Source organism: Oncorhynchus nerka, linkage group LG11 (genome assembly GCF_034236695.1).
Source record: "Oncorhynchus nerka isolate Pitt River linkage group LG11, Oner_Uvic_2.0, whole genome shotgun sequence".
NCBI lineage: Eukaryota > Metazoa > Chordata > Actinopteri > Salmoniformes > Salmonidae > Oncorhynchus > Oncorhynchus nerka.
In genome coordinates this window covers 49,872,449-49,944,537 of record NC_088406.1, presented here as the reverse complement: position 1 = coordinate 49,944,537, position 72,089 = coordinate 49,872,449, and the positions used below count along the sequence as shown (strand labels likewise).

Sequence of the window (72,089 nt, the reverse complement as noted above, 5' to 3'; positions counted from 1 at the left end):
TTATGTCCTTTCAGATCTTTCAGATCTGTTCATATCAGGACAGAATGAGGGAGGGAAAATGGTTTGGCCTTAAAGGCCCTGAATGGAACCCATGTGGTTAACTTTTTGGGCTACTGTGTCAGTTTTCCTACCCCTCTCTTTATCCGTGTGTGTGTGTGTGTGGGTGTGTGTGTGTGTGTGTCTGTGTCTGTGTCTGTGTCTGTGTCTGTGTGTGTGTGTGTGTGTGTGTGTGTGTGTGTGTGTGTGTGTGTGTGTGTGTGTGTGTGTGTGTGTGTGTGAGAGAGAGAGAGAGAGAGAGAGCGTGAGAGGGCACGCAGAGCATTGCTGAGCGAAGACTTTCCATCTTGACCCCCATGCTCAGATCTTATCACTTTCCCACGCTTCACACTCCCCCCGCCACAACGACACTCACACACGGTAAATAAGGAGCTTCATCACCTTGACAGGTTAAACAAGCATTGCCCTGAGCGTTTAACTGGCATTGAATAGTGGAAACAACACACTCCTTATCTCCGCATGTTTCCGATTCCAACAAGCTCTCACAAGCCTCCCTGCAAATTTGCTCCCTGCAAGTTGCTCCAAAAGTCACATTTCAAAGTGTTTTTATTGCTATTATTATTTTATTATTATTATTATTATTATTATTATTATTATTATTATTATTATTCCTCGTGCAGCTCTGTATTGTTCAATTTCTCCAAGTGTCTAATTTTGAAGTTAAGGGTTAGGTTAAGGCACTCATTCAAAATGGTAAAGGAAATGGTTAAGGTTTGGGATAGGGTTACAACATTAAGTGTAGGCACTCATTCCGCATGGTTAAGTTAAGAGTTAAGGTTTGGGATGAGTTAAAAAATATATATATATATATTTAAAAAATGGGTCCCACGACTAGGGGTGAAACATGAAATGTTCTAATCCAGAGTCATGGGATTAACAGTGTCATGAGAACACGCCCATTCACCACCCCCATCCACAACGACCTAGCAGAACCCAAGCCTATAAACTCAGCGAAAAAAGAAACGTCCCTTTTTCAGGACCATGTCTTTCAAAGTTATTTCAGAAAAATCCAAATGTCTTCACAGATCTTCATTGTTAAGGATTTAAACTATGTTTCCCATGCTTGTTCAATGAACCATAAACAATTGATGAACATGCACCTGGGGAACAGTCATTAAGTCACTAACAGTTTACAGATTACAGACGGAAGGCAATTAAGGTCACAGTTATGAAAACTTAGGACACTAAAGAGGCCTTTCTACTGACTCTGAAAAACACCAAAAGAAACATGCCCAGGGTCCCTGCTCATCTGCGTGAACGTGCATTAGGCATGCTGCAAGGAGGCATGAGGACTGCAAATGTGGCCAGGGCAATAAATTGCAATGTCCGTACTGTGAGACGCCTAAGACACCGCTACATGGAGACAGGACGGACATTTTATCGTCCTCGCAGTGTTAGGCCACGTGTAACAACACCTGCACAGGATCGGTACATCCAAAAATCACACCTACGGGACAGGTACAGGATGGCAACAACAACTTCCCAAGTTACACCAGGAATGCACAATCCCTCCATCAGTGCTCAGATTGTCCACAATAGGCTGAGAGAGGCTGGACTGAGGGCTTGTAGACCTGTTGTAAGGCATGGTCCTCACCAGACATCACCGGCAACAACATCGCCTATGGGCACAAACCCATCGTCGCTGGACCAAACAGGTTTTGTCTCACCAGGGGTGATGGTCGGATTGGCGTTTATTGTCAAAGGAATGAGCGTTACACCGAGACCTGTACTCTGGAGCGGGATCGATTTGGAGGTGGAGGATCCGTCATGGTCTTGGGCGGTGTGTCACAGCACCATCGAACTGAGCTTGTTGTCATTGCAGGCAATCTCAACGCTGTGCGTTACATCCTCCTACCTCTTTTGGTACCCTTCCTGCAGGCTCATCCTGACATGACCCTCCAGCATGACAATGCCACCAGCCATACTGCTCGTTCTGTGCGTGATTTCCTGCATGACAGGAATGTCAGTGTTCTCCCATGGCCAGTGTAGAGCCCGGATCTCAATTCCATTGAGCACGTCTGGGACCTGTTGGATGGGAGGGTGAGGGCTAGGGCCATTCCCCCCCAGAAATGTCCGGGAACTTGCAGGTGCCTTGGTGGAATGGTGGGGTAACATCTCACAGCAAGAAATGACAAGTCTGGAGCAGTCCATGAGGAGACGCACTGCAGTACTTAATGCAGCTGGTGGCCACACCAGACACTGACTGTTACCTTTGATTTTGACCCCTTTGTTCAGGGACAAATTATTCAATTTCTGTCTGTGGAACTTGTTCAGTTTATATCTCGGTTGTTGAATCTTGTTATGTTCATGCAAATATTTACACATGTTAAGTTTGCTGAAAATAAATGCAGTTGACAGTGAGAAGACGTTTCTTTTTTTGCTGAGTATATGACGGTAACAGAGCTCACTATTGCCCCTAGTGGCCGGTATTGAAGGCATTTCCCGGCACCCTCAGGTAATGGACAGATGTCAAATTTTTGAAAGACCTTTCTACTGATTCTTCAGACCTGTAAATTAGATTAGAGCCTTTTGACAGTTCAACGTTTGACATTTGATTTAGCTGTTCTGATTTTGTTGTTCTACCTCAGTTTCACCCCAATGCTTTGCACTATAACCAATTCAACTGCAAACTTGCTGACATTGTCATAACCTGACATATGCAGTACACACAGAGGCTGGCAATTAGGCTACCTACCTTACCTGTGGACACAATAACTGCCCTGCCCTCTCACATACCCCAGCACCTGTCCATTGTGTTTTCAGGTCCGTGAGCAAAGTACTAAAGATATTATCAGGACAGGGAACAGTCTGATAAATGGCCTCTCATTCTTAACTTAAGTGAAGTCTTCGTGCAAAGCAAGGCAGGTGTGGGAGGGAGAGCCCACCTGTCAAAGCAGCCCATGTACAGTATTCACCATGCTGATCCAGCAAGTTGCCTTGGTGGGAGATTGATGCTGTTTCCACACGCTGAAACTTTTTTGGGTGTTTGTGGTTCTATAATAGCCCAGTTAACAGGAAATTCAGCAACTCTTAGAGGAAAGTGAAAATTGATAAAGGTGCTTCAGTAAAACAAACGCGTTTCGGCCTTGTCGGAGTTATAGGTGGAAAACACAGGAGGCTGCTTATGGGAAAACGGCTCATAATAACTTCTGTAATGGAGCACATGGAAACCATGTGTTTGATGTATTGGATACCATTCCACTAATTCCGCTCCAGTCATTACCACACGCCCGTTCTCCCCAATAAAGGTGTCATCAACCTCCTGTGGTGGAATAATTAAGGACACTTTTATATATTTCGAAAGGCCTACGACAGGTTCAGAGACCAATCAGGTGCCAATCACAATGGAAATTCAACGAAAAAATGTGATTGGATTGGTTATTGAGAAGAGAAAATTGCTCTTAATTTAACAATCACAATGTTTGAATTCCTTTCTGCACCTGTAACTGCGACAAGGCGGAAACGCATTTGTTTTTACCGAAGCTCTTATCAGCTTTCACTGTCCTCCGAGAGCTGATGAATTCCCTCTTCACATCACCGTTTACTCCTCAATTCATGCACCTTATTGAGCAAGTTATATAGGCCTAATATTCCCATCTAGGTGGTGGGCCGACGCAGAAAAATTTGATCTATCCCTGTCGAGGGAGGAGCTGATTATTTTGTATATGACAGTAAAACATTCTTATGATGACCATGAAATTTGTTGGCACCTTCAATTCTTGCAATAAATTTTAAAAAAATGTAAAAGTATATTTCAACACTGTCTGCTCAGGCAAATTTGCTGAACTGCTTAACATGGAACCAATCAGAACTCCCGTGCATATCCCTTGTCATGAAGGCAGCCAATGGCATGCTTCTATCTCATATGTAAACAGCCTCATGTGAAATCGCAAGCCGCTGTCTGTCTGTGTGTGATGAAGAGGATCATATACAGATGTCGGGTCTTTATTTGATCACTCTTTTGTGGCGAAGAATTTTCCTGATGCATCAGGAAATTCAAAAGAGCCTTGTGAGTGGCTGAAATTGAACGGTTCTCTTTCTCTCCATGCGGGGGCAGTCGAGTCAATGGGATCAGGGCTTGCAATCAAAATGATGTTCTCTCTCACTCGCTCAAACCCTAGGCCTAAGTCCTATTACTGCATAATTCAAATGCACAAAAATGTATCTGAAATGCAGCCATACACATCATCAACCGTCATTTTATATACAGTACCAGTCAAAAGTTTGGACACAACTACTCATTCAAGATTTCTTCAAAGTAGCCACCCTTTGCCTTGATGACAGCTTTGCACACACTTGGCATTCTCTCAACGAGGTAGTCTTCATGAGGTAGTCACCTGTAATGCATTTCAATTAACAGGTGTGCCTTGTTAAATGTTAATTTGTGGAATTTCTTTCCTTCTCAATGCGTCTAACACATGAAGGTCAGTCAATCCGGAAAAGTGGCTTTCAGATAGCACTGTAATAATGCAATATCTTAGTAATTTGAAGAAGTAAACGGTGGAATTGAGCCCTGGGACTGATATGAAATTAGAGGCTGCCATCTGGTGTTTGGGTTAAAGATAAGCTTCCGGTTGACCAACAGATTGGCTGCCGGTGAAAGTGAGTGATACTCGTTGAACTCAGGCTGTAAGGGACACAGGTATGAATCATTGAATAAGATACATTTTTGACGTTTGTAATACGTTTATTATTTCTTAATTCGATAGTTTCAATAACACCAGTGAATTAAATGGCAAGGTAATGTCATCTAAAAAAACAATCTCTTTCCATTGTGTGAAACACTGTCCAGAATTGGAGTAGATCCAATTAAATGTTTTAGGACTGAATATTGAGCTGATAAGTCAACACCAACTTTTTGAAGGCACTAGCAGATGTGTTAAACAACAGGTTTGTGTGTTGTGATGTGTTAAACAACATGTCCCAGGAACAGTTAGTACGGAACAGGTCAATGCAACCCGATTGTGGTAAGAGCTATGGAAACAATGGTTAAACCTTGAGAGATTTATTTACCTCTGGGTCTACAGATCCCTTGTGTATCTGTGTGTATTTTAGATTGTACAACCCAGATTGAAGGGTTTGACAGGATAACGGGTCTGGTTTTGTGTTGATTTTGCTTACTTTGATAGAAGTATAGGACATCCTTTGATAGTTTAAGCCATAATATAATGCTTACATTAAAATGAAACAATAATTATCACAGAGTGATAAAAGGAGGGAATGTGAGGGAAAATGTTGTCTGAAGAGATGTGAACTCGTGAACCAATTGGAACATCTCAGTTTAGTATTTGAGTAGAAGCCAATTTTTTTTTAAACAATTTACTTAACTAGGGAAGTCAGTTAAGAACAAATTCTTATTTTCAATGACGGCCTAGGAACAGTGGGTAAACTGCCTTGTTCGGGGGCAGAATGACAGATTTTTTATCTTGTCAGCTCTGGGATTTGATCTAGCAACCTTTTGGTTACTAGTCCAATGCTTTAACCACCTGCCGCCCCACATGCAGGAGCAAAGTTAATATTTAATCATGTAAATCATGCTGACATGCCTTGTTTGTGTAACAGTATATAAGAACTGAAAGGGAATGCCCTTTTCAGAGTTTACATCATATTTGGATTGAGTTTGTGAACCTCTCCGGCTGTGATAATAAAGATTGATTCATGCACATTGAGTTTGAGTCCATAGTGGTGAATTTCCACGACAGTCATACCAAGGATAATTTAGCTATTTGATTTAGAATTTTAAGCCTCCTTAATTTAAAGTATCCAAAAATTATATCAACATATTTTTTGCTCTGTTTTTTGGGGGGGACTTACTAGCCCATACAAATGCCTTGAATTACAGATTCACCACATGGAACAACAGATAATCCCAAAAAATAAGTTAGTTCTGAAGTGTTTCTCCTATGTCTGAGATAAATATATATATATTTGTTTTTTACATGTATTTAACCCTATATTTTTGTCATTAAACATGCACTGTCAACTGTGAGACCTAATATAGACAGTTGTGTGCCTTTCAAAATCATGTCCAGTCAATTAAATTTACCACAGATGGACTCCAATCAAGTTGTCGACACATCTCAAGGATGACTGGGTATTGTGTGTAGATTTATGAGGGGAAGAAATAATTAAATACATTTTAGAATAAGGCTGTAACGTATCAAAATGTGGAAAACAAAAAAAAGGGATCTGAATACTTTCCAAATGCACTGTATACAGTACCACCATTCATTTTTCTCAACTGGTACCGGGGGTACTTGAGACGAGTCTTGTGAGGCCTGTGGGCGTTCTAGAGCAAAACCACTGACATTTACATGTTTGTGAGAGTCTCACGTTTGTACAGAGGGATTATATTAGTGTGTAGCCCAAAAGGTTTGGATGCTACAGACAGAAGTTGCCAGATCAGGGAGCAAAAAATACACCTTTGTGTTTGTGAGAGTCTCGTCTTTCCATAGAGGGCCTATCCTTATCGTGTAATTTACTAGCGAAGAGGAGGCGAGGTGTGTTACTGCCCAGATAATCAGTTTGTCTGCCTCTACGAATGAGATGTTTTGCTCTTAATCTGAGCGAGGAATTTAACTCGGATATTATGATGAATAATTCTATCTCTGCGGAGAAACTGTTCTGCCGTTGACGAGTTAGTAAGGATAGAGTGGACTCCAGTTTTCTTTTAGTTGAGACCAGAAGCAAACGTCATTGCATTGTTCATAATGAACCCTTGAATGGCATCCCACAGGAATATCTTGTCATTCACAGACTCTTTGTTGCGGAGGATAAATTCATGTAAATCAGTGTGTGTGATTAAATCTCCACCTTGTGGCACGATTTGGCGCATTGGTTGTAGGCAATTTGCATACATTTGCATTATGATCAGGCATAGACACATGTACAATTTTCACCTTCTGAACTAGATGCACTAACTGTGATGAAAGTGATGTGTAATCTATCCTTGAAAATGATCAGTCTAGCGAGGTAAAAAGTATATTCTTCAGCTGTGGGTTATGTACGCCCCCATATATCTGCTAGTGTAAAATCAGAGACCATATTTCACAATGCTATGGTGGGAGGAGGTGCAGTACCCAATTTTTGTCAGGATGAGTGTTCTGTTCATGTCATCACCCAGGACCACATGGAAATCAGATAATCCAGCAAGTATTTTGAAAAAAGAATCATAAACCATATGCAAAAAGATATGGGGGCATATGCAAAAATATATATTTTTAAGCAAATTTAAGTCATGACTGAGACTGGACCAAAAGACTGCGGTGGGACTTCCTCTAACTAGGCCCTGCTCCTTTCATATTTATTTTTGATCCAGCGAAACTCCCTAGTCCCTGTCAGTGACAAGCATACCAATAACATGATTCTGCTACCACAACACTTGAAAATACAGAGGATTTTACTCTGTGTTGTATTGTATTTGACCCAAGCCTGTAGTTTTTTAATTTAGGCCAAAAAGTTCATTTATTTGCCGTGCCGTCTTGCAGTATTACTTACTGGCCTTGTTGAAAACAGAATGGATGATTTGTTAAACACAAGCTTACTTCTTTGCTCTTTGTCATACAGAACAGTAATTTGGAGGGAAAGCAATGCTGTTGATCCTCTGTATTTTCAAGTATTGTGGTGGCAGCATCATGTTATGGGTATGATTGTCACCGACAGAACCAATGAACCAGGCTGCAAGGAAAAGGATACAGGCAGGGTGCTCCGCATCCTACTCCGACTAGGCCTATTGACAGGGATAATGTTGCATATCCTATTTGTCAGTATGAATGAAATGAGTGAGTCCTGCCCTGATGACTGTATTAGGTTTACAGTACTTGTCCTATACATTTTTGTAGTCTTACATTTTTACTTGGAATAGTGACAGCTTAAGCTCTCTGTCCCGGAATGGAATGCTCGTTATAAAGCCATCTGCTCCTGCTAGTTAGTAACAGGTCTAATTCTTGTAGCTAGCTATCTATGTTGCTAAGGTTGTGCGTTTTACGTAAAGTTGGGAGTTAATTTACAGCTTTCATTGATGGTAGTATGTTTCTATTACTAAATAGATTACAAATATTTTTTTAAAGACTTTACCCATAGCAGTTTGCCAGACTGAGATCTCTCTCAAGTTGTCACCAGCAGTGTTTAAGTGCCTTAGGTAAGGAGAATGTGATTGGCCGACGTGATCAGCGTAGTTTTGATTTGTTTTCTCTTTTAGTACTTGGCAGTGTTTGCCTGTAGAGCTAGTGAACATAACAGTCAGTACACGACACGACCAGAAGTATGTGGACACCTGCTCGTCAAACATCTCATTCCAAAATCATGGGCATTAATATGGAATTGGTCCCCCCTTTGCTGCTATAACAGCCTCCTCTCTTCTGGGAAGGCATTCCACTAGATGTTGGACATTGCTGCGGGAACTTGCTTCCATTCAGCCACAAGAGCATTAGTGAGGTTGCTCACTGATGTTGGAAGATTAGGCCTGGCTCACAGTCAGAGTTCCAATTCATCCCAAAGGTGTTCGATGGGGTTGTGGTCAGGGCTCTGTGCAGGAAAGGGCCTTCCCCAAACTGTTTCCTCAAAGTTGGAAGCGCAGAATCATTTAGAATGTCGTTGTATTCTGTAGCATTAAGATTTTCCTTCACTGGAACTAAGGGGCCTACCCCGAACCATGAAAAACAGCCCCACACCATTATTCCTCCTACACCAAACTTTACATTTGGCACAATGCATTCAGGCAGGTAGCATTTTCCTGGCATCCACCAAACCCAACTTTGTCCTTTGAACTGCCAGATGTTGAAGCGTGATTCATCACTCCAGAGAACACATTTCTACTGGTCCGGAATCCAATGGCGGCAAACGTTACACCCCTCCAGCTGGCGCATGGTGATCTTAGGCTTGTGTGCGGCTGCTCGGACATGGAAACCCATTTCATGAAGCTCCCTACAAATAGTTATTGTGCTGACGTTGCTTCCAGGGGCAGTTTGGAACTCGGTAGTGAGTGTTGCAACCGAGGACAGACGGTCCCGTTCTGTGAGCTTGTGTTAACTAACATTTCACGGCTGAGCCATTGTTGCTCCTAGATTTTTCCACTTCAGAATAATAGTACTTACAGATGACCGGGCAGCTCTAGCAGCGCATAAATTTGATGACCTGACTTGTTGGAAAGGTGCCATCCTATGATGCGGCCACGTTGAAAGTCACGGAACTCTTAAGGAAGGCCATTCTACTGCCAATGTTTATGGAGATTGCATGGCGGTGTGCTCGATTTTTATACACCTGTCAGCAACGGGTGTGGGTGAATTTGCCAAATCCACTATTTTGAAGAGGTTTCCACATACCTTTGTGTATATATAGTGTATTTTGAAAAGAGTTAGCAAGAATTGACATCGTCAACGAATGGAAACGTGCTCAGGATAAATGAATATGTCAAAAGCAGCTCCTCCCAATCATTTCGAAAAACTAAAGCCGAGACGATGCTTCGACTCACTGCCTTTTCCTCTTTGTTGTTCTAGAAGTCTGAAACAAAGATTGAGATGGAGGAATATATTATGCAGTTGCCTAAGCTAAATAACCTTGTTTCAGGGAGGAAGGTGTTTGCCGTCGTGGTGTTGTGGACTTTCCACTGACAGCTACTGTCCCTGGCTGTAACAATTTATTTATTCGGGGATAATTAGCGCGGCCCCGGCGCCATGATTAATGCACTTTGTCATCGTCAGCACGATATAATCATCCAACGCTGCCTGTAGCCTATAGCAAGATGATGCACTTCAAAACGAGTTCAATATCTCAGCAAAAACAACAGCATGTGGCGTGTACAGTCACATACTGTATACAGTCATGGGGTGCGACCCATTTCACGTAGCTTAGGCCTCGTCTGTAGCCTAGGCATGGCCTACGGTCAGTTACATTGAAAACTGTACGATAACAATCATTCTCTTAGCTTAGGCTAATAATTATGTGACTATAAAATGGGGTCAAATTAAATATAGGTAGAGGTGGTCACTGTCTAGGCTATTTTTAGGCCTACCTGTGACAAGGTTGCAAGATCATGAGAATTCGTGGAAAGGATAACACATTGAAGATGGGATGATTGTTGATTGTTCGGAGAACTATAAGCCAAAAATCTTGGCTGTTTTTGTTAAATGTCCAAAGGATATTCACCCATTTAGCCTACAGGTAGGTGTGTGTGTGAGTGTGTTCCTGCCTGGGTGCATGCATGTGCGTGTGTGTGAGAGAGAGCGATGGTGATCAAGGAAATGGTGATCAAGGAAATGTAAAAGAGTGAGATTATGATCACAACGGGATGATGATAGGTAAATTAGTCTCTGTGTGTGTGCATTCACACCCTAACACAGTGTGGCTGTTGTGGGGTTGGAGGACGGTGTTTACAGACGGACACTGCTGAGCCCCTTTGACCTAGAGGAGGTCCTGCAGGAGCTGCACAAAAGGGACAAAGAGAGAGGTGTGTAGACTAAGCCCACTGGTCTATTAAAATGCGGTGTATTCATTCGTTGGGTTCCCGTTGCAAAACGTTTCGCCTGTTGCGAAAGCGAGGTTTGCTCCGAACGCCCTTCAACGTTTCGTAAAAGCTGCTGAGTGCTTAAAAACGAAAGTTGTTGTTCATTTTTAAATGTATGGTTTCCACTCATTGCCATTCCAATCCGAATAGTCTGCGAAGTGTTTGGCACAAGTTGCACACATGTATAAATGAACAATACTTCCATGCTCCAAAGTGGAATGAAGTCTTCGGGGTTCAATCCAACTTCTTCCACCTGCATATTGTTTTTTAAGAGGGACTTGACTGAACTACAATTTCCATTTAAGAACTAAACAGAACTCAACAGCTTTTGGATTAAACAGACAAAACATTTTGCAACGCAATCCAACTAATGACTACACCCTTGGATGTTTGTCAGGTTTGCTCATAGCATAAGACAAGTCTATGGTCATGGCCAAACAATGTTTTGCCTCCATCTCGTGGCCACATACGGTATTAATTCACTACTGAAATGATTGAGAGCGGACAGCAGGGTTTGAACCATCACATTTACGGTTACTGGGCACTTAACTTTCTGAGCCATTAATATCCAGACCTCTTGGCAGTGGTTAATTGTAGGCTTCTGCTAACATAGGCTACAGTACTACTTGGCAAAGTAAAGGCCTAATACCACAGAATTACATGATCTCAGTGACTCATTTACATTTTAGCAGATGCTCTTATCCAGAGCGACTTATCAAAGCCATTAGGGTTAAGTGCTTTGCTCAAGAGCACATGGACAGCCTCTGGGATTCAAACTTGTGACCTTTCGGTAACTAATAGGCTATCTGCAACCCAGTATAACACTTTGTCAAAATTTACACAGGTTAATTTTCAACTTACTTTGTATTAAACACAGGACAGTTACAGTGGGTCTACAGTTTATCAATACAAAAGGAAGGCAGTCTCACACAATACAGTCAACAACATACAAGTGCCCAGCCGTCCTACGGTAGGTGAACCTCTTCAATCTTTCTTTGCTGGAACACACATAGCAGAAGGGCAGGACATTAACAATAGAATTCACAGAATATTCTCTTGTTAAAAAATAGTGACCGTTACAATGCCATTTATATATTCCTCCCTTCGGGTGTAGTAGATAGATGTAACATATACCAAAATCACATAATTGACTGAATGTGAATGAAAGCCTAAATTACTCGTACTATTACGTCTAGTAATATGTACAACTGATTCATTAGAACTATGTACATTGTGGGCCATCATTCATCCTTCATGAATAATCTCGCATTCTTCCAGTACCCAAGAAAGTGTTCAGGCAGAAATGATTAAGAGCTGCCACAACTGGTGTTGACCTGGAAAAACTTGGCCCAAACCGAGTGAGATGGATGGCATTCATTAACGGCCTACGCTCCTTATAGGAGTGCTTCAGTAGAGTAAGTCATCCAGACCCCTTACTCTATGTCTCAAAATGCAAACCAGCAGATGTCACTTAAATACTGCTTCATAACTGCTTTCCCCGAGAGCAACTTGCTCAATGGGTCACTGTGGTATCAACAACACCATATTTTCATTTCTTGACCAATGACGGATGGATGTGGACTGCCTCTCATTCAAGATGTAGCCTGTATCTCATCTTTGTATTCCATTGTCTGATATCAGGACACTCACCCGGGGCTTTCCACACTGGCGGATTTTGTTGCCTAGGGGATGAGAGAGAAAGACAATCAGCGAGTACTGATGATACAGTCTATTACAGCACTCCCCATTCCCCTAATAGACAGCAAGGCAATAGAGAACACTATCATTAAATTGGTTTAAAATGGGGTTGTTAGATGTCAGTCAGGTTGGAGAGTGCACACGCGCACACACACACACGCACACACACGCACACACACAGTCTGGTCTGGGGACTCACTGGCAAGCAGGAGAACAGACAGGATCATGATGACAGCAACAAAGGTCAGACCTCCAATACGAAGAGTCTGGTAGTCTACAACACAGAGGACACACCCATCATAAGTTCATAAGTTCAACATCTCAATCTGTCTGTCTCTCTCTCTCTTTCTCTCTCTGTCTCTGTTCTTGTCACTGGCTGTCTCTCGCTCTCTCAATTTCAATTCAATTTAAGAGCTTTATTGGCATGGGAAACTTGTTTACATTGCCAAAGCAAGTGAAATAGATAAGAAACAAAACAGTTTTACAATAAACATTACCCTCACAAAAAGTTCCAAAAAAAGGTCATATTATGAGCAACTAGTTAAAGTACAAAAGGGAAAATAAATAAAATATATATGGTTTGTATTTACAATGGTGTTTGTTCTTCACAAAATGCACTTTTCTTGTGGCAACAGCTCGCTCTCCCTCTCTCTCGCTCTCGAGCTCACTCACTCTCTCCTTGCCATTAGGCGTTATCAAATTACCAAATGACTGTCTGTCAGATAATCCTTTCCTGCAGTACCATTTTGTTGTCTCTTACCATACACAAATTCTGCATCAGGGTCGTACTCGTGAGCTGAGGAGAGAGTAGAGAACACTAGGTAAGTTCCAAGAGGATATACACACTCTACAGGCCGACACACACATAGGGGTGACAGAAATAGAGTAGACAAAGAAACACACTGTTGTCCCATGAGAGGGGTAGACTCATAAAGAAGTGGTCCCCTCTGATCCTCTACCTACATGGATCTGGGTAAGCGTCAATGGCTGCCTACGCAGGAGGCTCCTGTCTATGTTTATGGTTGTGGATTTCCTGTGCGCCCGATTTCAAATGCCGTATGAAGTTTAATGATCCCCATGCAATGTACATACACAAACATACACCATATTGTCTAATATACAGTACCATGGTTTTCAGCCAATCAGCATCCAGGGCTCGAATGTCCCGGTTTCTAATAATACATGACTGGCTCAAAAGTAAACCTGACCCACAGGAAGTCAATGTAAATCTCCCAGAGCAGGTCATGCCAATATGTTTCGATGATCCATGGTACCTGGTTTGTTTGACCGCTCCATAGATAAGGAGCAGGCTAACATGTTGTGTCTCGCTCAGTCAACGGGAAGTAGTGGCGACTGAGAGTGGTTTGCTTGACTACGTGAAGGTGCTTTGGGATTTGTACTGTATGTCTCGCAGTGCACCGCGAAGCTAGCTAGCTCTTGTCGGTCTCTATAGCTGTAAGCATAGCAAATCAATGTTTACTATGTAGCTAGAGCAACGAGCTAGAACAACGAGCTAGCACATGGTTCCCTGTGGCTTTCTGCCCATTACCTGACTGGCTAATGATGTACATGAAACATGATCAGGCCACAGGTTGTGCCTCTTGCCTGATAAACCCATAGTATAAGAGAACTGGGACTAGAGGGGACACCTATGGGCATGATCTCCATTTTTTATATATCATAAATTAAATGTATTATGGTCAATCACCATGAACTAGAATACAACATAGTGAGTCAACATTAAACATCTGTGCAAAAAAAACAAGCTATTTGTGTCTATGAGCGGTAGCAGTGTAAAACGTACCCCCAGCGGCGGACATGATGGCCGGTCTGTGTGAGTCTGTTCGGATGAAGGAAATGAGTAAGTGATATACAAAAGCTGCATCCGTGTCTACAATAACATTTGTTGGATCCCTAGTCATTCATTGTAGTGTGGCATGCTTTTTGGTTTGACACCGGCGTTGCTGACAGGGCAAAAGTGGTGAAAATGTAACATATTTTAGCTTGTTTAGTTAGCAAATAATTTATCTCAGTAGCACTACCAATGAAAACAGGCATTCTGTTAGTTCTGAAAGCCATTGTCTCGCGTGGTTATGGATTCCGACAGATTACATTTCAATAATCTGTTTTTAATCAATCTGAGGAATGGTTTTTAATGTTTTTATCCAGTTTTTATGAAAGTCCGTCGACAGGCTAAGGAACATTAGATGTCCAAACAAATTGCTTTAGCTGGTTCTTAATCTTCATGTATCTGACTAATTCCTAGAGACGGTAGTAGAGATATTGATTTACACACGCACACACACACACACACACACACACACACACACACACACACACACACAATCAGTACTCTGTTCTGTTCTTTTTATCTAAATCTCTATGCCTTTAATCATTACTTGCATGGATTGTGAGATTAAAACGTCCCTGAGTCAATTTTGTTCGGCTAGTCTCACGTGTGTGTAAGTACGAGCTGTGAAAGTTGTGAGAGTGTATTTGCGTGTGTGTAGACATACAGTACCAGTCAAAAGGTTTGGACACACCCACTCATTCAAGGTTTTTATTTTTATTTGTACTATTTTCTACATTATAGAATAATAGTGAAGACATTAAAACGATGAAATAACACAAATGGAATCATGTAGTAACCTGCTTTTCCTTCACTCTGCAGTCCAACTCATCCCAAACCATCTCAATTGGATTGAGGTCTGCTGATTGCGGAGGCCAGGTCATATAGCCCTTACACAGCCTGGAGGTGTGTTTTGGGTCATTGTCCTGTTTAAAAACAAACGATAGTCCCACTAAGCGCAAACCAGATGGGATGGCGTCTCGCTGCAGAATGCTGTGGTGGCCATGCTGGTTCAGCGTGCCTTGAATTCTAAATAAATCACGGACAGTGTCATCATCAAAGCACCCCCACAACATCATACCTCCTTCTCCTTGCTTCACGCTTCACCTACTCTGCGTCCAAAAATCTCACATTTGGACTCGTCAAACCAAAGGACAGATTTCCACCGGTCAAATGTTCATTGCTCATGTTTGTTGGCTCAAGCAAGTCTCTTCTGCTTTTTGATGTCCTTTGGGGCGGCAGGGTAGCCTAGTGGTAAGAGCATTGGACTAGTAACCGGAAGGTTGCAAGTTCAGCCCCCCCGAGCTGACAAGGTACAAATCTGTCGTTCTGCCCTTGAACAGGCAGGTAACCCACTGTTCCTAGGCCGTCATTGAAAATAAGAATTTGTTCTTAAACTGACTTGCCTAGTTAAATAAAGGTAAAATAAATAAATAAATAGTAGTGGTTTCTTTGTGGCAATTTGACCCTGAAGGCCTGATTCACGCAGTCTCCTCTGAACAGTTGATGTTGAGATGTCTGTTACTTGAACTCTGTGAAGCATATTTGGGTTGCCATCTGAGGTGCAGTTAACTCTAATGAGCAGAGGTAGCTCTGGGTCTTCCTTTCCTGTCGCGGTCCTCATGAGGGACAGTTTCATCATAGCGCTTTATGGTTTTTGAAGCACTTGAAGAAATTTTCAAAGTTCTTGACATTTTATGGATTGACTGACCTTCGTGTCTTAAAATAATGATGTATTGTCATTTCTCTTTGCTTATTTGAGCTGTTTTTTACATAATATGGACCTGGTCTTTTACCAAATAGGCTATCTTCTGTATACCACCCCTACCTTATCACAACTGATTGGCTCAAACACATTAACACAGATTAACTTTTAACAAGGCACACCTGTTAACTGAAATGCATTCCAGGTGACTACCTCATGAAGTTGGTTGAGAGAATTGGTTTAACACTTTTTTGGTTACTACATGATTCCATATGTGTTATTTCATCATTTTGATGTCTTCACTATTATTCAACAATGTAGAAAATAGTACAAAAATAAATAAAAACCCTGGAATGAGTTGGTGTATCCAAACATTGACTGGCACTGTATGTGTTCCAGTATTCTGTGTGTGATTTTTCAATGCATGGGTGACATACTTTAGCACATAGAAAAGTTATTTATTGCCTAAATGTCAGCTTAATTCATGAAACTCGACACCCACCTACAACCACCCTCTAAATATGAGACAAGAATGCTTCTGCTTTAACTCCAAGTAAAATGTACTCGATATGGAATTATTATAATTTTCGTTCAAGGGCTCGTAAGCAAGCATTTCACGGTCAAGTTCACACCCGCTGTAATTCGGTGCATGTGACAAGTCAAATTATACGTGATTTGTAGAACACCCTGAGAAAGTCAACATCAATAAAGGCTTATTGCTCATTCGATAATATTATTCAATGTAATTATAGACCAGAAGAGTTTTCCCTTTCACTGATCAATATGTATAGAAGAGTAACACACCATGTTATTGCTATTATAAAGATTGGGGATCAAAATCTGATGCTTTATGAAAAGCTGGTCCTTTCCTCAACTACACCGTGTTTCCCAAACTATACATGATTTGCTGGCTGCGGTTGCTTATGAGTTGCTTGAGTTAAGTAAGCAATAATTCAACAACGTTCACCCGGCGAGTGCCCCTATCACGTATTTGAAGTACCAACTGTCGATCAATCTCTAGTCATAGGTTCGGTAGAACCAGGTTGGACTCACCTGTGGTGCTGGAGGGCTCCTCTGGCTGTGTGAGATCCTCTCAGGTGTGTCTCTCCGTCTGTCTCTGCAGTCAGCTGCACTCCAGTCACCTCCTGCCCCGTCAACCCCATTCCCTCCCCCATAAATTCAGCCTGCCCGGCTTGCCCTGCCCCCAGTCAGCCAGTCATTTACATGTTTACAGGCCTATAAAACTTGGCCTTCAGACCCGATAAATAGTGTGAGATGGTAACCTTTGGAATCATTTGAGGCGCAGTGTTCACATTACTGTGACTAACCTAGAAGGAAAGGCATGCCATTTTGTACCTTACCTTTGAAGTAGCACTCACACAACCTTGAGTGACTGAGTTCGGGAATTGGCAGGTTCATTGCATTGCCATTGTGTTGTAGTTCTTGGTCGTGTGACTTTGTAGCCTACCACAATTATGACCAGAATCACAGGTGAGCAGTGGTTGGTGGCTATCTTTCTTCATATAAGTCAACCAAACAAGTAAACCACAACATAACATTACAATTAAAACTGCATAAATGAACAAATAAGTGAAGGTTATTGGTGAGAGACACTTTATTTCTATGCTACAAGCACAAATGCAGCTATTACAATACAATCTCATGCACAGAACGAACAGAGTTAGTTACTTATTGTCGTGACAGTGTTTTTTGTTTGTTTGTTGTTGTAACAATGATACTCCGCATAAGACTCCATATATCGTACTGCGTAACAAGCTTTACCTGACATCTGATACAGAGCAAATAATATTTTCCTTTTTGTTTTCTTCCACCTAATTTGGCGTCTAAAACTATGACTCTGGCACACTTAGCATCGACACACACTCTCGATCACTCACACACAGGCCCGCTCTCTCATTAACTAAATGCATAACCAATCATACAATACAAAACAGCGAAACGCCATTGGTTGAGAGACTGATTTTGCAATCAGCTACTGTTGCTTCTCAAATAAACGATAGAGGACACAGATTTGCGGCACTGGTGTGGGAACCGGCCAATCCTAGCCTGCCTCTGAGGGCGGTAATCGCCCCGGCTCAGCCAATGGCAGAGGAGGAGACTAGATTGGACGTTTTTTTTTCTTCTAGGACAAGGCAGTGATACAGCTGATGTAGGAGCTCACTTTACTACAGTAAGTACTGTTGGTGAGCTCCTAGTTAACTCTGATGCATTCTTGTGCTTGGTCAGCAAACTGTGGCAGTTGGATTCTCGTGTGTAAGGCGCAACACAGTCAAAAACACACAACCTCTCAGACACACACACATACACATACACACACACACACCACCCAAACTCATGTACCCACACAGGCACACATATATTTCAATATATATAGCTATAATGGTGTATAGACTATTTATACTAATATATATGCATGTATACATAGTATAGAATCTACTACGTGAAAAACAGCATTGAGGACAAGTGTTACAAGTGTGATGGTGATGACAGCAACAACAAAAATATAGCAAACAGTAACCTCTAGAATCTAAAGACGATAGAAACACAGAATTTAAGCTAAACACAAACAAGAAGAACATTTCTTGACAAATCTCTTACTTATTAAGAACTGGGGTAAAGACGATCTGTAAAAAGGTGTCACTGGCTAAGACAACAAACTGGAGACAGAGTGTCGCAGAAAGGCACAGGTACACACGAGATCACTGAGACACATACACGGGCACAGAGCACGGAACAATAGGTTAGAGGTCTATTTACATCTGCATTATTTCCCCCCCCCCCCACCCCCATCTACACACTCCTATCCTCTACCCAGTGGTCGCACAGTATTCCTTTTGCATCATCTTCATTCTTCATTATCATCTTCGTTCATTATTTTTCCCCAGCATCATCACCTTTGTTGCCGTCGTCATCATCGTCATGGTTGTTGTGTTGGTCGTTAGGTAGTGGTTCAGTGGCAGATGTGGTTGATTCGGTCAGGTGGGGGTCAGTCTGGTTGGGCTGACTCAGTTCTCAGCCTTAGCTTCAGGCTCTGGCTCTGGCTCTGGCTCCTTAGCTGTGATTGGATAGAAGAGAAGGAATCAAGGAAACTCACATGACTTCATGAAAAGCCAGTGAGGCTGGGGTAGTCATTTCAAACAGTGGCCGTAACATGTGGGGGAACCTAGGCATCGACTACGAAAAATCATTCCCAAAGGTTGACCTCGACGATGGACTGGTGTCAAGGGTGTTCTAAGGGGTGTGTGTGAGGGGTGAGTGGGGAGTGACAGTTCTCTCACCCTTGGACACGATCAGAGTCTCTGCCGTAGCCTCTTCGTCTCCAGGGGCCCTGCAGAACCAAGGGGACAGATGTTGGTTGTCATGGTGACCAGAGACGGAGAACACAGCCCCATAACAACAGAGCAGAAATGTAATCGACCAATCAGGCACAAATGCTGACTTACTTGGGCTTCTTCTCCTGATTGGAACTGCAGCGACATTTTCTGCCTAGAACCGACAACAAATCATCATCCCGATCTTAAAATCAACAATCGAAGGCCCATAAAGTACATGTGCTGCGTAGGTAGACTTACTGAAGTATGAAGACTTACTGAGGATGAGGAGGATGCCCAGCGCGAAGAGTACCACGCCAAAGACCAGTCCACAGATCCGCAGGCTATGATAGTCTACACAGAGACACAGACGTCTACTTAAGAAAGTCTTCTCTCTTGGCTATCGGAACACTGTCAGTTGATGGGGAAGAGCATCAAGATGCACTAACAGTGGTCTACTTACCATAGACAAATGGGTCCACCTCTTTCTTCTCCTTTTTACCATCTGAAAATACAGGCACAGGGAAAGGCAAGGCAATGAGATACTAGCCATATCGCACATCTAACAATAATAGCAGTTTTCAATGCTGTACATACCAAAGAGTATAACGGGGCTGGGGTTAACATGGCTAAACACATTGTACACACAGGTTACTCACCCTCTGCACTTGGGTCTGCTACTGCTGAGAGAGACAGAGACAGACAGAGAGAGAGAGAGACAGAGAGAGACACAGAGAGAGAGAGAGAAATATACTTATTCATGTCACTGAGGGAGATTATTTACATTTACATTTAAGTCATTTAGCAGACGCTCTTATCCAGAGCGACTTACAAATTGGTGCGTTCACCTTAAGACATCCAGTGGAACAGCCACTTTACAATAGTGCATCTAAATCTTTTAAGGGGGGGTGAGAAGGATTACTTTATCCTATCCTAGGTATTCCTGAAAGAGGTGGGGTTTCAGGTGTCTCCGGAAGGTGGTGATTGACTCCGCTGTTCTGGCGTCGTGAGGGAGTTTGTTCCACCATTGGGGGGCCAGAGCAGCGAACAGTTTTGACTGGGCTGCGCGGGAACTGTACTTCCTCAGTGGTAGGGAGGCGAGCAGGCCAGAGGTGGATGAACGCAGTGCCCTTGTTTGGGTGTAGGGCCTGATCAGAGCCTGGAGGTACTGAGGTGCCGTTCCCCTCACAGCTCCGTAGGCAAGCACCATGGTATTGTAGCGGATGCGAGCTTCAACTGGAAGCCAGTGGAGAGAGCGGAGGAGCGGGGTGACGTGAGAGAACTTGGGAAGGTTGAACACCAGACGGGCTGCGGCGTTCTGGATGAGTTGTAGGGGTTTAATGGCACAGGCAGGGAGCCCAGCCAACAGTGAGTTGCAGTAATCCAGACGGGAGATGACAAGTGCCTGGATTAGGACCTGCGCTGCTTCCTGTGTGAGGCAGGGTCGTACTCTGCGGATGTTGTAGAGCATGAACCTACAAGAACGGGCCACCGCCTTGATGTTAGTTGAGAACGACAGGGTGTTCAGTTGTGCAATGGCACTGGCCTTGTGGATTATTAGTTGAATGGATCGCCTCAGTTATCTCCCGTTCTCCTTCTCCCCTACTCTATTCTTCCAACCCTCACTCACTGTGTCAATTAATTTCCTAAATTCCCATCAGCAAACATTGTCCGGCCCATTGCACAAACCCCAGACCTTCTTTCTGCTCCACTCCCCCATTGTGTGTGTGTGTGTGTGTGTGTGTGTGGACGTGTTTAACTATTCTTGTGGGGACCAAGCGAAACAACATTTGACCAACTGGGGATGTTTTGTTAGTCCCCACAAGGTCAAATGCTATTTTCTAGGGGGTTTAGGGTTAAGATTGGAATTAGTGTTAGAATTACATTAAGTGTTAGGAGCTTAGGGTTAGGGTTAGAGTTAAGGTTAGGTTTTTGGGTTAAGGTTAGGGTAAGGGTAAGACTACAGGCTAGGGTTAGGTTTAGGGATTAGGGAAAATAGAATTTTGAATGGGAGTGAATTGTGTGTCGCCAGAAGGTTAGTTGTACAAGACTGTGTGTGTGTGCACTCAGCATGTGTATTCATATCAACAGACAGGGAGTCACACAGCATGGGGAGTGTGTGTGTGTGTGTGTGTGTGTGTGTGTATGAAAAACACTGAATTATAGAGGAAGGGAGATTGATAGAGGAAAATGTACATCTGGAGATGGAGAAAGGGAAGAGGGAAAAGGAGAGATGTTTAATCTGGAGACAAAAGAAGAAAGGGAGAGAGAAAGAGAAACCAGAACAGAATGTGAACTGAAGAGAGGTGGGAAAATACCAAAGCGATAGAATGTGGAAGGTTAGTCTGATTGACAGACGAGAAAGAGTGAGAGGCAAACAGTATGGATAACACCAGACTTCTATAGAAGAATACATAACATGGATGGCTCAGTTGCTCTCTCAACTGATGTATAGAACCTATGATCTGCAGCAGAGTTAAACAGTTGCTGTATGTGTGTCATGGCCTAAATATACTTGATATACAGTATATTACATTGTACTTGGGATATACATACACACACACACACACACACACACACACACACTGTACTATGCATGCAAAGGAAGGAAGCCTCAGGCTCCAGAATAAGTCAATCCACTAATGTTCAGTCAAAACTCCATGCCTGCCATGGCCCTCCCCTGTGTCTCCTGCCTCCCTGTGGATAGTGTGGTCGTCGTGCTGGTGTTAGTGGTGTTGGTAGTGGCTGAGGGGAGGAGGGGGCACTTACCAGCCACATACACCAGGAGTGAAAAGAGGAAGAACATAATAGTTTCCATGGTAACTGCAGAAAGAGAGAGAGAGAGAGAGAGAGAGAGAGAGAGACGTGTTAGTGGATAACATGCCACACACATACACACCAAGACACACATGTTCACACAGACAAATACAGTAGGTAAGATTAGAAATGACTCCAAATGGGTGCTCTGCAGAGGAATGTTTTATTTATATTGGCGTGAAACATCCACTGGTAGATAGATAATGACATTAATCAGGCAGCTGTGTTACCTGCAGAAAGAGTGATCAAAAAAATGAATGGATCAATACCAATCAAGTGTCTCATTTTCAGTTACATTCTCAAAGCAGTACTACACAGACATCTTGATGGGAATAGAAACTAGATGTAAAAGTTGCCAAGCTGCCGGGGAATTTAGAGTAATGGGTTGAAGATGAGAGAATTCCAGACAAAAGACAGGTTACAATACTACAGTAGATTACTTGGATTCAGGCTTTTCATGGAAAGAAATTTGCCCTCGAGGCAAAAGAGATGACAACAATCCCTCCATTGCTTCTCCTCTCCTCTCCCAGATTGAGTCTCTCTATCCATCTATCTCCTCCAAGTTATGTGCCCCACTTCCCATGGAGCAAATCCTTTACTGATACCAAAATGCAGATTGTGGGGGAGAGAATACATTTGGCTAGACAGGACCTAAGTCATTAGCATAGTCGCTTAGCACCACAGTCCAGATGCTGTTTGTGTGCTGTGAAAGAATACCATGTTATTGTTTGAGGAGAGTGCACAGTTATGAACTTGAAAATGTATTAATAAACCAATTAGGCAAATTTGGGCAGTCTTGATACATCATTTTGAACGGAAATGCAATGGTTCATTGGATCAGTCTAAAACTTGGCACATGCACTGCTTCCATCTAATGGCCAAAATCTAAATTGTGCCTAACCTGGAATAGTACATTATGGCCTTTCTCTTGCATTTCAAAGACGATGAAAAGAAAATGCATGTTTCTTTTCTTTGTGTTGTTATCTTTTACCAGATCTAATGTGTTATATTCTCCTACATTACTTTCACATTTCCACAAACTTCAAAGTGTTTCCTTTCAAATGGTATCAAGAATATGCATTTCCTTGCTTCAGGTCCTGAGCTACAAGCAGTTAGATTTGTCAATATGTCATTTTAGGTGAAAATTGAAAAAAAGGGACCGATCATTAAGGATAAGAGGTGTGACCTTGCCCTTGAAACAGCTCTAGGTGGCGAGCCCAGCCTCATGGCCACACGTTGAAGTTTCTTAGGATGAATCATGTTCAGGAGGCAGGTAATTTGCTCGATGATAGGGCACCTGATAGTAATTGAGCAACAAATGGTCTAATTGAACTGGGAGAGTGGCCTCACAGCACACATTATGTTGTCATGTTGAATCCAGGCAAATATTCACAGAGCTACACATTTTACATGTCATTCATGGCATTAAGAACATTGCATGTAAAAGCCAAACGGACCTCTCAGTCTAGCACAGAACGTCTCTGTACACAATTATGTGGATGAATTTTTGTCTGTAAACTGGCTGCATGTTTTACCTGGTTGCATGGTATCACTATTCTACCCGGTAACAGTATGTCTGCTTAATATGCCTGCTGTTGTCTATATCCAGACAGGTTCTGGGTTATGACTGGGACAATAGCACTCAACCGCCAGTCACTATGGAGCAGACATAAGTGGGTTGTTACGTCTGGCTCTGTGATGTTGCATCTACTCCCACCACCCTCCCCAGCTGCACTAAATAGGACAGTGTTGTACTCACGATCCTCTCATTCAGTCAGTCACAGCCCATCCCGACCCTATAGCCCTGGGCTATTCATTAGCAGGAGATACACAGGCAGGGAGGACGTCTACAGTGGTGGATACTGTGAACCATCAGATCCTCCTCTCCACCCTCTCCGAGTTGGGCGTCTCCGGCGCGGCCCACGCTTGGATTGCGTCCTACCTGACAGGTCGCTCCTACCAGGTGGCGTGGCGAGAATCTGTCTCCTCACCACGCGCTCTCACCACTGGCGTCCCCCAGGGCTCTGTTCTAGGCCCTCTCCTATTCTCGCTATACACCAAGTCACTTGGCTCTGTCATAACCTCACATGGTCTCTCCTATCATTGCTATGCAGACGACACACAATTAATCTTCTCCTTTCCCCCTTCTGATGACCAGGTGGCGAATCGCATCTCTGCATGTCTGGCAGACATATCAGTGTGGATGACGGATCACCACCTCAAGCTGAACCTCGGCAAGACGGAGCTGCTCTTCCTCCCGGGAAGGACTGCCCGTTCCATGATCTCGCCATCACGGTTGACAACTCCATTGTGTCCTCCTCCCAGAGCGCTAAGAACCTTGGCGTGATCCTGGACAACACCCTGTCGTTCTCAACTAACATCAAGGCGGTGGCCCGTTCTTGTAGGTTCATGCTCTACAACATCCGCAGAGTACGACCCTGCCTCACACAGGAAGCAGCGCAGGTCCTAATCCAGGCACTTGTCATCTCCCGTCTGGATTACTGCAACTCGCTGTTGGCTGGGCTCCCTGCCTGTGCCATTAAACCCCTACAACTCATCCAGAACGCCGCAGCCCGTCTGGTGTTCAACCTTCCCAAGTTCTCTCACGTCACCCCGCTCCTCCGCTCTCTCCACTGGCTTCCAGTTGAAGCTCGCATCCGCTACAAGACCATGGTGCTTGCCTACGGAGCTGTGAGGGGAACGGCACCTCAGTACCTCCAGGCTCTGATCAGGCCCTACACCCAAACAAGGGCACTGCGTTCATCCACCTCTGGCCTGCTCGCCTCCCTACCACTGAGGAAGTACAGTTCCCGCGCAGCCCAGTCAAAACTGTTCGCTGCTCTGGCCCCCCAATGGTGGAACAAACTCCCTCACGACGCCAGGACAGCGGAGTCAATCACCACCTTCCGGAGACACCTGAAACCCCACCTCTTTCAGGAATACCTAGGATAGGATAAAGTAATCCTTCTCACCCCCCCCTTAAAAGATTTAGATGCACTATTGTAAAGTGGCTGTTCCACTGGATGTCTTAAGGTGAACGCACCAATTTGTAAGTCGCTCTGGATAAGAGCGTCTGCTAAATGACTTAAATGTAAATGTAAATGGATGACGATGTGTTGTGAAGGCTAATAGACATCTACAGATGTGGCCAGAGGTCTTCTGAGAGAGAGGAAAGGGTTAATCTGCGTGGCGATTGAGTCTTAACAGCTGCTGCAACCTCAATAAAGACGATCCTGACACCGTTGAAGCTCCGCTCGGTGACTTTTGGCTGTGAACGTTACATCCCATCGTTGTTCAATACAGCATTCTTATCCTCTTCCTTATTCAATCATCGTATCCTGTCCTTTTTACCCATCTGGTATATATATAGAGAGAGAGCGAGTTATCGAGGGATGGATGGATAGATGGAGGTGTAGAGTTATAAAGAGAGAGAGAGAGAGGAAGAGGAGCCCACTTAGAACTCTTACACATAGCTACCTTGTTAATGGTACTGATAGCTCATTAACACAGCGACGGTAAGTGACACCTTGGATGACCTCTATGGGGACTTCTACTAGTCTACACTACAGTGCATTCACAAAGTATTCAGACCCCTTTGACTTTTTTTCACGTTTTGTTATGGCCTTATTATAAAATTGATGAATTTAGTTATTTTTCAATCTACACACAATACCCCAAACTGACAAATCAAAACAGGTTGACATTTTTTTTGCAAATTAAAACTTCTTGGTTACAGGGGGGCAGTATTGAGTAGCTTGGATGAATAAGGTGTCCAGAGTAAACTGCCTGCTACTCTGTCCCAGATGCTAATATATGCATATTATTAGTAGTATTGGATAGAAAACACTCGGAAGTTTCTAAAACTGTTTGAATGATGTCTGTGAGAATAACAGAACTCATATGGCAGGCAAAAACCTGAGACAAATCCAACCAGGAAGTGGGAAATCTGAGGTTTGTAGTTTCATTTAAGTGATTGCCTATCTAATATGCTGTGTCTTTGGGGCCAGATTGCACTTCCCAAGGCTTCCAGCAGATGTCAACAGTCTTTAGAAAGTTGTTTGAGGCTTCTATTGTAGAAGGGGATCGAATAAGAGCTGTTTCAATAAGTGGTCTAGGCTGTGGCCAATCAGTTGTTTACTGCGCGGTCACGCCGTTCCTTTTTCCTCTGTAATGAATACGCTATTGTCCGGTTGTGATATTATTGAAGATTTATTATAAAAAGACCCTAAGGATTGATTGTAAACATCGTTTGACATGTTTCTACAAACTGTAATGGAACTCTTTTGACTTTTCGTGTGGATTTTGTGCTCGCGCTTTGTGCCTTTGAAATAGTGAACTAAACACGCAAACAAAACAGAGGTATTTGGACATAAATATGGACGTAATCGAACAAAACAACCATTTCTTGTGGAAGTGGGAGTACTGGGAGTGCATTCCGACGAAGATCAGCGAAGGTAAGTGAAGATTTATAATGCTATTTATGACTTTTGTTGACTCCACAACTTGGCGGGTAACTGTATGGCTTGCTTTTGTGGCTGAATGCTGTTCTCAGATTATTGAATATTGTGCTTTTGACGTAAAGCATTTTTCAAATCTGACACAGCGGTTGCATTAAGAACAAGTTTATCTTTAATTCTATGTAAAACATGTATCTTTCATCAAAGTTTATGATGAGTATTTCTGTTATTTGATGTGGCTCTGAAATTTCTCCGGATGTTTTGGAGGCATTTCTGAACATGGCGCCAATGTAACCTGAGGTTTTTGGATATAAATATTAATTTTATCGAACAAAACATGCATGTATTGTGTAACATTGAGTCCTGGAGGTGTCATCTGATGAAGATCGTCAAAGGGTAATATTAATTTGATCTATATTTCTGCTTTTTGTGACACCTCTCTTTGGTTGGAAAATGGCTGAATGCTTTCTGACTAGTTGCTGACCTAACATAATGATGTGTTCTACTTTAGCCGAAAAGCCTTTTTGAAATCGGACACGGTGGTTGGATTAACGAGAAGTGTATTCCAGAGAGGTTAATAAATATTTTTAAAAACGTAAATAACATTTACATAACTATTCAAACCCTTTACTCAGTACTATGTTGAAGCACCTTTGGCAGCGATTACATCCTCAAGCCTTCTTGGGTATGATGCTACAAGCTTGGCACACCTGTATTTGGGGAGTTACTCCCATTATTTTCTGCAGATCCTCTCAAGCTCTGTCAGGTTGCATGGGAAGCATCGCTACACAGCTTTTTCCAGGTCTCTCCAAAGATGTTCGATCTGGTTCAAGTCCAGGCTCCTGCTGGGCCACTCAAGGACATTCAGAGACTTGTCCCAAAGCCACTCCTGCGTTGTCTTGGCTGTGTGCCTAGGGTCTAATTTGCCTAATTAAAAAAAATAATAATAATTGTCCTGTTGGAAGGTGAACCTTCTCCCCCAGTCTGAGGTCTTGAGCGCTCTGGAGGAGGTTTTCATCAAGGATCTCTCTTTGCTCTGTTCATCTTTGCCTTGATCCCAGTCCCTGTCGCTGAAAAACATCCCCACAGCATGATGCTGCCACCACCATGCTTCACTGTAGGGATGGTGACAGGTTTCCTCCAGACGTGACGCTTGGCATTCAGGCCAAAGAGTTCAATCTTGGTTTCATCAGACCAGAGAATCTTGTTTCTCATGGTCTGAGTCTTTTTTGTGTGTTTTATTTAAAAATATTTTATTGGACATCTAAAGAAATACAAAATACAAATTGAACAGATACATCCTTTTACCCCTATACTTATTGAACCACCCCCTCCCCTTAACAACAAAAGTGGCATACATACAAAAAATAAAATGCATTTACGAATGGAAATAATATATAAATATGCACACAAGTACACATACACAGAAATATAAAATATCACAACATACTATCCTTTCCTTCCCACACCCTCCCGTATCCCGTTGGCCAAAATTCTTACTCCTGATCAATAGATGGCAACTGTTCAAAAAAGGAAATTAAAGGCTGACATCTCAAAAAAAGTTACCGGTACATCCTCTCAGAGTGTATTACATGTTTTTCTAAGTGTAGAAAAGACATTAGATCTTTCAAACAAGATGATGCAGTGGGAGGTTTGAAGGACATCCAGTTAAGTAAGATCTGCCGGCGGGCTATAAGGGAAGCAAACGCTACAACGTCATCTTCACTTTTAATGAGACTATGCAACAAAGATGGAACTCCAAATATAGCTATTAGAGGACAAGGCTGAAGGTCAATATCTAGAATTTTAGTATTTAGTATTAAAAAAGGATGACCAATACTCAGACAGCTTAGAACACAAATAACACACATGGGTGTGGTCTGCCAGAGTGAATGAACATCTATCACGTGTCATTCGTGTCTGGGAGGAATTCATTTACAAAGTTTTTCTTTGGTGTAGTGAATTCTCTGCAAGACTTTGAACTGAATTAAACTTAACCGAGCACACGAGGATGTGCAGTTAACCTGAAGGGCCTCCTCCCACCAGTCATCTGCAAGGTCAAGTTCACTACCCCAGTCTGTCTTGATTTTGTTTATTGGAGAGGGTTGAGAGGTCAGCATAATGTCATATAATCTAGAAATCAGACGTGCGATTCCACAGGAGGGACAAAATCTCCTCTAGCAAAGTCTTGGGAAGTAGTTGAGGAAAGGTGGGAAAATGAGAGCGAACAAAGTTACGGGCTCAAAGAAAGCACAAAAGATTAGAATGAGCTAGAATAGCTACGAGATCATTAAAACTGACAAACTTCCCATCTAAAAATACATCTTTGAAACAAACCAAACCTCTCTCACGCCACGCCACAAAACACTGGTGGAGTTTGGAGGGTACAAATAGGTGGTCGATACTGATAGGGCTAGAAGAGAAGGGGCAGAAAGTCTAAAATGTTGACGAAATTGTCCCCAGAGCTTCAAAGTAGAGCGCAAAATGGGGTTTCCCGTATACTCTGAAGGACACAAAGGACAGTGGGGCAGAAAGGGAGGATGATTGGCAGGATTGCACCTCTATTGAGCACCAGTTGGAAGCTGGAGCATGACACTAGACCACAATCTTTTGAATATCGGCTGCCCAATAGTAAAGCAGTAAATTTGGAAGTGCCAATCCTCCATCTTGTCTCCTTCTTTGAAGTATTGCTCTACGTATCCTAGGTGATTTGCCTGCCCAGATAAAATGATTGATGAGCCTATCCAACTTGGTAAAAAATTATTTCGGCAGAAAGATTGAAAGACATTTAAAAAGGTATAGAAACCTAGGTAAAATATTAATTTTAATAGATTGGATTCTGCCAGCTAATAAGAAAGGCGTGCAAAGTTAGTTTTATGGAGGGTAGCCAGGGACTGTATTATATTCACACCCAAATAGGGAAAGTCAGAGGGCGACAGACGGAAAGGCAGGGCTCCAAGGGGAATTTGCTTGGCAGCAGGGTTGATCGGAAAACATGAACTTTTCTTGAATGTTCAATTTGTGACCTGAAAATTATCCAAACGTGTTTAAAATATGCATTATGTTATCAACAGAGTTTTACATTTACATTTAAGTCATTTAGCAGACGCTCTTATCCAGAGCGACTTACAAATTGGTGCGTTCACCTTAAGACATCCAGTGGAACAGCCACTTTACAATAGTGCATCTAAATCTTTCAAGGGGGGTGAGAAGGATTACTTTATCCTATCCTAGGTATTCCTGAAAGAGGTGGGGTTTCAGGTGTCTCCGGAAGGTGGTGATTGACTCCGCTGTCCTGGCGTTGTGAGGGAGTTTGTTCCACCATTGGGGGGCCAGAGCAGCGAACAGTTTTGACTGGGCTGCGCGGGAACTGTACTTCCTCAGTGGTAGGGAGGCGAGCAGGCCAGAGGTGGATGAACGCAGTGCCCTTGTTTGGGTGTAGGGCCTGATCAGAGCCTGGAGGTACTGAGGTGCCGTTCCCCTCACAGCTCCGTAGGCAAGCACCATGGTCTTGTAGCGGATGCGAGCTTCAACTGGAAGCCAGTGGAGAGAGCGGAGGAGCGGGGTGACGTGAGAGAACTTGGGAAGGTTGAACACCAGACGGGCTGCGGCGTTCTGGATGAGTTGTAGGGGTTTAATGGCACAGGCAGGGAGCCCAGCCAACAGCGAGTTGCAGTAATCCAGACGGGAGATGACAAGTGCCTGGATTAGGACCTGCGCTGCTTCCTGTGTGAGGCAGGGTCGTACTCTGCGGATGTTGTAGAGCATGAACCTACAAGAACGGGCCACCGCCTTGATGTTAGTTGAGAACGACAGGGTGTTGTCCAGGATCACGCCAAGGTTCTTAGCGCTCTGGGAGGAGGACACAATGGAGTTGTCAACCGTGATGGCGAGATCATGGAACGGGCAGTCCTTCCCCGGGAGGAAGAGCAGCTCCGTCTTGCCGAGGTTCAGCTTGAGGTGGTGATCCGTCATCCACACTGATATGTCTGCCAGACATGCAGAGATGCGATTCACAGAGTTCACAGGGTTAGAGATATATAATAGTAGATAATCTGTATACAGTGACACTTTGTGTTCTTCACCAGCGAATGATTCCAGTGAATGATGATGATAATTTTAAGGCCAAGGAAAGTGGTTCTATCGCATGAGCAAAAAGGAGTGGGGACATAGGGCACCCTTGACGGGGCCCTCTGGAGAGGGGGAAGTATTTTGAATATTGAGAGTTGGTGTGTACGCTAGCCGTCGGAGCAGAATAGAGCAGACATATGTCGGATTTGTGGAGGTTAGAATAAAATGACACGAAAGTTGAATTAATATTAGAGAGAGATCACTTGTAAGATTATGGGAGGAGTCATATACCTGAGAGATAAGATGAGATGCTGACTGGCGTTTAAGTTGGTGTGCCAAAAGGTGGCTGGTCTTGTCTCCATATTCGTAGTACGAAGTTCGTTGCAACAGAAACTCTGCTTTATCAGTGGAAAGCGGATTAAATTGAGTTTGACGTTTCAGCCTCTGCGGTTAATTCAGGGGATGGTGAAGTTGAATATTGCCGGTCTATTGCCCGAATTGAGTCCACCAGTTTCTGATGTTTTAGTTCTTTGTTTGACATAATGAGCTTTGTAAGAAATTATCTTTCCCCGTAATACAGCTTTGAAAGTCTCCCAAAGAAGAGAAGTTGGTCGAAATAAAGTCACGGAATTCTTTGTTAGACAATAGGGCCGTGTTAAATCTATAATTCAACTGTTGGTTTTTTTGCATTCAGAGAGCTAAGTCAATAATGTGGAGGGAATGGTCCAAAATCACTATCACAGAATATTCTGTAGCTTTAACTGAGGGGAGAAGGGCTCTATCTAAAACATTTAAAAAGTAGTAGGCTTTCTGAACATGAGAAAAGTAGAGGAAGTTTTTTGTGACCGGCTGGAGGAAGCGCCATGGATCAACACAACCCATTTGGGTCATGAATTTAGAAAGAGCTTTTGCCATTCCGGAAGGAGGAAGTGTTCTGGGATTAGACCGGTCAAATCTTGGTTCAATAACACAGTTAAGGTCCTCACTGAAGATGAGGTGGTGGGTATCAAGATTAGGGAGAGGCTAAAAGAGATGTCATAAATCTAGTGTCATCCCAGTTAGGGGCGTAAACATTCGCAAGTACTACAGGGGTTTGGAAAAGGGTGCCACTAACTATTGTATAACATCCTCCAAGATCTGACCTGATCTGTGAGGGTAAAAACTGTACCCGTTTGTGAATCACTATTGCTGTTCCCCTGGCTTTGCCGTTAAAATTAGAATGAAAAACCTGTTCAACCCATGCTTTACGCAATCTAGTATGGTCGTTAATACGTAGGTGTGTTTTTCTTGAATAAATGCGATATCAGTATTCAGGCTGTTCAGATGTGAAAATACTCTGGAGCACTTAATTTTCCCCCCACAATCGCGAATGTTCCATGTCACCAGTCTGTCTGGAAGCCCTGAAGTACAATCATGACTTGTTGTTGAACTAGACATTAATCCTTATAAGAGGAGAAGTCAAATGAAAAAGAAAGAGGAAAAGAGAGATTGAGAGAGGAGCAGCATGAGCAAAACATCTGAATAATAAATGTATAAAATCCACAAAAAAAAAGCAGAGCACAAGAATCTTTGAATAATGCCAACGTAACCCCCACCACCACCCCCAACATACACCACAATAAAAATGATAGTACAACACCCTTCAAAGAAAAAATACAAATCCTAAACGTCATTATTATGAATAAGACGAGCAACAGGAATCCGTCGATTAGCCGACATGTGCAGTGAGGTCAAACCGACCTAGGAAAGAAGTGACATACGCCATTGAAATTAAAAAATAAAATATGTCAATAAGCAAGTGTACATTTTGGGTTTCGGTCACACTTTAAATTGTTAAACGTTGTTAGGAGGGAATAATTCAATAAAAGTATACAAAAGGACAATTAGAATTTGGGATATGTACAATTACGCAAACGAACCGTGGGGCTAAACTCTTCAGCTAGTGCAACAATTAAATTGGAAGAGTGGAGCGATGGTATTAGACTCCAATGTCGTAGTAGAGTCCAAGATAAAGTGAATGTAACTGAGGACCATCAGTGACCAACCTCACCAATCATGGCCAAAGTAAAACACGGTAGTTCAGAGTGTTCGTAAAAATAAAGAGTGAAAAATACAATTTAAAAAATGGTATATATCATGCAGACCCCAATGAAAAATGTAAATACACAAATATTGGTGGACAGGATCTGTGTCTAACTAGCAAGTCTCCAAAATGACCTAAAGGCTGCCAAACTGCAATGTAGGTTATAGATTGCCATTAGTGGAGCAGCAAGTTCAAAGCCTTAGTAAAATGAAAGAAATCAAAATGCTGCGCTTTTACCAGCGATTGTCTTTGATTAAGAAACTAAACAAGATCAAATGGAAGTTTAAAGAGCAGTGAGACGGTATAGTATGTCATTGTCAACAACAGAAAGGAGTTGTGTGCTGCTTCAAACATACCTACTGTAGCCAACAAGCTTTAGCATAGGATTGTTTCACGAGAAACGGATCGATAGATGGTCATAGATATATGTAGCCTATTGTCCACACGGTCACTAAAACTAACGTTACTCACATAATACAGGCAGGAGAGAAATCATCCCAATTCAGGCATTCAATGTATTTCAGGCATTCAATGTATGTGCTGTCGGTAGAAGTACTTCTTCCGGATTTTCAAAAAAATGGACCTCGCCGTTAAAGGTGACACGGAGTTGGGCAGGATAAATCAGCCCAATTGGATTGTCGTTGAATGCGGAAACCATTTCTTTGCCAGGCTAGAAATGAAATCCTGGTAAAACTTGATCTTGTGGCCTTGGAAAGTGGTGTCGCTATTTTTCCTTGCCCACGGAAGGACAAGCTCTTTTTCTTTGTATCGATGCACCCGCACTATGATAGGACGCGGTCGGCCACCTGGGCGAGCTTTCGGTGCAAGGCTGCGGTGGGCTCTATCAAGTTCAGGGAGATTGGGAAAAGCCTCATCACCCAAAACGTCCTTCAACATCTCCGCCATGAACTGGGTTGGATATCCTGTCTCGGAGTCCTCTGGCAGTCCAAACACGCGGATATTCTGGCGTTTTGAACATGAAATCAAATCTTCCACTTGTAGCTTCAGAGACTTGTTGGCAGTGGCCACATCGTCAAGCCTGGTTTCCAGCATAGTGAGTTTGTCACTGTGGCTGGAGAGCCCGGCCTAAACTTCGACCAGTTTGGTAGTGTGAGATTCCACAGAACCCCGGGTGGTTTCCACAGTTGCCTGAATTGGAGCCAGTGCAGCCACCAGTTTTAGCTGAGGTTGATTTGTTGGAATGTGTAGTTTTTTCTGTCGATTTTCCAAACCATGTGACTGGTTTGCTAATGCTAACTTAGGTACACCCTATTACTGGGTAATTAAAATTAGGCTTTTGAGGTTATGAAAAGTATGAATTTAGGCAAAATTGAGGATTATTTACAAAAGTTGTCGGAGAAGAAACCTAGTGCGACTTCTTTCTACATTGCTCAGCTGTCAGCCCGTCTGAGCGTCTTTAGCCTTAAGGCTAGGGGACAGTATTCAGAAGTTCAGATGACTGATGTGTCGAAAGTAAACTGCCTGTTGCTCAGGCCCAGAAGCTAGGATATGCATATATCGGTAGCATTGGATGGAAAACACTCTGACGTTTCTAAAACTGTTAAAATAATGTCTGTGAGTATAACAGAACTGATATGGCAGGCGAAAATCAGAGGAGAATCCATACAGACTTTTTTTGTTTGTTGAGGTCACCACCCATTAAAATGCTCGTCTATGGGATATTCAAAGGAAATCCTCCCAGATTGCAGTTCCTATGGCTTCCACTAGATGTCAAAGTCTTTAGAAAGGGTTTCAGGCTTGTTTTTTGAAAAATGAGTTAGTAGTAGTTTTTCAAGGTGGCTCTCATTTTGTACTGTAGTCTTGTGGCGCGAGTGAATGAGGGAGCACACTACATTCACACTACATTCCGTCTTAAATTGTATAGTTTATTTACATATTAGGGTACCTGAGGATTGATTAGAAACGTTGTTTGACTTGTTGGGACAAAGTTTATTTGGTAACTTTTGGGATTCCTTTGTATGCATGTTGAACGAGTGGAATGGGTGGATTACTGAATCAAATGCGCCAACTAAACTGACTTTTTTGGGATATAAAGAAGGACTTTATCAAACAATACAACCATTTGTTGTGTAGCTGGGACCCTTGGGATTGCAAACAGAGGAAGATTTTCAAAGGTAAGTGATTTATTTTAGTGCTATTTCTGACTTTTGTGACGCCTCTGCTGGTTTGGAAAATGTTTTTAATGCTTTTGTTTTGCGGGACGCTGTCCTCAGATAATCACATGGTATGCTTTCGCCGTAAAGTCTGGATTAACAAGAAGTTAAGCTTTTAAATGATGTATGACACTTGTATTTTCATGAATGTTTAATATTACAATTTTTGTATTTTGAATTTCGCGCTCTGCAATTTCACCGGATTTGTGGAGATGGGGCGCTAGCGTCCCACCTAGCCCAAAAATGTTTTTAAATGAGGAGTGGCTTCAGTCTGGCCACTCTATCATAAAGGTCTGATTGGTGGAGTGCTGCAGAGATGATTACACTTTTGGAAGGTTCTCCCATCTCCACAGAGGAACTCTGGAGCTCTGTCAGAGTGACCATCAGGTTATTGGTCACATCCCTGACCAAGGACCTTCTCCCCTGATTGCTCAGTTTGGCCGGGCGGCCAGCTCTAGGAAGAGTCTTGGTGGATCCAAACTTCTTCCATTTAAGAATAATGGAGGCCACTGTGTTCTTGGGGACCTTCAATGCTGCATAACTTTTTTGGTACCCTTCCCCAGATCTGTGCCTAGACACATGGCTTGGTTATTGCTATGAGATGCACTGCGAACTGTCCAATCAATTGAATTAACCACAGGTAGACTCCAATCACGTTGTAGAAACAACTCAAGGATGATCAATGGAAACAGGATACACTTGAGCTCAATTTCGAGTCTCAAAGAAAAGGGTCGGAATACTTATGTAAATAAGTATTATTTTTTAGATTTGCCCAAAACTTTAAAAAAAAAACATTTTAGCTTTGTCATTGTGGGGAATTGTGTGTAGATTGATGAGGATTTTGTTATTTTATCCATTTTAGAGTAAGGCTGTAATGTATCAAAATGTGGAAAATGTCTGAATACTTTCCCGAATGCATTGTATATTAGACATAAAAAAAACACAGGAAAGAGGAGTACAGTACAAGCTTTAACATTTTCCATTTAACAAGCTGAAAAGGAGGGATAGGAAAAGGATGACAGCGAATTGGGCGAGGGAGGAGGCTGGGGCATGATAGCAAATACAACCCACGAGGTCCATTCCGTAGTGTTTACCTCAGAGTAGTATCTTTATACTGACAGTAGGGCTCTGCGATAAGGCCGAAAAATCATACCTCAATTTTGTATGGCCGATTCACATTCTACAGTTGAAGTCGGAAGTTTACATACAACTTAGCCGAATACATTTAAACCCAGTTTTTCACAATTCCTGACATTTAATCCTAGTAAAAATTCCCTGTCTTAGGTCAGTTAGGATCACCACTTTATTTCAAGAATGTGAAATGTCAGAATAATAGTAGAGAGAATGATTTATTTCAGCTTTTATTGTTTTTCATCACATTCCCAGTGGGTCAGAAGTTTACATGCACTCAATTAGTATTTGGTAGCATTGCCTTGAAATTGTTTAGCTTGGGTCAAACGTTTCAGGTAGCCTTCCACAAGCTTCCCACAATAAGTTGCGTGAATTTTGGCCAATTCCTCCAGATAGAGTTGGTGTAATTGAGTCAGGTTTGTAGGCCTCCTTGCTCGCACACGCCTTTTCATTTATGCCCAAACATTTCTATGGGATTGAGGTCAGGGCTTTGTGATGGCCACTCCAATATCTTGACTTTGTTGTCCTTAAGCCATTTTGCCACAACTTTGGAAGTATGATTGGGGTCATTGTCCATTTGGAAGACCCATTTGCGACCAAGCTTTAACTTCCCGACTGATGTCTGAGATGTTGCTTCAATATATCCTCATAATTTTCCTCCTCATGATGCCATCTATTTTGTGAAGTGCACCAGTCCCTCCTGCAGCAAAGCACCCCCACAACATGATGCTGCCACTCCCGTGCTTCACGGTTGGGATGGTGTTCTTCGGCTTGCCAGCCTCCCCCTTTTTCCTCCAAACATAACAATGGTCATTATGGCCAAACAGTTCTATTTTCGTTTCATCAGACCAGAGGACATTTCTCCAAAAAGTATGATCTTTGTCCCCATGTGCATTTGCAAACCGTAGTCTGCCTTTTTTATGGTGTTTTTGAAGCAGTGGCTTCTTCCTTGCTGAGCGGCCTTTCAGGTTATGTCGACTTGTTTTACTGTGGATATAGATACTTTTGTACCTGTTTCCTCCAGCATCTTCACAAGATCCTTTAGTGTTGTTCTGGGATTGATTTGCACTTTTCACACAAAAGTATGTTAATCTCTAGGAGAAAGAACGCGTCTCCTTCCTGAGTGGTATGACGGCTGTGTGGTCCCGTGGTGTTTATATTTGCGTACTATTGTTTGTACAGATGAACGTGGTACCTTCAGGCATTTGGAAATTGCTCCCAAGGATGAACCAGACTTGTGGAGGTCTCCAATTTTTGGCTTGGCTGATTTCTTTTAATTTTCTCATGATGTCAAGCAAAGAGGCACGGAGTTTGAAGGTAGGCATTGAAATACATCCACAGGTACACCTCCAATTGACTCAAATGATGTCAATTAGCCTATCAGAAGCTTCTAAAGCCATGACAATTTTCTGGAATATTCCAAGCTGTTTAAAGGCACAGTCAATTTAGGGCATGTAAACTTCTGACCCACTGGAATTGTGATACAGTGAAATAAGTTAAATAATCTGTCTACAAAGTTTTTGGGGAAAATTACTTGTGTCATGCACAATGTATATGTCCTAACTGACTTGCCAAAACTATAGTTTGTTAACAAGAAATCTGTGGAGTGGTTGAAAAACGAGCTTTAATGACTCCAACCTAAGTGTATGTAAACTTCCAACTTCAACTGTATATCTCTTTAAAAAATGTTTTCTCTAAATTAGCATTGTTTTGCAATTCAAGGTCAAATACACTGCATTTAAAAGAGTCAGCAAAAATCTAATGAATTCAGGGCTTTTGAAATTATACTTACATGCTGACTAGACCGGGCGCACACGTGCCTCAGCATGCACATGTTGATTTTGTCCATCCACATGAGATGCGATCAGTACACACAAAACGAAACATAAACCAACTATATTAATTTGGGGACAGGTCGAAAAGCATTAGACATTTATGATATTTTAACTAGCTAGCCTGCTGTTGCTAGGTAATTTGTCCTGCGATATAAACATTGGGTTGTTATTTTACCTGAAATGCACAAGGTCCTCTACTCCGACAATTAATCCACAGATAAAAAGGTAAATTGAGTAATCTAGTAATCTCTCCTCCTTCAGTCTTCTTCTTTGGACTTTATATGGTGGTTGGAAAACAACTCTAAGGTGCATTACCACCACCAACTGGACTGGAGTGTGGACCTCAGTTTCAATCACCCACATGGGTAAAACCAATGAGGAGATGGGAGAGGCAGGACTTGCAGCGCGCTAAGCATCACAAATAGAACCAAGTTCTATTTTAGTGCCTGGCTACACAGACGCTAGTTGACTAACATGTGTAAATATATTTTGCAATGCTCTGTGCATGTAACGCGAGCAGTGTGGTCAACATGTTAGGCTACATTTACCAGAATCAATGTTCATTGATACTCCTATTTCAGTAGTCTGCTCTGCACGCAATTTGAGGAGTTGAGACATAAAAAGGGTCTCATTAGAAAGGGTATCTTCTCCTATATTACAGTAAAATATTGTCTCTATGTGTTTGTGTCCATATGACCGGTTCTGTTGGACCAAACTTCAAATGCAAATAACGAGTTGAAACTGCTCGTCAGAGAGGAAGAAGTAATCTCTCATCTTCGTTGGTGTGAGTAGCAAGGGGAGGGGCTTAGTGTACATGGGAAGGTACACACAACACAGAAGGAGAAAAGGAGATAAGACCAAAAAGACAACATGAGAACAAGCGGACTTAAAAACTCATACATATATATATTTTTAATTACGTGATTCTTGCGATACAGGCATTTGGAATTGCGCTAAAACATGATTTACAATTCATTGAATTAATTCCATAGATCGCCTTGCCCTAACTGACAGTGAGGATTGACCGGCTGTCTACCGTCTAACAACCAGGACCAGTGGGCAAGAAAAACACAATGTCAATAATCTGAAATTCCACGCAGTGGAAAAGTGCAATGCAACCAGTTCAACCTCTCAGATCAGAGGTTGCCAAGTTGGCCGTATCTCTCCGAATCCCGTGGGAAAGCTGCTGTTGGGGAGTGGCACTGCTAGCCAGGCCAGTGCTAGTGACACAGACCCTCAAGTTCACCTCCCTCGCTAGAAATGAGAAGAGCCACCCGCTGCACTGGCCTCTATGCCTCTCCTTAAACCACGTTTGTCACCCCGTTGTTTGTCGGTGCCGTGTTTCAGTCCCATGGTGCTGCCAGCGCTTCCCTTTGTCTGAGGGAGAAGGGGAAGGGCAGGCAGAGGTAGAAGCAGTGGTACCCTCTGTCGAAGCAACAAACCCAGGGACGGAGCTATGACTCAAGCCCAAGACATGAATTATGTATTAAGCATATGGGAGAAGACAGAAATAAACATCATAGTGGAAATGCTGTTGTGAGTTGTGACCCGTTGGTTTTCTTCCTTCTCTGTGTGAGTGTGAATCTTTTCACACCTTTGTTTGCGAGTGTCTAGGCCATGATCAAACCAACACCCAAAAAGGGTTATACAGCTATCCCTATAGGAGAACCCTTTTTGGTTCCAGGGAGAACTATTTAGGGTTACATGTAGAACCCTCTGGGTTAAGGGTTCTATCTGGGACTCAAAAGGATTCTACACGAGGACCAAAACATTTTCTGTGTGTAGATATGGTTATGTGAAATGATATCTGGGAGTGTTGGGATCTGATCGGTGGAGCTTGTTTTCTCTCTTGATCTTACCCATTATGGATATTTCTGTGTCAATTTGACACTAACCTCCATCTCTCTGGGACACCCAGGCTCATGTAAAAGCTCCCATATCTAGGTGTTTAGGAGGTAGGTCAGGTGTTGATTGGCATTTGGAGAGTGCAGAATGAGAATCTATTTACCCCATCACGCTGACTCTGAGAACAAAAACAGCAGCTATTACCTGTGACAAACCCCACTATTACTGACAATGTGATTTTAGAGTGCCTCTCTGCTGATGAAAGATACATGTAACTGAGGAAATAAAGGAAACACCATCATAAAGTGACTAAATAGGGTGGTGGGCTACCATGGCCCCCTAGAACAGCGTAAATGCGCCTTGGTATAGATTCTACAAATCATCCTGGAAGAGACCCCCCCCCATCAGGTTAGAAATGTTTCACCATAGGTTGAAAGTGGTAACCAAAAATGGCTGTGTGTTTATTGATGTTTGCCTTGCGCTTCTAAGGGGTTGAGAGGACCTAAATCATGCCGGGAAAAAGCACCCCACACCATAACAGAGCTGCCAGAACCCTCATTTGCTCAAGTGTTTCCTTTATTTTGGCAGTTACCTGTAGCTCTTCACAATGGAACTGCCTCTGATTAGCTCTCAGATGTGTGTGTGTGTGTGTGTGTCTCATCTATCACTTTATTACAACTTGCTCAAACAGAACAAGCAAATCGTGAATTAAGACAAAATACAGGTCATCAAGGTCCTTTCTGGAGCAAGACTCATGCCGTAACATCTTTGCCATCATGATGATGGTACATCTCCATGACAACAAGACATTTGGACGTGCCTCCTGTCACGGTGCCGGGGTATTGCTATGGCAACTGTTTCCATCAGGTGACTCCTATTAGAAGTACCAAATACTTGTCGGTGAGGAATGTGTGCCGAGGGGAGGGAGGTGGGCTGGAAATGGTAGCGTGAAGAAACACTAGTACGTGAGGAGAGGAGAAAGAGGTAGTGCACAGTGATGAGATTCAAAATGTTCATTCATGCGTGTTCACACTGAACATAAACCTTTATACAACAGGGTCGTTCAACTAAAAGAGTGCCGTTTCATATTTTCAGTAGAAATTGTGCACCAATATTTAATTTGAAAAATCTATTATATTAAGTGCGCTTTAATTAATACAGACCACACGGAAAATTCTATAAATCTGTTCCTTCTTCTGTGACATCTAGGGAGATTTTAACCCACTTAACTCTAAAAAATGTCTCCAAGTCTTCCCCATCATTGTAAAGCCCTAGTTATTCTGTTGCTTTGACAAAGTCATTTCTGAAGATTATAATTGACTTAATGTGATTAGTGATCCATCCAATCTCATGAAATGTTCGTCCTTTATTTTAAGATCTAACCTGCTACGTGAACTGAACTCTCATTTTAATATGGTGAAACTATTCATTTTTAAAATATTAAAAATAAAAATTGAACATATAATAGTCAAATCATAGGGTTAAAGCAGGTGATCTGGTTCTACTCCTTTTAGCCATTTTCTGGTGTTTTGTGGTGGAAAAGTATGCGGGGCGATCATAACAAATGAACCCTATTACCCCAGAAAGAACGGCTAAAATGAACGTTTTTGTGCTTGCATTCAACTGCCCCTCCCTGTTGCACACAACAAGCTTCCATTCCCCCTGTGACAAGGGGATTTGTGGCTTATTTAAAATGAAATCATCAACCCCTTTACAGTCAACCCTGTTATGGTCAATCCTGTTAGCACTTAAAAGGCACTTACTATAGTCATTTTTCAATTTAACTTCTTGAGATGCTGAAACATTTTTATTAAATCGAACGTGTTATTCAGAAAAGAACGTTAAAATAAGGTGGGGAAAAAATGTATACTATGTTACACTACCCAAAAGGTACTCATTTGGTGGAATGACCCAACAGCTCATGACAACCAGATTAACACAAGTGCCTCCGTTTTATAATTGCAGCCTACTTTCTGTACCACATCCATCATTTGCAGATAAGCTTTTTTCGCGCACCCGACCGCTGTCTGTCACTGGCCAAATGGAGACACTGAGGGACAATAACTCCCGAATAATTGTATTGGTTGGTAAATTATAATATTGCCTAGTATGTCTCTGGTGTTACCTAAATTACGACATAGCCTTAGTTTGCATAACTGCATGAATATGTTTTAGAATGTGCATAGCCGAGAAAATCTAGCTCATCATAGACACTGTCTGGCGCGAGCTCCGCGAGTCTGCCACTTTCTCTGATCCTAACCTGTGGCATTACCACTAGTCTTGCCAGTATTGTGGAAGACAGAGGAGTATTCAAGCGCTTCAAATAATTCGTAATACATACCATTTAGATCTATTTAGCCTAGGACTAATTATACAAACTGTTGAATGTGTTGTCTGCTATGCAGCAATGCACGAGGCGATTTGGCTAATCTAACATCATACACTGCCACTGAAAAGGACACACCCTCATGGCACTAAAATGGATGGAATCCATAAACAACTCGACACCACATAGTTGAGGCCTATTTGAAAAAAATATGATGCTCGTACAGACGTTATTGTTGCGAAATAAAATTAGTGAATATATATTTTTTTATATCCATCATGCAATTTATATTAGGCATGCATAGGCCTATACACATTGCGAGAAGTTTACGTTTTCTTAATAAATGATTCACATCAATATTTCAGGAAATGGAATGTTGCCTATATTATTGATGAGCAAATACACCCTACTCACAGTAAAACTCACATCTAAGAAACAATGCATTTTCCCCCTAGCACTCGTTTTGACCAGAAACCACATTCCAAAAATGTAGCTCCAACTAGGCAGACAATAACACACTGTAGATTTAAGAACGCACACGCCCCTTTAGAATTATATCGAAAAATAAACATGCCCAATTTATCTTCTTACCTGTTTCTATTATACAAATTGACTGACCACAATCCAATCAACGACAATGACCAGCTTCTTCTCGCAAAGCGTTATTATTGTTCCAATGTGTATAATCTGTGCCTTCTCACTGTTCAATTGCAGTCCACGAAGGGTTCTTGGTCGAGTCACGCTCTTAGAATGCAAAACATGAACGTAGTTTGCCAAAGTCTTTGTTGATGAATCTATGTTTCTTTTGTTTTTATTGATTCCAAATTGTCTCTTGATGTCTATCACTTGATGTCTGTCTGTCTCTCACTCTCTCTGCCTCACACACACGACCACTTATGATGTTCGTGAGCATCTAGCCATCTACCCGTAGCGTTGCGCGCGTCTCCCCGTCAGTGAATGGTGTACCCAACCGGTTACAAATATACACTGATTGTGTTTTAGATGTAGTATACCATGTATTCTGTGTTAAACCATCAATATTTGGAGACTGGAGAGAGACAGAGAGATTTACATTAGGAAGCAGTGGAAATGTACACAATTGTTACCTGGAAGAAAATGGGGGAGGGTCATGCTTTTTCAATTTCACTCAGGGGGAGGGTTTAGTATTTATTTATTTTTAGTCAAGGGGAGGTTTGTGTAATTTGTAATTGATTAAATATCATATTGCTCAGGGTTTGATAAGACAGACAGACAGAGATTTACATTAGGAAGCAGTGGAAATGTACACAATTGTTACCTGGAAGAAAATGGGGGAGGGTCATGCTTTTTCAATTTCACTCAGGGGGAGGGTTTAGTATTTATTTATTTTTAGTCAAGGGGAGGTTTGTGTAATTTGTAATTGATTAAATATCATATTGCTCAGGGTTTGATAAGACAGACAGACAGAGATTTACATTGGGAAATTGTTACCTGGAAGAAAATGGGGGAGGGTCATGCTTTTTCAATTTCTCAGGGGAAATTTATTTATTTTTAGTCAAGGGGAGGTTTGTGTAATTTGTAATTGATTAAATATCATATTGCTCAGGGTTTGATAAGACAGACAGACAGAGATTTACATTAGGGAGCAGTCTAAATGTACACAATTGGAGGACAATGAGGGAGGGTCATATTTATTCAATTTAAGTCAGGGGGAGGGCTTAGTATTTGTTGGATTTAGTCCAGAGGAGGGTCGTGTGATTTGTAATACAATAAATGTGGTATTGCTCAGGGTTTGAGAATTAGTTTCTGCATATAGTATTTCGATGTCTGCCCGATGATGCCCCTCATCCCTGATTCTTTGCTGGGTGCGCAATATCAAGTGCGCCTAGTGTGGTCTCAATAAAATGATCCATAGCCTATACTATAGGCCAGACGAAGAGCGTGCTCGGAGAAGCACAGGACAAAGTTATATTTCTAAGAAAATGTACTTCCTGAGTTTTTGCACTCATGGGATGGTGTATATAGAACTAAGCTACACTGCATTACACATGGCAATGGACTGGACTTTCCAATCATGAGCCCCAGCCTGCCCTGCTCTTACTGATGGAACAACAAGGTCTCACAGTTTCACATCAGCCATTAGACGTTAATCCATGCTTCTCAAACGTCACATTGTGAAGTTGTTCCAAACGTTACATTTCAAAGTGATTAAGGTTACGTTTAGGCACTAACTCCACATTTTTAAGGTTATTGGTAAAATATAGGCATTTATTCCAAAATCTTAAAGTTGGGCATTAACTCCTGAATGGTTAAAATAAGGGTTAAGGTTTGGAATAGGCTTAAAAACAAAAATCTCAAAAACAACTTTTAATGGCTGGATTAGAACATGCAACCTTTGGCACTAGAGGCAGATACTTACCTACTTGAAGTTAACACCGCTTACTGTTGCCCCTAGTGTCCGGTTTCCATGTCATCTCCCATCATCCTCAGACATGGACGAATGTCGAATACTGACTTCTATCACCAGTGACCTAGCTGGATCTGAACCCTTTTTCTTCTGCCTAACCAATGACTGTGCTGTGTATTGAGTTGAGTCAAAGGCTTCGCGAAGTCCTAATTCATTTCAACAGTCTTCATTTGAATTGGACTTTAAGACTACTAACAACAATGTAGCTTTGTGTTGGCGCCTATTTCTTCCTATTCAAAGAACAAGAGGTAAGGCCTACCTGTTTGACAGACAAAATTATAGTCTACTACGAATATATTGGGATTTTGTCAGCCAAATCCTTCAGTCACCATGCACTCCTTAATAAATATCCCAGTGTCAGTGAAGATCGTGGTGTGTTAAGTTATAACCAGGGCTCGAATTGAGGGGGTTTGAGAGGGTAATTTGGCTTTCCATAAGGAGGAGATGCACTGCAGTACTTAATGTAGCTGGTGGCCAACCCAGACACTGACTGTTACTTTTGATTTTGACCCCCCTTTGTTCAGGGACACATTACTCAATTTCTGTTAGTCACATGTCTGTGGAACTTGTTCAGTTTATGTCTGTTGTTATGTTCATACAAATATTTACACGTGTTAAATTTGCTGAAAATCAACGCAGTTAACAGTGAGAGGACGTATATTTTTTTGCTGAGTTTATATTCCTATGCCAGAGTCAACACATCTATTCTGTAACAACAATAGCGCGTTACAAGTGTTTATAGGCCATACCTGATGATATGCGGCTGCTGTGTTAAACAACAAATGTACTTCTCTTGAATTCATTGCTGATCAGATACTTCAGTTGTATCTGGTTCTGTTGTTTTTACAGTTGATAGACAACTTTGGCACTGTTTCAAACTTAGACTATTCTCTTTTAAAAAAATTAACAATAGCCTGTATAGAAATGAAAACGTCTCCGGGGCTGCAGCATGCGCTCATTCGTCGTCATGCTCTGTTGTGGTATTAAATAAAGTCTCCTCTTGTCTCCAGTCATTCATTATTATTTTGGGTATAGGGGAGGGTCACTTGTCTTTTTTCAAGCGTTCAGGGAGGGTCGGGTAAACATATTTTTACTAAAGGGAGGGCCATCCATTTTCCTTTCCCGAGAGGTCTGGTTTTCTTCAGATATCCCTCCATTATAAACAATGTACAGTCCCTTGGAGTAGTTATACTCCTTTCTTTCCTATGAGTTTCACATAACTAACACTAAATCATTTCTGGAGATGAATCACATCCTTACAGATGAAACAGAAATAAGCATGCAGTCTCCCCCAAAATATTAGATAAAAAATAAAAATACATTTAACATAGGAGAGATGGGAGGCGTGAGTGGATATGAGGTTTGCATAGACTTAGAAAAGAGAAAGGCCAGCCATCTCAGGTAAATATCCTTACCGTAAGATTAGAAAAACAGATGGGATTTCAAATCATTCAAACACAACACTGGAATCAGAGCCCAGAATGGATTGGCCTACATTCACATATTTTACATACTGTAGCAGCCATTGGGCATAACTACAGTAAACACAATGCATTTTGTGATTTTAGAAGGTACAGTAAAGTGCAGTATGCCTTTCCTGCTACTCCCTTAGCTAGCGGCCATCTTTTCATCTGTCGACCCATCGATCTATCCATCTTGATCTGTCAATCTAGTATCATTCTGAGAAGACTTCATGGCGTGGTGTTCAGAGAGGAAGGACAAAGAAGGCCGCCAGCGGTCTTTAGGGACAGGATGCGGCGAGGTCACTGGAAAGGAAGTGGCATCACGGACTTTCCAGCTGCAGAGGGAACAATGAGAGTTAACATACGCTATACATACAAACGTACAGTATGTGGACACCCCTTCAAATGAGTGGATTCGGCTATTTCAGCCACACCTGTTTCTGACAGGTGTATATAAATCGAGCACACAGCCATAGACAAACATTGGCAGTAGAATGGCTTTACTTGAAGAGCTCAGTGACGTTCAACGTTGTACCGTCATAGGATGCCACCCTTCCAACAAGTCAGTTCGTCAAATTTCTAAACTGCTATAGATGCCCCGGTCAACTGTAAGTGCTGTTACTGTGAAGTGGAAACCTCTCGGAGCAACAAAGACTCAGCCGCGAAGTGGTAGGCCACACAAGCTCACAGAACGGGACCGGTGAGTTCTGAAGCGCTTTGGCGTGTAAAATCGCCTGTCCTCGGTTGCAACACTCACTATAGTTCCAAACTGCCTCTGGAAGCAACGTCAGCACAATAACTATTCGTCAGGTGCATCATGAAATGGGTTTCCATGGCCGAGCAGGCGCACACAAGAATAAGATCAGCCGACGCTTGGGATTGCGCATGGTGGAGTGGTGTTAAGCTCGCCGCCATTGGACTCCGGAGCAGTGGGAACGCATTCTATGGAGTGATGAATTATGCTTCACCAAAATGGTCTGGGGCTGTTTTTCATAGTTCGAGCTAGGTCCCTTAGTTGGGGCAGCAGGTAGCCTGGTGGGTAGAAGTGTTGGACCAGTAAACAAAAGGTCGCTGGATCGAATCCCTGAGCTGACAAGGTAAAAATCTGTAATTTTGTCCCTGAGCAAGGAAGTTAACCCACTGTTCCCGGGCTATTCTGTGCTTCCAACTTTGTGGCAACAGTTTGGGGAAGGCCCTTTCCTGTTTCAGCATGACAATGCTAGCGTGAACAACGTGAGGTCCATACAGAAATGGTTTGTAGAGATTGGTGTGGAAGAACTTGACTGGCCTCCACAGAGCCCTGACCTCTAGCCCATCAAACACCTTTGGGATGAATTGGAATGCCGACTGCGAGCCAGGCCTAATCGCCCAACATTAGTGCCTGACCTCACGAACGCTTGTGACTGAATGGAAGCAAGTCCCCGAAGCAATGTTCTAACATCTATTAGAAAGCCTTCACAGAAGAGTGGAGGCTCTTATAGCAGCAGAGGAGGGACAAATACCATATTAATACCCATGACTTTGGAATGAGGTGTTCGACAAGCAGGTGTCCACATACTTTTGGTCAAGTAGTGTAAGTCAATGGAAGGTGAGCTGTGTATTGCATGGTGTGGTGTGGTTTGATGGAACACAGGCAATCCAGGTAGTTTCTCTTCATCTCACCTGCATCTTGCTGTAGATCCAGGGCAGTAGGCTGGACACCTTGGTGTAAACCCCCGGCCTGTTACTCTGCCCACAGCCGGTGCCCCAGCTGGTCACGCCCACCAGCTGCCAAAGGTTGTCACTGGCTTGGCACACCAGAGGACCACCACTGTCTCCCTGTGAGAGAAGAGGAGAGAATGGATGAATGAACAGTTGAAGTGAGGGGCCCAGGTGTGGAAAGCACCTGCTACAATATCCTGTATGTTTTCATGTCGTGGATAGCAGATGAGGTAGAAGGGAATTTGAGTAGAGGGAGAGATGATTTCCTCAGCCCAAAGGCGTCTAAGATGAGGACAAGAGTTGGTGAGTAGCAGGAGAAGACAGCTGTGGATTAACGAAATTCCAAATTTTAATGAGTAATGTTGGCACCAAACGTTCTAAGACAGTTAGTTAGACTCTGGGAAGAATTTAGAATGTTGCTGTCATGGAACATCTGGTGTCCTTACGGAGGTTAGTTTGACAAACTCATCTGTGGCTCTGTAAAGTAGAAAAAAAAAGAAGCATATTTGTTTTGTATGTTAATGAAATAGGGAGAGCTAAGAGGTGAAAGGTCGGAGAAAGAGTGCTGAAAGAGTCGTCGGCCAAAATGGAACCCATGCTGACAGCTACACACTGTACATGTGCTCCCGAGGCAGCGGCTTAAACCTCTAGAGCACCCCAGGGGCCTCATTTCTAACCGTTGCATAAATTTCACACTAGAAATATTGAGATTTACAAACTTGGTGTACGCCGTAGAACACATTTCCTTTATAGATCAGACTTGACGTAAAACTGCGCGTGTGAACAAGCATTTATAACTCAGCCTGGAAAACACCCTCTATTTAACTTATGGCAACACTAAAGCCTTCTATTTTCCGTACAACTTGGAAGTATTGGAATTGGGCCACGACAGTTTCTAAAAGAAAGAGCAATTGTGATGTTTTTGGAGGTGTTGGCAGAAACTTTATATTTTGCAAATAACTCACGCTGTATCTGGCAAAGGACTGGGACAGTTTCTGAAAGAGAAAACAATGGCTAATTGTTGTGGACCTGCCGTCAGAACATTTTAGTTCAACAATATTTTATATTGACTTTTCCCCCCAACCTAAATATGCCGGACTGCGAATTCTGAAACATTGTCTAGGCGACTCAAAACATTTTAAATTACAGTCGGCTACTCACAGTAGTTGCATACATGGTGCAATGTAAAATATCAACTGTAATGTTCACCTGTTAAATTCAACTGTACGTGCTGCCTATGGGATCGCATAGTCTACAGCAGAACTTGAAATACACAGCCTATCTATTTACTAGGCTACTAGGCTCAATTAAATGAGATGTGCATGGTATTTGTTTTTAACATGGCTACTTCGTGAATGCATCACGGCCCAAAAAAGGTGAGGGATTTATTCTGCAATGGTTATAATAATCAAATAGATGTCTAATTATTTTAGATTCCAAAAACAAACAAAAAAATTTCGCTCTTCTCACTAGTGGCAAATGGCTGCATCTTGTTTTCCTTTTTACATTTTTTTTTTAGATATTAAGCACATCATCCTATCCCCTATTTGCACAAAATACTTACTTGCCTGCTTGCAATACAATACTTCAAGCACTAGAAAATGTGTTCAGACATGGTCTGACATTTGCGTGGAGGTAAGCATATTCTCACGCCGAGTTCAGTTCGTATAAATGCCAACTTTTGCGGTAAAAACTGCAGCACCCATGTTTTTGGGGTATATTTTGTACGTACGCAATGTTTATAAAATGAGTCCCAAGCCCTGTAAATAGAAGAATTCAACTACAATATGTGGACATGTACCTGACAGGAGTCCCTGCCCCCGTTGAGGTCTCCGGCACACAGCATGTTGTTGGACACACTGCCGGAGTATACCTTGGAGCTGTTACACACACGCACGTCGATGATGTCAACGGCCACCTCCATCAGGTCTTTGGAGGGTTTTGCTGTGAAGGGACACATACAGTACCCGGTCATTCTCCAAACACACACACTTCAGCTAGCGACACTATGGCTAGTTGCACTATGTGAACTGTAGCTCTACTGAATATAGCATGTGTTTTCTGCAATGAAAAGACATTGAGATTGGATGAATGACGCAGGTGTAGCCTCCTTCCTCCACATCACTCTCTTCATAGCACAGAGACAGACAGGCCATATGGCAATTCTGGGAAATGCCAGATGGGCTGTTTCATTTTTAACCCAGAGGGCCTGTCTAAATTGTTGTTTCTTGTGCAATTTTTTTTTTTTAAAGGGCTTGGTGTGGGGGCCTCGAGGATAGAAATGGGCCGGTGTGTGACAAATACCCAGTCCGAATTCTGGTCCCAGTCTGTCCCTGTTGTTTTACTCTAGATAAGCATGATTTAATTTAGTATAGTCCATTTCTCACTCCCTTGTCTGTCTTCCTACCTGCCCCCTCATCTGTTGTTCCGAATCCCGAGGTCCAGCATTTGGTTCCATGGGGGAATGTCTGGTCAAAGGCTGGCAAACAGGCAGGCTGAACTGCATCTGAATAAAAAAAAACACAAAGTTAAGTTAGATAAACAGAGTGGGCATTCTGACTTCAGACACATACCTAACACACAGTTACAAAAATGACACACACACACCCCATGCATCCCAGACATTTAGAGCTGAAAAGGGCAAACATTTTTACAGTGCTGTACCAACATTGATGCTAGCGTTTCCCTAGCGTTTCTCTGATATAGAAGGAATAGAGCCGGACTCACTAGTGAAGTCCACTGGTGAGGCCAGCTTCAGTATGGCGATGTCCTGGTCGTTGGTTACATTGTTGTAGTTCTCATTTACGATGATCTTCTTGACGAGGTAGGGAGGAGGAAGCTGGTCTTGTGACACCACTCCTCCGTACACACGCCACCTACTGGCATCAAGAACCGGGTGGAACGACCTTCAATGGGCACGGGAAAAAATACAATAAAATATATATTCATTTACTTCTCAAACCAAGGCTGTAGCTCATGACACAGATTATGTTATTATTATGGTAATAAGGTGTATAATTGAGTTGAGATTGGTTGTCACGGTGAGGGTTGTTGAGGTGATGAGGGGTTGTCATGATGCTTATTCTTGAGTCATGCTGAGCAAGTTTCTGCACAGATTTACTACTAGTCTGTTATTTATATGGATAAGTGTAAGTGAAAGGACTAACATTCTCCTGAGGCAAATGGCGCGTTTATGATCCTGTCAGAAACATGGAAATACAAGCTTCAGAGTGGGGGGGGTCCATTTGGATTGTCCTCTAACTAGCCATTAAAAGTCAGAACCACTAGCATCATCCGAGTACTCCGGGTATTTTTGGACATGCTAAACTCTGACTAAGGAAATTGCTTAGACAACAGCATTTTTGGCCTTTAACACTGTTTACGAGCAATATAGCTGTACTTTCCGTTTATGGTCGGAGCAGCTAGCTTGCCGTTAGTCAATTGGCATTCTCAGCGAGTTCAAAACAAGTCCGATTTCACTCCGCAGCAGAGTGGGTAAGGTGGAGCTATTACCAAGGATCTACATAGCGTGTCTAGAATTAGAACCAAGGGATCCGTTTGGAAATGAGCATTGTTGTCCTCTAGTCACTGACCTGGGAAAGCAGTGGGCAGCTGTCACCACAAAGTCAGGGGACACCAGGATCCCTCCACAGATGTGTGATCCACCAAAGTGGAGAGAGAGTTGCCAGGGCCATTGGCCCAGCTTGGCAACACTGCCCCCTATGATCCGGGAGGACAACTGTTGACGTCCACAATCTTGGAAAAGGGGAATAAGTGATCAAATGTTTGTATCTAATTATAACTAGAAGTCAGATTTCAAATAGAAGGTTGATATAGACCTGCCTGGTGAAATATGAACAGATGAGTTAATGAATTCCTTACCAATACACTTCAGAGAGACAGTATTCTGGTCTGGGCAGGACGAGCTACACAGCAACACAAGCACAACCATGTCAGGAACTTAGGACCTAACATTAAACCACACTGGAATTTGTGCAGCATGGTTACAGTTGATTTGAAACAGCCTTATTGCTGCTTATAATGCAGCAATAATGATGTAACATTACATCCCGACCAGTCATGACAGTGTATGACTTAACACCATTTTTTAAAAACCTTTATTTAACTAGGTAAGTCAGTTAAGAACAAATGCTTATTTTAAATGACGGCCTAGTGGGTTAACTGCCTGTTCAGGGGCAGAATGACAGATTTGCACCTAGTCAGCTCAGGGATTTGAACTTGTAGACTAGTAACTTCTGGTTACTAGTCCAACGCTCTAACCACTAGGCTACCCTGCCACCATCACTCCCTCAACATTAAGGGGACTAAAATGAGTCAATACATATGTGCTAAGGTTTGTAGAGGGGTTCTCTCACCTGACATTGACCTGGCCCTGGATGGGTAAAGATGATCTGTTGTTCAGTGTTAGACCAATTGACTGCTGGGACTTCACTGCCTTGGTTGCAAAGGACCTGCACGGTAGACACACACAAACACATTTGGATTCTGTCTGCCAAAGCAATACGAGAATCAATTCCCCTCCCATGAAGCATTCCCAGAAAGTCCATTTGCCACAGGCACACCAACCCCAGAGAGAGAGAGAGGAGCGCAGAGATTCAATCTGAGAGTAAATACTGAAAATGGCAGCAGTGAAATTAGATGTCACCGAGCAAATGTCTGTGAGAGAAAGTAGTTGCTTCGAGAGGTAGCGTATACAAAAAAGGCTATTGTGAGAGAAAGTGATTGCTCTCTAAAGGTAGCTTATGAAATGGCTGTTGTGAGAGAAAGTGATTGCTCTCTAAAGGTCGCTTATGAAATGGCTGTTGTGAAATAAGATGATCTTACTTTCTGAAGCCCAGTTGGGCACAGGTTCTGTTGGCGTAGCTCTGGTCCCATCCCTGGTAACACACTGGGAGAAAACGACCATCCTGAGACGTTCTGACCTGTAGAGCACCGTCCGCCCCAAACCTCACTGGAGAGAGAGGGAGAGGATAGAATAACAAGATACGAAAAGGGCTATGTTTCTCTGCTTGTCATACCGCGAGTGTACGTCTACCTGGCTTTCATCTCTGTACACCTACCTGCAAGCCCGTATGTCTGTCTGTTGTGTTGTGCGTGTGAGAGTGTGCTTACCACAGCTGGACTCATCCGTGCCCAGTTGGCAGTCCCGCAGAGCGTCACATTGGACGGTGGAGTTGGAGCAGGTGTCGTGAGCGGGCACGCTCAACTGCTTCTCAGGGTGCCCCTCATCCTCACTGTCATGGTGGTCGAGGGTGGCAGCCGTAGTTGCCAACCTGGTACCGTAATGCACTACACACAGGGAGGGAGGGAGGAGGGAGAGAGATGGGGGCACGGAGAACAGGTAAGGGTGGGGAAAGGGTGGGGTGAAGAGGAGAGACGGAGGAAGTGGTAGCAGAGGAAGACTGTCAATGTCTGTACAAATACAGAAAGGAAAGGGAAAGGTGGGATACCTAGTCAGTTGCACAACTGAATTGCATTCAACCGAAATGTGTCTCCCGCATTTAACCCGACCCCTCCTGAATCAGAGAGTAGCTTCCAAATGAATGAGTAAACAGGCACACATATACACGAGTAACAACAACGTGAGTAAATATGACGACAGCCCTGGCCTTACCTCCGAGCCAGATGGCAATGGCCAGGAGGAGCAGCAGAACGATGCCTCCTGAGCCACCAAAGCACTTGGCACTATGCTGGCAGCATTTGTGTTTCCTCTTGTTGTCAGGAAGAGCTGGAACAACACACAACATACACGTCAAAACAGATGTATCTTCCCCAGGAGACCATATACAAAAGTGTACACTGAGTGTGCAAAAAAAATAAAGAACACCTTCCTAATATTGAGTCGCACTCCCGTTTGCCTTCAACATTGGGTCATGGACTCTAGATGGTGTCGAAAGCGTTCCACAGAGATACTGGCCAATGTTGACTCCGATGCTTCCCATAGTTATGTCAGGTTGGCTGGATGTCCTTTGGGTGGTGGACCATTCTTGAAACACACGGGAAACTGTTGAGCGTGGGAAAAAATCCAGCAGGATTGCAGTTTCTTTACACACTTAACCCAGTGTGCCTGGCACCTACTGTCTTGCCCGTTCACCCTCCGAATGGCACACATACACAATCTATGTCTCAATTGTCTCAAGGCTTAAAAATCCTTCTTTAACCGGTCTCCTCCCCTTCATCTACACTGATTGAAGTGGATTTAACGAGTGAAATCAATCAGATGTCACAGCTTTCACCTGGTCAGTCTACGTCACGGACAGAGCAGGTGCTCCTAATGTTCTGTGCACTCAGTGTATAGACACCACATAATGCAGAACACATAACTCGGGAGTTAAAATCCTATTTCTTTCTCAAGGATGTTTTTTGTATTGCTACCACTTCTGTTGAAACTTGTATCATTTTACATTACTTTCACTGGTGGTTTGTCGTCCCCTGAAAGCAAATAAGGAATGGAGGGAACTAGACTGGGACAGAACTGGGATAGTCAGGGACAGAACTGGGATAGTCAGGCACTAGATAGAGAGTAAGACTCACATATACTGGGCTGGCAGATGTGTTGCGCAGCCACTGGTGGGGGGTGCTGGGGGATGTAGTATAGCTGGTTGGGAGGAGTGGGCCTTGGAGCTGCTCCATAGACTGCCTCTTCATAGGACTGGAGGGGAGGGAGGGTGTGCACCTCAACAGAGTAGTATGGAGGAGGGAGCTCGTTCTGCAGGGGAGAACGCAGAGGAAAAGTCAAAAGGTTAAGCAGTCGGTCATTCAAAAAAAATATTTGGATCAAAAGCCCATGTGGGAACTTAAAGTCCCAGTGTTTTGTATCATATTGTGTATATTTAACACTGTAAAAGTGTAAAAAAAAAAAAAAAAAATGTGATCAGTTTTATTTCCTGATAGTTGCTGGTTGATAATACAATCTACACAGGACCTTCAAAATGACGTCGCTAGGCGGCATCGGTTTATGGCCCAGCACAGTCAAAACCGTGATTTTCCTGTGTTTTATATAATAATACTTTGAAATTGTACAAAATATGATAATGCCCTTTTAATTGTAAAAGCTGTTTGAAAAGAGAGTCTGAAATGTCATTGTTTTGTTGGGGTGGAGTTTTGGGCTGCCTGGTGACATCACTAGGTGGTAAATTAGTTAATAGACCAATAAGAAAGAGGGTTAACAAAACTCTCTACCAATAACAGCTTAGGAAAATTCTTGCTTGAGAAATTGCTCTTTGCTAAAAAGCTATCTGTTTTGTCTTTAATCATTTTAATTGAGAACAATCACAGTAAGGTATTTTAATTATTAGCCAGAAATTATTTGATATTGAGATACAAATGTAGATTGGACATTTAACAGACCAATAACAGAGTTCAAAACCGTTCTGCCAATAACAGCTAGTTTTCAGTTTTCTCCTGTCCATTCAGTTCACTCCTAGACAATCTTAGCAAAATGATTTTTTGATAAAGTTTTTTTGATAAAAAAGCTATTTTTATTTATTTTTTACTAATTTAATGGAAAACTATTACAGAAAGGCACTGATTTGTTTGCCAGAAATGATTTGATATTGATATTTTTTTTTAACGGCTGCATTGAGCCTTTAATAATCGCCAAGTAAAACAACTTCCATGCAGGAACCCCGATTCATCCATAAACAGGGTATGGGGAGCTGCCTAGAGGACACATGCTGATTGCGAACAGGGCTGACAGATGGTTGATGGCGGGTGAAAAACAACCACATTCTAGTATCTACAGGTTAGATATCACTCATTGTCGGCCATAATCATATCATCCTCATGGAGCAAGTTTGAGATCCCAACACCTGAATAACCAACTCGAGCACAATGGAAGGTGCCATGTCTCTAGGCAACAATGTGCCGAGCTTCCCAATTGGCCCCTTATTCATTTCCTCCACTCTTTATCGTGCTCTCATTTCTGCTTTATATTAATCTGTTCCCCATAGCGCTATCAAGCATCTCAGACAATAGAGCTAATCAACGTTGCCAAGGACAAGCTCACATTGTCCCTCCCCCCCCCAGGAGTCTCTATTGTTGCCACGGAGAAGAAAGGTGGCTGCCATGGAGACAACAGAACAGCAAATTCCAAAAGGAAGTTGTGGTCGACCCCCTGTCCCTGTCCCTATCCCTGGCTGGCTGCTGCCAGGTTGTATCACACACGCAGGTGATTTGTGACCCACTTCAAACACAGGTGCAGGTCAGTCAGTCTGATAGTGTGCCCCCCTGATAGTGTCCCCCTGGGGCTGGACAGACAGTCTGATCAGAGTCTGTGCCCCCCTGAGGCTGGACAGACAGCCAGGGTTCAATATTGCCTTTGAGTTCTGTCTCTCTTTTCCTTGCTGCTAAACGGACACCTTTTCACTTTACACTGTGTGTTTATTCAGGGGGAGGGGGTGAATTCCAGTCATGTTTCCTTGTAGGGATGACATTGCTTTTAACTTCCCGAACTGGTTCTGATGTTGGGACTTTGGCTGATCTGCACATGGCAATGTTTATGTTGCAATGACCGACATGGAAAGAATCTGCTTCCTGTACAACATGCAGGCAGACACACAAATTACCCCCCACACTGATTCCCACCGTTAGGTTCTAAATAAACAGAATAAAAACTAACCGGACAACTAGATAAAGCTCAAACCAAGTGTATTCACCCACCGGGTCAAACAGCTGCGAAGACAAAGACATGTTTACACGAGCACATATTTATACCTTCGTCCCATTCTGAGTCTCCTCCTCGCACATCTGGACTGCCAATACATCTCTGTTGCTAGACAGGACTTTAGTGATTCCTGTTCTCTCACTTCATCTGACCTGGGCCCAAATTCCTCACTCCTCCCCAAATCACGGCTGTCCTGCCTTATCTGTTGACTGAAACCCAACTTGTGGCCCTTCTCCTCCCCTTAGGACACCTGAGACGCAACAATAACATGTTCTTCCTGCACTCCCCTTTCTCACCCAGTAGATTTCCATACCCTCAGTTCTTACATGGTCACATGAATAAGGCTATTTCCCCATTTCAAGTTCAACACCACAACAGATGAGCAGTGTGCTCTGCTTTACACCTACAGTGGATGTGCTATGGATTGGTGGAGATGTACACAACATTGCAAGATTCTTAGGTGGAGTTTTGATTTCAGAGGGCCTAGGCTGTAGTGAATGACACCAGGATCATTCGATCCTATAGGTCGACAGCAGACGTGGATCATATGGAAGTGTCTGTCTGGTTGAGGATGAAGAGCACAACACAAAAACAAAGATGGGACTTACTGTTGTCTGTCTCGGTGACAGAGAGAAGAGTCCAGGGCTCAGTCAGTAATAATACCAGTTTATAACCTCAACCTTTTCTTTGGTAAACAGCTCCAGTTTCATGACCATAGGCACCAGACTCCAACACAAGCGAACCAGAATGCTGCCCCAAGTGGATATTCAGTTGGTGGAAGAGCCGGCTTGCCTGAATTCCCAACTGAATCGACATAAGGTCAATAGACATTGTTCCAGGTTTGAGTTACATTTCAAAGGGAAGACTGTACTTATGAACAATGAAGTTGTTAAATACTGTAACTTTGAACTTCAATTCCAAAGAGTACCTTTGAGCTCAATAGTAGATGTGTAGGTAGCCCACGTTGATTGTTGATTCATTAATCGAGACAGATAAATCCTCTCTGTCACAGACGGAACACAACAGTAGCAGGGTAGAGTGGCCCTATGGGCCTCATTTCCACCAAAAGCCTTATTTCACAATCTGTCCCCGTATTTTGGTACCACAAACTGGGTGAATTAGACTGGTTTGAGACTTAAAACCACTATCCATTTCGATGAAGAACCCCGACTTTTCAACACAATATTCTCCGCACGGGAGTATTCAACATCATTTCAACACACCATGCGAAGCAACACAGTATAGAGACCGGAGACAGAGGCCACCGCAATGAGATCATACGGGGCTCCAGCTACACACCAGCTTGACCCTGTGCCTCGGTCTCCTGGTAAACATATCAACACAAACTGGTTCACATATCCTGCAATCTGTCCATGACGTGGCAAAAAGTACTTCTCGTCAAATGACCCACCCCGACAGAGGGAAAGGGAGAGCACGAGTACAGCATGGTCAGTGTGTGAGAAAGACAAGTGTCTTGCTTTGGAAGCTGGTGACAGAAGTCAGCCCAGAGGGAAACAGATAGAGAAGCAGAGAACAAGGAGGAGAGGATAAAGGAAGAACTTACCGGGTCATGCTTTGCCATCGGACGCTGGGGGAGCAGTGTGGAGAGTGGAGGTGAGACCTGGTAGGAGAGGCTTTTCACAGGGCCACTCAAACAGTCCCAGAACAGTGATCAGAGCATGCTGACGCCACATTTGACACTCCTTCTTTCCTCTTGCTGTCTGTCCCTGAAGCCCTCCACCCAGGCCACACAGTTGGGACTGCCCCCCCCCCCCCCATCCAACCCCTCCCTCTCTCATCTCCTCTTCACTGAAATTGGTGTGTCCCAGTGTGCTACTTTCCCACCCGCCAGACCGGTTTCAAGGTAGCCAAGGAGAGACAAAGATTGAGTCACACCGTGTGGCCTGCTCCATTCCGGCTCAGGTGACACCAGCTGGGCAATCAGAGCCAGGGACCAAAATGGCGTCCTCTCAGACAGACACATTTTTATTTATGTGGCAGATCCTTTTTCTCAGGACCTCCGGTTGAAAAAGTCTGTCTGCAGGTACATCACTCGTGCGATGTAGAGTCGTTCCAAATACATAGCAGTTAATATTGACATATTGAGTTGAAATAACTATCAAACTCAAATAAATGTTAGTGAAATTAACCGTCCTTAGGGAAACAAATAGAATGGCGCCGTGTCAACACAGTTGACGAACTTTCGATATTCAACTTTCGATTACTCAATATGCCTTTGAGAGCCCACAGTATTTATAGAAAGTGCTTTGTCATAAAAACAAGAGCTTCCTTATGGGAAGAATGTGTTTAATATGTGAGGTGTGTCTCCCCCCCCCCCCCTCCCCCCTCCCCCACACACACCTTGTGTAACTGTGTTTGTGTGCATTCTTGGGTAAAGGTAGAAAATATTTTGTTTGTGATGTCACGGTGTACAAAAAGGAGCCTAGACTGCATTCCTTCTACTAGAGAAAGCACATGCATGCAGACAAGCACCCGTAATCACACACACACACGCACACACACACACAGACACGTACCCGCACGCACGCATTTTAAAGTCAAATGATTTTAGTTTCATTATTGAAAGCCTCAATAGAATGTTTCTTATTTTCATTAGCTCAAATGCTTCTTCCTCCCATTGGTGTAAAGTACTTAAGTAAAAACACTTTAAAGTACGACTTAAGTTGTTTTTTTGGGATACCTGTAATTTACTTTACTATCTATATTTTTGACAACTTGTACTTTTACTTCACTACATTCCTTTAGAAAATATTGTACTTTTTACTCCATACAAAAGTACTTGTTACATTTTGAATGCTTAGCAGGACAGGAAAATGGTCCAATTCATGCACTTATCAACAGAACACCATGATCCCTACTAACTCTGATCTGGTGGACTCACTAAACACACATTCTTTGTTTGTAAATGATATCTGAATGTTGGAGTGTGCCCCTGGCTGTAGATTTGTACATTTGTAAATCTGTAAATTAAAAAAACTGGAAAATGGTGCACTCTGGTTTGCTTAATATAAGGAATTTGAAATTATTTATACTTTTAATTTTGATACTTAAGTATATTTGAGCAATTACATTTACTTTTGATACAAGTATATTTTAAACCAAATAGTTTAAGACTTTTACTCAAGTGAAATTTTACTGGGTGACTTTTACTTTTGCTTGAGTCATTTTCTATTAACGGATCTTTACTTTTACTCAAGTATGACAATTGGGTACTTTTTCCATCATATGTTAATTTATGCTATCTGTTCACCAGACATAGACGTATCAGGATTCGTACATGTTTCCAGGAGAGTGCATCTTAAAAAGCATATCAAACGATTGGGAAGGTGACACCTCAGCTTGACAATTAAGTTGCATTAACCACTTATCACCACCAGGGGGAGATAGACACCAGATTCGATGTACCATGCGCTATCTACTGCTCTCAACTAGAGGTCATCGTTATGGACCACCAAAGCATGATTGTCTCAAATCAACTCAGCTGCATTTGTGTGGTGGTGTCCATTTTCAGAAGAGAAACCAACAGAGACACAGATCGAAAGAGAAATAGTACCGATGTTGAATTACTAGAAAAAGGAAGTGGACAGGAGACAAAAGCGAGAGACAGTAGCTAAAATAATCAAATGAAATGACATTTTATTTGTCACATGCTTTGTAAACATCCGGTGAAGGCTAACAGTAAAATGCTTACTTACGGGTCCTGGGAAAACAAAAAACAATAACACAATAAACTACACAGTGTAATAACGTGTTTGTGTATGTGATTGACTCTACATACATTAGTGAGAGAAAATTGATTGGGGTGCTCACAGTGCTAGGAGGGGAAACATTCAGTGTGCCAGTGGATGACAGGACACATGAGACGTGGCTTCAGTTCATGTCAGGAGAGAGATAACAATGGTAATGGAGTGGACATCACCTCGTAATCAGGGAACAGGAGGGGACTTAGCTGTAAATACAAACAGCAGAGACATTCCATTAAAGCGGCTCCATCGTAGGTTAGGACAACAAGTTTCTCCATGAAGTTAAACTCAGACATCTCAGAATTCACTAAGGTCAAACACAGACTGCGCATCTCTCCCACTTGACACATCAAAGTAGACCCAAGAAACGTTCCTGAATAAAGCCCTGATCATCCACATAGCTGATGATAACTGACAACTGCAAGCAGGCTGGTGGCACCATAGCTCCCAGAGTGGTGGGGCATTTTAAACCTCCTACGGTCTGGAGTTTTTCCTTATATGTTAACCTAACCAGGAAAACTCTAGACCCTACGAGGTATGACAGTGATTAATCAGTTGTAAAAAGGTTTTATAGGGCTATGATGGGACCAGTTTTTCCTAATCAGGTCAAATGTTGCTTTTTTTAAACCCTGAAAAAAAACTGCTGGCCTAGAGGTGTGAAAACACTGTCAAACTGCAGCAACTTTATACTTGTTCATATGAATTATATTTAGACTAGACTAACAGGGGGGTTTCCTCTACCCAGACACAGAGACAACAACTGATAGATGATAGAACTCCCTGGGCTGAGCTTGCTTTTATGCATGTTTGCATCACGCAGGCCTATGCAACTGTAGGCCTAATAACAAATGTACAGTCTTCACTATTATGTTGATTGATTCATTCCAGTTAATCATGTTGGATTTTAAACGCCTAGTCAGCCCAAGATTTAATATACACAACATTTGATCACATTCACATATTCTCCTGACACACAAATGGACTATAAATACATAACGTTACCAATTTGTTGCACATAGGCTGTATGCAGCTGCTATTATTAGTAGCCTACAGTTGATCAGAATGAAAAATTGTCTCGTTTTCATCCCATACAGCAAGTCAGATATCCGATGTTTAGGTGTGGCCTAGGCTGCTGCAACATTTTAGTAATGAGTTTTTGCTTGTGTCTGTCCGGTGTGATGTGTTATCACGTTTGCTAAATAAATTCAGAAGGAAAGTGGAAAGCCTACGTGAGCGCGCGAAAAAATGCGCTCCGTCAACCTCTCTTTAATCGGACCTTTAATGGATGATGCGATGGAAGCTATCAAATCATTCTGAATTGATTTCGACATCCTATAAACCAAAGTCGAAAGTTCCATATGTGCAGCAAGTAACGCATCTTAACGTGCAATTACCGCTGCAAGCTCCTTGTAGTTGCCCTTGTAGGCAGAACTTTCCCTCTCGTCGTGTACTTTAATAGCCAACCTCTGTATGCCCATAAGTGCACTTAGTTGTGTCGATAAACCGCTTGATAACATACCTGTTTCTTCATACCTTCTCGTTGTGTTGCGCAGTTTGAATAAGCAGCCCTTCGTCCATTACATGACCGATGCGGGTTTTTCCCAGAAGCTTGAATTTGATGGAGATTTACAGTGCCTGAGGGAAGTATTCAGTATTTTTCAATATTTTGTTACGTTACAGTAATAAAGTAAAATTCCTCAGCAATTTACACACAATAGCCCATAATGGCAAAGCAAAAACAGGCTTGTTGAAATTTTAGCAAACAGAAATACCTTATTTATGTACAGTACCAGTCGAAAGTAGGACACACCTACACATTCCAGGGTTGTTCTTTATTTTAATTAGATTTTTTTACATTGGAGAATAATAGTGAATATATCAAAACTGATGTAACACATATGGAATCATGTAGCAACCAATGAGGTGTTTAACAAATCTAAATATATTTTATATTTGAGATTCTTCAAAGTAAACACCCTTTGCCTTGATGACTACTTTGCACACTCTTCGCATTTTCTCAACCAGCTTAACCTGGAATGCTTCTCCAACAGTCTTGAAGGAGTTCCACATATGCTGAGCACTGTTTTTGCATTGTCATTATGGGTTATTGTGTGTAGATTGACGGGGGGGGGGGGGGGGACGACGACGACAATTTAATATATTTTAGAATAATAATATTTCCAAAAGCAGGCAAGGCCAGCAATACAGGTGACTTGATGGCAGACTGGCTCCCCTCAGCTATACTTTGATACCAATTGGTGTTGAACGCTCTCACATTTTCATCTTTTTAATGAAACTGATCTCAGGCAGAGGCCGACCTTCAGTTTTATTTTGCACCTTTTCCGTTTACCCCAGAGAATGAAAGGGGTTCTTCAACAAAAAGTAAACAACATTTTCAGTAGTGTTGGCCATTCTGGAATTCAGGCCAAAACTGCACGCTCGCGCTGGTAGCTAGTTAGTTAGCTACTGAAGTTAGCAAGGCACATTGGAATAAATTGCACACAACTGGACACAAAAATAAAGTTATAAAACCAAGAAAACATTTTATAATCTACCTCCTCCATCTCCTGTAATTTGAAGAAACTCATTTAAATTGAATAATATACTAAAAATGCTCAACTATCACTTTTCTGGGGTGATTCCTACGAGCCTCCTAGATTTTGTATTGAAGTCAATGTAGCTGACGTCCGGCTACACGATGCTTCTACCCCAGAGAGTGTTGTTGAAGGTACTGAAGACCTTCATTGCAAGAGTCAATTATTTGGTGACATAAAACTATGCTAAATATATTCATATCTAAAAAGGTGAACTTTATCAATGTTTCAATATTTTATTACATTTCACTGAGGAGGATGGTCCTCCCCTTCCTCCTCTGAGGAGCCTCCACTAATCTACGTATAGGTAGGGTTAAAGGGCCTAAGCAAAAATGATGGACAGTAGCAGCAGAGTATGTGGTGACTGAAAGTGTTTGTGTGTGTGGCTATAAGTAGTGTAATTATGTGTGAGTGTGTCGGTAGGGTCCGGTGTGCAGTGCAAGAGAGTTAGTGAAAAAAAGTGTCAGTGCAGGTTGTCCGGGTGGCCATTTGATTAGCTATTTAGTAGTCTTGTTTAGCAGTCTTATGGCTTGGGGTGGAAGCTGTTCAGGGTCCTGTTGGTTTCAGACTTTGCCGTGCAGTAGCAGAAAGAACAGTCTATGTCTTGGGTGGCTGGAGTTTGACCATTTTTGGGGCCTTCCTCTTACACCGCCTGGTTTAGAGGTCCTGGATGGCAGGGAGCTCGGCCCCAATGATGTAGTGCACAGTACACACAACCAGTAGTGGAAAAAGTACCCAATGATGTAGTGCACAGTACACACAACCAGTAGTGGAAAAAGGACCCAATGATGTAGTGCACAGTACACACAGCCAGTAGTGGAAAAAGGACCCAATGATGTAGTGCACAGTACACACAGCCAGTAGTGGAAAAAGGACCCAATGATGTAGTGCACAGTACACACAGCCAGTAGTGGAAAAGGACCCAATGATGTAGTGCACAGTACACACAGCCAGTAGTGGAAAAAGGACCCAATGATGTAGTGCACAGTACACACAACCAGTAGTGGAAAAAGGACCCAATGATGTAGTGCACAGTACACACAGCCAGTAGTGGAAAAAGGACCCAATGATGTAGTGCACAGTACACACAGCCAGTAGTGGAAAAAGGACCCAATGATGTAGTGCACAGTACACACAGCCAGTAGTGGAAAAAGTACCCAATGATGTAGTGCACAGTACACACAGCCAGTAGTGGAAAAAGTACCCAATGATGTAGTGCACAGTACACACAGCCAGTAGTGGAAAAAGGACCCAATGATGTAGTGCACAGTACACACAGCCAGTAGTGGAAAAAGGACCCAATGATGTAGTGCACAGTACACACAGCCAGTAGTGGAAAAAGTACCCAATGATGTAGTGCACAGTACACACAGCCAGTAGTGGAAAAAGTACCCAATGATGTAGTGCACAGTACACACAGCCAGTAGTGGAAAAAGGACCCAATGATGTAGTGCACAGTACACACAGCCAGTAGTGGAAAAAGTACCCAATGATGTAGTGCACAGTACACACAGCCAGTAGTGGAAAAAGGACCCAATGATGTAGTGCACAGTACACACAGCCAGTAGTGGAAAAAGGACCCAATGATGTAGTGCACAGTACACACAGCCAGTAGTGGAAAAAGTACCCAATGATGTAGTGCACAGTACACACAGCCAGTAGTGGAAAAAGTACCCAATGATGTAGTGCACAGTACACACAGCCAGTAGTGGAAAAAGTACCCAATGATGTAGTGCACAGTACACACAGCCAGTAGTGGAAAAAGGACCCAATGATGTACTGCACAGTACACACAACCAGTAGTGGAAAAAGGACCCAATGATGTAGTGCACAGTACACACAGCCAGTAGTGGAGAAAGGACCCAATGATGTAGTGCACAGTACACACAAGCAGTAGTGGAAAAAGGACCCAATGATGTAGTGCACAGTACACACAACCAGTAGTGGAAAAAGTACCCAATGATGTAGTGCACAGTACACACAGCCAGTAGTGGAAAAAGGACCCAATGATGTAGTGCACAGTACACACAGCCAGTAGTGGAAAAAGTACCCAATGATGTAGTGCACAGTACACACAGCCAGTAGTGGAAAAAGTACCCAATGATGTAGTGCACAGTACACACAGCCAGTAGTGGAAAAAGGACCCAATGATGTAGTGAACAGTACACACAGCCAGTAGTGGAAAAAGTACCCAATGATGTAGTGCACAGTACACACAGCCAGTAGTGGAAAAAGGACCCAATGATGTAGTGCACAGTACACACAGCCAGTAGTGGAAAAAGGACCCAATGATGTAGTGCAGCCAGTGATGTACAGTACACACACAGCCAGTAGTGGAAAAAGGACCCAATGATGTAGTGCACAGTACACACAACCAGTAGTGGAAAAAGGACCCAATGATGTAGTGCACAGTACACACAGCCAGTAGTGGAAAAAGGACCCAATGATGTAGTGCACAGTACACACAACCAGTAGTGGAAAAAGGACCCAATGATGTAGTGCACAGTACACACAGCCAGTAGTGGAAAAAGGACCACAATGATGAAAAAGGACCCAAGATGCACAGTACACACAGCCAGTAGTGGAAAAAGGACCCAATGATGTAGTGCACAGTACACACAGCCAGTAGTGGAAAAAGTACCCAATGATGTAGTGCACAGTACACACAGCCAGTAGTGGAAAAAGGACCCAATGATGTAGTGCACAGTACACACAGCCAGTAGTGGAAAAAGGACCCAATGATGTAGTGCACAGTACACACAGCCAGTAGTGGAAAAAGGACCCAATGATGTAGTGCACAGTACACACAGCCAGTAGTGGAAAAAGGACCCAATGATGTAGTGCACAGTACACACAGCCAGTAGTGGAAAAAGTACCCAATGATGTAGTGCACAGTACACACAGCCAGTAGTGGAAAAAGGACCCAATGATGTAGTGCACAGTACACACAGCCAGTAGTGGAAAAAGGACCCAATGATGTAGTGCACAGTACACACAGCCAGTAGTGGAAAAAGGACCCAATGATGTAGTGCACAGTACACACAGCCAGTAGTGGAAAAAGGACCCAATGATGTAGTGCACAGTACACACAGCCAGTAGTGGAAAAAGTACCCAATGATGTAGTGCACAGTACACACAGCCAGTAGTGGAAAAAGGACCCAATGATGTAGTGCACAGTACACACAGCCAGTAGTGGAAAAAGGACCCAATGATGTAGTGCACAGTACACACAGCCAGTAGTGGAAAAAGGACCCAATGATGTAGTGCACAGTACACACAGCCAGTAGTGGAAAAAGGACCCAATGATGTAGTGCACAGTACACACAGCCAGTAGTGGAAAAAGGACCCAATGATGTAGTGCACAGTACACACAGCCAGTAGTGGAAAAAGGACCCAATGATGTAGTGCACAGTACACACAGCCAGTAGTGGAAAAAGGACCCAATGATGTAGTGCACAGTACACACAGCCAGTAGTGGAAAAAGGACCCAATGATGTAGTGCACAGTACACACAGCCAGTAGTGGAAAAAGGACCCAATGATGTAGTGCACAGTACACACAGCCAGTAGTGGAAAAAGGACCCAATGATGTAGTGCACAGTACACACAGCCAGTAGTGGAAAAAGGACCCAATGATGTAGTGCACAGTACACACAGCCAGTAGTGGAAAAAGGACCCAATGATGTAGTGCACAGTACACACAGCCAGTAGTGGAAAAAGGACCCAATGATGTAGTGCACAGTACACACAGCCAGTAGTGGAAAAAGGACCCAATGATGTAGTGCACAGTACACACAGCCAGTAGTGGAAAAAGGACCCAATGATGTAGTGCACAGTACACACAGCCAGTAGTGGAAAAAGGACCCAATGATGTAGTGCACAGTACACACAGCCAGTAGTGGAAAAAGGACCCAATGATGTAGTGCACAGTACACACAGCCAGTAGTGGAAAAAGGACCCAATGATGTAGTGCACAGTACACACAACCAGTAGTGGAAAAAGTACCCAATGATGTAGTGCACAGTACACACAACCAGTAGTGGAAAAAGTACCCAATGATGTAGTGCACAGTACACACAACCAGTAGTGGAAAAAGTACCCAATGATGTAGTGCACAGTACACACAGCCAGTAGTGGAAAAAGGACCCAATGATGTAGTGCACAGTACACACAGCCAGTAGTGGAAAAAGGACCCAATGATGTAGTGCACAGTACACACAGCCAGTAGTGGAAAAAGGACCCAATGATGTAGTGCACAGTACACACAGCCAGTAGTGGAAAAAGGACCCAATGATGTAGTGCACAGTACACACAGCCAGTAGTGGAAAAAGTACCCAATGATGTAGTGCACAGTACACACAGCCAGTAGTGGAAAAAGGACCCAATGATGTAGTGCACAGTACACACAGCCAGTAGTGGAAAAAGGACCCAATGATGTAGTGCACAGTACACACAGCCAGTAGTGGAAAAAGGACCCAATGATGTAGTGCACAGTACACACAGCCAGTAGTGGAAAAAGGACCCAATGATGTAGTGCACAGTACACACAGCCAGTAGTGGAAAAAGGACCCAATGATGTAGTGCACAGTACACACAGCCAGTAGTGGAAAAAGGACCCAATGATGTAGTGCACAGTACACACAGCCAGTAGTGGAAAAAGGACCCAATGATGTAGTGCACAGTACACACAACCAGTAGTGGAAAAGGACCCAATGATGTAGTGCACAGTACACACAGCCAGTAGTGGAAAAAGGACCCAATGATGTAGTGCACAGTACACACAGCCAGTAGTGGAAAAAGGACCCAATGATGTAGTGCACAGTACACACAGCCAGTAGTGGAAAAAGGACCCAATGATGTAGTGCACAGTACACACAGCCAGTAGTGGAAAAAGGACCCAATGATGTAGTGCACAGTACACACAGCCAGTAGTGGAAAAAGGACCCAATGATGTAGTGCACAGTACACACAGCCAGTAGTGGAAAAAGGACCCAATGATGTAGTGCACAGTACACACAGCCAGTAGAAAAAGGAAATGAAGTGCACAGTACACACAGCCAAGTGGAAAAAGGACCCAATGATGTAGTGCACAGTACACACAGCCAGTAGTGGAAAAAGGACCCAATGATGTAGTGCACAGTACACACAGCCAGTAGTGGAAAAAGGACCCAATGATGTAGTGCACAGTACACACAGCCAGTAGTGGAAAAAGGACCCAATGATGTAGTGCACAGTACACACAGCCAGTAGTGGAAAAAGGACCCAATGATGTAGTGCACAGTACACACAGCCAGTAGTGGAAAAAGGACCCAATGATGTAGTGCACAGTACACACAGCCAGTAGTGGAAAAAGGACCCAATGATGTAGTGCACAGTACACACAGCCAGTAGTGGAAAAAGGACCCAATGATGTAGTGCACAGTACACACAGCCAGTAGTGGAAAAAGGACCCAATGATGTAGTGCACAGTACACACAGCCAGTAGTGGAAAAAGGACCCAATGATGTAGTGCACAGTACACACAGCCAGTAGTGGAAAAAGGACCCAATGATGTAGTGCACAGTACACACAGCCAGTAGTGGAAAAAGGACCCAATGATGTAGTGCACAGTACACACAGCCAGTAGTGGAAAAAGGACCCAATGATGTAGTGCACAGTACACACAGCCAGTAGACCCAATGGTGCACAGTACAAAAGTAGTGGAAAAAGGACCCAATGATGTAGTGCACAGTACACACAGCCAGTAGTGGAAAAAGGACCCAATGATGTAGTGCACAGTACACACAGCCAGTAGTGGAAAAAGGACCCAATGATGTAGTGCACAGTACACACAGCCAGTAGTGGAAAAAGGACCCAATGATGTAGTGCACAGTACACACAGCCAGTAGTGGAAAAAGGACCCAATGATGTAGTGCACAGTACACACAGCCAGTAGTGGAAAAAGGACCCAATGATGTAGTGCACAGTACCCACACAGTACACACCAGTAGTGGAAAAAGGACCCAATGATGTAGTGCACAGTACACACAACCAGTAGTGGAAAAAGGACCCAATGATGTAGTGCACAGTACACACAGCCAGTAGTGGAAAAAGGACCCAATGATGTAGTGCACAGTACACACAGCCAGTAGTGGAAAAAGGACCCAATGATGTAGTGCACAGTACACACAGCCAGTAGTGGAAAAAGGACCCAATGATGTAGTGCACAGTACACACAGCCAGTAGTGGAAAAAGGACCCAATGATGTAGTGCACAGTACACACAGCCAGTAGTGGAAAAAGGACCCAATGATGTAGTGCACAGTACACACAGCCAGTAGTGGAAAAAGGACCCAATGATGTAGTGCACAGTACACACAGCCAGTAGTGGAAAAAGGACCCAATGATGTAGTGCACAGTACACACAGCCAGTAGTGGAAAAAGGACCCAATGATGTAGTGCACAGTACACACAGCCAGTAGTGGAAAAAGGACCCAATGATGTAGTGCACAGTACACACAGCCAGTAGTGGAAAAAGGACCCAATGATGTAGTGCACAGTACACACAGCCAGTAGTGGAAAAAGGACCCAAATGATGCACAGTACACACAGCCAGTAGTGGAAAAAGGACCCAACAGTACACACAGCCAGTAGTGGAAAAAGGACCCAATGATGTAGTGCACAGTACACACAGCCAGTAGTGGAAAAAGGACCCAATGATGTAGTGCACAGTACACACAGCCAGTAGTGGAAAAAGGACCCAATGATGTAGTGCACAGTACACACAACCAGTAGTGGAAAAAGGACCCAATGATGTAGTGCACAGTACACACAGCCAGTAGTGGAAAAAGGACCCAATGATGTAGTGCACAGTACACACAGCCAGTAGTGGAAAAAGTACCCAATGATGTAGTGCACAGTACACACAGCCAGTAGTGGAAAAAGGACCCAATGATGTAGTGCACAGTACACACAGCCAGTAGTGGAAAAAGTACCCAATGATGTAGTGCACAGTACACACAGCCAGTAGTGGAAAAAGGACCCAATGATGTAGTGCACAGTACACACAGCCAGTAGTGGAAAAAGGACCCAATGATGTAGTGCACAGTACACACAGCCAGTAGTGGAAAAAGGACCCAATGATGTAGTGCACAGTACACACAGCCAGTAGTGGAAAAAGGACCCAATGATGTAGTGCACAGTACACACAGCCAGTAGTGGAAAAAGGACCCAATGATGTAGTGCACAGTACACACAGCCAGTAGTGGAAAAAGGACCCAATGATGTAGTGCACAGTACACACAGCCAGTAGTGGAAAAAGTGGACCCAAGTGATTTAGTGCACAGTACACACAACCAGTAGTGGAAAAAGGACCCAATGATGTAGTGCACAGTACACACAGCCAGTAGTGGAAAAAGTACCCAATGATGTAGTGCACAGTACACACAGCCAGTAGTGGAAAAAGGACCCAATGATGTAGTGCACAGTACACACAGCCAGTAGTGGAAAAAGGACCCAATGATGTAGTGCACAGTACACACAGCCAGTAGTGGAAAAAGGACCCAATGATGTAGTGCACAGTACACACAGCCAGTAGTGGAAAAAGGACCCAATGATGTAGTGCACAGTACACACAGCCAGTAGTGGAAAAAGGACCCAATGATGTAGTGCACAGTACACACAGCCAGTAGTGGAAAAAGGACCCAATGATGTAGTGCACAGTACACACAACCAGTAGTGGAAAAAGGACCCAATGATTTAGTGCACAGTACACACAACCAGTAGTGGAAAAAGGACCCAATGATGTAGTGCACAGTACACACAGCCAGTAGTGGAAAAAGGACCCAATGATGTAGTGCACAGTACACACAGCCAGTAGTGGAAAAAGTACCCAATGATGTAGTGCACAGTACACACAGCCAGTAGTGGAAAAAGGACCCAATGATGTAGTGCACAGTACACACAGCCAGTAGTGGAAAAAGTACCCAATGATGTAGTGCACAGTACACACAGCCAGTAGTGGAAAAAGGACCCAATGATGTAGTGCACAGTACACACAGCCAGTAGTGGAAAAAGGACCCAATGATGTAGTGCACAGTACACACAGCCAGTAGTGGAAAAAGTACCCAATGATGTAGTGCACAGTACACACAGCCAGTAGTGGAAAAAGGACCCAATGATGTAGTGCACAGTACACACAGCCAGTAGTGGAAAAAGTACCCAATGATGTAGTGCACAGTACACACAGCCAGTAGTGGAAAAAGGACCCAATGATGTAGTGCACAGTACACACAGCCAGTAGTGGAAAAAGGACCCAATGATGTAGTGCACAGTACACACAGCCAGTAGTGGAAAAAGGACCCAATGATGTAGTGCACAGTACACACAGCCAGTAGTGGAAAAAGGACCCAATGATGTAGTGCACAGTACACACAGCCAGTAGTGGAAAAAGGACCCAATGATGATGTAGTGCACAGTACACACAGCCAGTAGTGGAAAAAGGACCCAATGATGTAGTGCACAGTACACACAGCCAGTAGTGGAAAAAGGACCCAATGATGTAGTGCACAGTACACACAGCCAGTAGTGGAAAAAGGACCCAATGATGTAGTGCACAGTACACACAGCCAGTAGTGGAAAAAGGACCCAATGATGTAGTGCACAGTACACACAGCCAGTAGTGGAAAAAGGACCCAATGATGTAGTGCACAGTACACACAACCAGTAGTGGAAAAAGGACCCAATGATGTAGTGCACAGTACACACAACCAGTAGTGGAAAAAGGACCCAATGATGTAGTGCACAGTACACACAGCCAGTAGTGGAAAAAGTACCCAATGATGTAGTGCACAGTACACACAGCCAGTAGTGGAAAAAGGACCCAATGATGTAGTGCACAGTACACACAGCCAGTAGTGGAAAAAGGACCCAATGATAGTGCACAGTACACACAGCCAGTAGTGGAAAAAGGACCCAATGATGTAGTGCACAGTACACACAACCAGTAGTGGAAAAAGGACCCAATGATGTAGTGCACAGTACACACAACCAGTAGTGGAAAAAGGACCCAATGATGTAGTGCACAGTACACACAGCCAGTAGTGGAAAAAGGACCCAATGATGTAGTGCACAGTACACACAGCCAGTAGTGGAAAAAGGACCCAATGATGTAGTGCACAGTACACACAGCCAGTAGTGGAAAAAGGACCCAATGATGTAGTGCACAGTACACACAGCCAGTAGTGGAAAAAGGACCCAATGATGTAGTGCACAGTACACACAGCCAGTAGTGGAAAAAGGACCCAATTGTCATACATAAGTAAAAATACCTTAAAAGAAAATTTCTCAAGTAAAAGTCACAGAGTAAAATACTACTTGAGTAAAATTCTAAAAGTTATTGGTTGTAAATATACTTAAGTATCAAAAGTAAATGTATAAATAAGTAAACATTTGTTATATTAAGCAAACCAGAGGACAATATTCTTGTTTTTTTTTAATGTATGGATAGCCAGGGGCACAGTTCAACACTCAGACATCATTTACAAACAAAGCATTTGTGTTTTGTGAGTCTGCC

The 72,089-nt window shown here is 43.0% G+C and overlaps 2 protein-coding genes and 2 long non-coding RNA genes across 7 annotated transcripts; all 4 read right to left on the bottom strand.

Annotated features, from left to right (window-relative positions):
* Positions 1-12,483: 12,483 nt before the first annotated feature.
* On the bottom strand, positions 12,484-16,956 carry LOC115137505 (uncharacterized). Its single transcript, XR_010465095.1, has 3 exons — positions 16,867-16,956; positions 13,020-13,055; positions 12,484-12,533 (listed from the first exon to the last, which is right to left on the bottom strand). It is a non-coding gene; the product is annotated as an uncharacterized LOC115137505 (long non-coding RNA).
* Positions 16,957-17,410: 454 nt separating this feature from the next.
* LOC115137066 (FXYD domain-containing ion transport regulator 6-like) lies at positions 17,411-43,338 on the bottom strand. 3 transcript variants are annotated; one of them, XM_029673092.2, is made up of 8 exons: positions 42,476-43,338; positions 21,915-21,968; positions 19,805-19,828; positions 19,609-19,650; positions 19,407-19,499; positions 19,278-19,320; positions 19,113-19,162; positions 17,411-18,889 (listed from the first exon to the last, which is right to left on the bottom strand). In XM_029673092.2, exons 2-8 carry the CDS (start codon positions 21,961-21,963, stop codon positions 18,840-18,842), a joined length of 351 nt encoding a protein of 116 aa, XP_029528952.1. In that variant the 5' UTR covers positions 21,964-21,968; positions 42,476-43,338; the 3' UTR covers positions 17,411-18,839. The 3 variants fall into 3 exon arrangements, with proteins under 3 accessions (XP_029528952.1, XP_029528954.1, XP_029528953.1); XM_029673094.2 differs by having other exon boundaries at positions 19,425-19,499; XM_029673093.2 differs by having other exon boundaries at positions 19,805-19,825.
* Positions 43,339-43,532: 194 nt separating this feature from the next.
* Positions 43,533-57,939, bottom strand: LOC115137065 (transmembrane protease serine 13-like). 2 transcript variants are annotated; one of them, XM_029673090.2, is made up of 14 exons: positions 57,745-57,939; positions 54,050-54,224; positions 53,130-53,243; positions 52,628-52,804; positions 52,340-52,466; positions 51,871-51,966; positions 51,377-51,420; positions 51,088-51,250; positions 50,222-50,400; positions 49,902-50,000; positions 49,296-49,438; positions 48,460-48,489; positions 47,456-47,611; positions 43,533-46,128 (listed from the first exon to the last, which is right to left on the bottom strand). In XM_029673090.2, exons 1-14 carry the CDS (start codon positions 57,760-57,762, stop codon positions 46,114-46,116), a joined length of 1,536 nt encoding a protein of 511 aa, XP_029528950.2. In that variant the 5' UTR covers positions 57,763-57,939; the 3' UTR covers positions 43,533-46,113. The 2 variants fall into 2 exon arrangements, with proteins under 2 accessions (XP_029528950.2, XP_029528951.2); XM_029673091.2 differs by lacking the exon at positions 48,460-48,489 and having other exon boundaries at positions 57,745-57,937.
* Positions 57,940-59,820: 1,881 nt separating this feature from the next.
* LOC135573993 (uncharacterized) lies at positions 59,821-61,748 on the bottom strand. Its single transcript, XR_010465094.1, has 2 exons — positions 61,464-61,748; positions 59,821-60,150 (listed from the first exon to the last, which is right to left on the bottom strand). It is a non-coding gene; the product is annotated as an uncharacterized LOC135573993 (long non-coding RNA).
* Positions 61,749-72,089: the final 10,341 nt, after the last annotated feature.

What these genes read in the sequence shown, in the direction of transcription:
- LOC115137065 (XM_029673090.2), bottom strand. An exon ending in CAGGGCCAGGTCAATGTCAG is followed by an intron (nt 51,421 to 51,870) that starts GTGAGAGAACCC and finishes GTTGCTGTGTAG; the next exon opens with CTCGTCCTGCCCAGACCAGA. An exon ending in GGGGCAGGGACTCCTGTCAG is followed by an intron (nt 48,490 to 49,295) that starts GTACATGTCCAC and finishes TTTCTCTTTCAG; the next exon opens with AAACTGTCCCAGTCCTTTGC.
- LOC115137066 (XM_029673092.2), bottom strand. Translation starts at nt 21,963, where the DNA reads ATGGAAACTATTATGTTCTTCCTCTTTTCACTCCTGGTGTATGTGGCT. An exon ending in ACTCCTGGTGTATGTGGCTG is followed by an intron (nt 19,829 to 21,914) that starts GTAAGTGCCCCC and finishes TGTCTCTCTCAG; the next exon opens with CAGTAGCAGACCCAAGTGCA. An exon ending in AGCAGACCCAAGTGCAGAGG is followed by an intron (nt 19,651 to 19,804) that starts GTGAGTAACCTG and finishes CTGTATTTTCAG; the next exon opens with ATGGTAAAAAGGAGAAGAAA.